General features: G+C 48.3%; 4 protein-coding genes and 1 long non-coding RNA gene across 9 annotated transcripts in view; 2 read left to right on the top strand and 3 right to left on the bottom strand.

The window, feature by feature from the left end:
* The window catches only part of TRIM41 (tripartite motif containing 41), a 9,804-nt gene extending 9,670 nt beyond the window's left edge, over positions 1 to 134 (top strand). For all 4 annotated transcript variants that reach the window (XM_082457688.1, XM_082457689.1, XM_082457690.1 and 1 more), the window contains exon 6: positions 1 to 134. This exon is cut by the window's left edge and continues 1,491 nt beyond it. The gene's annotated coding sequence lies outside the window, so the exon portion shown is untranslated.
* Positions 135 to 970: 836 nt separating this feature from the next.
* On the bottom strand, positions 971 to 5,759 carry RACK1 (receptor for activated C kinase 1). Its single transcript, XM_082457785.1, has 9 exons — positions 5,675 to 5,759; positions 5,238 to 5,438; positions 4,053 to 4,224; positions 3,370 to 3,517; positions 3,026 to 3,121; positions 2,499 to 2,609; positions 1,922 to 2,062; positions 1,442 to 1,552; positions 971 to 1,081 (listed from the first exon to the last, which is right to left on the bottom strand). The coding sequence occupies exons 2-9, from the start codon at positions 5,344 to 5,346 to the stop codon at positions 1,016 to 1,018; spliced, it is 954 nt and encodes a 317-aa protein (XP_082313911.1). The 5' UTR covers positions 5,347 to 5,438; positions 5,675 to 5,759; the 3' UTR covers positions 971 to 1,015.
* Positions 5,760 to 10,932: 5,173 nt separating this feature from the next.
* Positions 10,933 to 19,055, bottom strand: TRIM52 (tripartite motif containing 52; the record flags this gene model as incomplete). The annotated part of the gene is made up of 1 exon (XM_082457794.1): positions 10,933 to 19,055. The coding sequence occupies one exon, from the start codon at positions 19,053 to 19,055 to the stop codon at positions 18,177 to 18,179; it is 879 nt and encodes a 292-aa protein (XP_082313920.1). The 3' UTR covers positions 10,933 to 18,176.
* Positions 19,056 to 26,462: 7,407 nt separating this feature from the next.
* Positions 26,463 to 44,006, bottom strand: LOC309658759 (BOLA class I histocompatibility antigen, alpha chain BL3-7-like). 2 transcript variants are annotated; one of them, XM_082457772.1, is made up of 8 exons: positions 43,694 to 44,004; positions 39,761 to 39,868; positions 34,067 to 34,327; positions 32,562 to 32,837; positions 29,760 to 30,029; positions 29,540 to 29,635; positions 29,178 to 29,210; positions 26,463 to 28,937 (listed from the first exon to the last, which is right to left on the bottom strand). In XM_082457772.1, the coding sequence occupies exons 2-8, from the start codon at positions 39,807 to 39,809 to the stop codon at positions 28,873 to 28,875; spliced, it is 1,050 nt and encodes a 349-aa protein (XP_082313898.1). In that variant the 5' UTR covers positions 39,810 to 39,868; positions 43,694 to 44,004; the 3' UTR covers positions 26,463 to 28,872. The 2 variants fall into 2 exon arrangements, with proteins under 2 accessions (XP_082313898.1, XP_082313899.1); XM_082457773.1 differs by lacking the exon at positions 29,178 to 29,210 and having other exon boundaries at positions 43,694 to 44,006.
* A 953-nt stretch (positions 44,007 to 44,959) lies between these two features.
* On the top strand, positions 44,960 to 57,599 carry LOC309658812. Its single transcript, XR_014262411.1, has 2 exons — positions 44,960 to 54,775; positions 55,093 to 57,599. It is a non-coding gene; the product is annotated as an uncharacterized lncRNA (long non-coding RNA).
* Positions 57,600 to 69,789: the final 12,190 nt, after the last annotated feature.

Here is a 69,789-nt window from a genome sequence, read left to right as displayed (position 1 = left end):
ATTTTTCTAGTAACCCTTTGCCTTCTGTCACTTATCAGCTTTTGTCCTCTGCTTTGATGGCTGAGGTCAATTTATGCTCCTGGGGGAAAGGGAAGATGGGTTGTGTTGCGGAAATAAAAAGTTTATTTGCTGCTTTTGTGGCGTCCACTCCTTTAGAAAAATATAAAGTAAGGAGATGCCCCCTAATGGAGGACAGATTAATTGTACCTTCCCTATCAATCAGGCGTGATTCTGTTTCAACAGACTGAGGTATAAATCTTACCCCCCTCCATTTGAATGCCCTGCCTAGCCTGTTACTGGCAGGCCCCTCAGAATACCTACTTGAAGATCATTTGCCACTTCTTTTCTACCACTGCTGTGAGACTTTATACCATACCATGGCCCTCAAGCCCAAGACTCAGGCACACTACATCTCCAAAGTCCTTTTATATGTCATTATACCTAGTTGAAGTCCCACTAAATTGAAGTCAAAGAAAAGACTCATTGCCACTATGAGTTGGTGGATATATGTAAGAGACCTCAATATGCTGCACATTTGTCATTTAGCTGCCACTTGAGGAAAAGCCATCTCTGTGATTGTATTAACACCTCCAGACCATCCCACACTATTTTAAATCTTCAATTATGGAAGGAGTGAAAAGGAGTCATTACGCAGCAGCTCTTCTGGTGAGTTGCCTTGCCTTAAAGCAGGGGTCCCCAACCTCTGGTGAGTGGCGGGCAAGTAAGGAAGCTTTGGTCTGCTGCTCCCCATTGCTCACATTACCGCCCAAATCACCAACCTCTCCCCAAACCCTGGTCCGTGGAAAAAGTGTCTTCCATGAAACAAGTCCCTGCTGTCAAAAAGGTTGGGGAGCGCTGCCTTACAGGATTAAAACAAGAAAAGCGAAACCTTTTTAACCAGAGCCCCAGTCTGATGCAGACTGCACAAACCTGATGAGTTTCAGGAAGTTTTCAGAGAAGACACTCACTATAAAAGAAAACCAGTTTTTTTAATTTTTAAAGCTCTCCCATGTTTTTAGCGGGTGCCAATGGTCACCTGCCACACTCGCACCAGGTTGTCTGTGTAGCCAGCAAACAGAGTCTGCAAGGGAGAAATGACAGGTTAAGTCAGAGCCATGGAATTCTACAGTCCTGCTAGTGCAACAAAGATGGCCCTTCTTTTTAATCACCCTCTATTCACGGGTGATTATGTATTCCTAGAGAAAGCAACAGCTGGCAGTAAGCACTCACAGGTTTGTAAAATGGCCAGGTTAATCAAGGTCTTAATTGAAGACAGGTAACCACTGCCCCACGGACCACAATCTTCCTACTGACGCTGTGTCAGTAAAATGACAATAAGCAATCATTTTACTTATGTCAAAGACACTGGTTTTGTAAATGGCTGACGAGCAGAAAGTGAGAAAGGTTAAAAGCTGAATTACCTGAGGACAGACCCACTTACCTGGCCATCAGCAGACCAGGCTAGAGACGTACACTGAGGCGGCTCTGCCTTGCTGCTAGTACTGATAACTTCTTGCTTCAATTCATCTACAATGATTTTGCCCTCCAAGTCCTGGGGAAGGGGTAAAACCAGGGTGAGGACACTCAACACTTCAGTGCCACTCTCAAAAGCCTCTTTCATCTGTAATTCAGTAATTCTCAAAAGAGAATGATTTTTTTGCCCCCTTGGGGACAGTTGCTGAGGCTGAGTAAATTGCTACACTTGGTCATCCTTCTTTTTTAGTAGGCAAAGATCTCCCACCACTGCAAATCCCAATCCCAAGAAGCTTTACTCATTCTTCTCAGGTATCCACTGGCAGTGTGATGGTTCAGTTGTTCAGGAAGTTCACATCCCACCAGTGAGCCAGATGACACATTGGGAAATAACATTGCCGGGGCTTGCAGAGCCAGGTATCTGGCCTCAACTGCAGCCCACACTCACCCAGATCTTGATGCTAGGGCCCGTAGCAGCACAGAGCCAGTAGCGGTTGGGACTGAAGCACAGGGCATTGATGATGTCCCCACCATCTAGCGTGTAAAGGTGCTTGCCTTCATTGAGGTCCCACAACATGGCCTGGCCATCCTGGGTGGACAAGGAACGAGTCAGGGCAATGTGACTTCTTCCGGATGTTAATCCCACCCACCTTGTCTCAAGATTCTGCCTTAATTCTTAACTGCTTATCACAGTACCCTGACCTCCCAAAAGCCAATTTCTCAAGTATCAACATTTATCTCTGTATGCTTTTCCTTTAATACATGACACCTCACTAACCCTATCAAGAGTCTCTGACAACTTCAAAATGCATCACTATAAGCTCCCAAAACACAGGATCCTAATCTCATCAGCAGCTTTAAGAAACCAGCTTCACAGAAAACGATCTCTTTTAAAGGGTATACCGTATCTACGTCATTTTCAGAATGTTCTTCAGAAACATTTACTCTTAAATTGCTATTGCATTATCTTAGGTATTCTAAGTCACTGTCCCCCACTGAGTAGGAGACTCCTGGCCTCTGAATACCTTGCCTCCAGAAGCACAGAGGGATCCATCTGGAGAGACGGTCACAGTGTTCAGGTAGCCTGTGTGGCCAATGTGATTGGTCTTCAGCTTACAGTTTGCCAAGTTCCATACCTGAAATTGTGGGTCATAGGTGAAGAACCTGGCCTGGGGATCCATCAGGGTCAAGAGGGCTTAGCTCAAATAAAAGGCATGGCACTGTGCTTAAAAGTATTCCTAGATAGGACAGCCAATTTCCAGTCTATCAGTAACAAAAAAAGGTCAAAGAATCTGTCTTGGCCACGTAAGGACAATGAGGATTGAAACTGGGGGGGAAAAAAAAAAAAGCTTTCTGTGTTGCCATCTTACAAGGGACTCTGGGTTCCCAATTAGCTACTTCAGACCAAATGTCAAAATTTAATGGCCTGTAATGAGAAAATATCAAGAAGGAAATGGTCAGTTGAGGAACAAAGCTTTCAGAGTGACCAACTGGGAGGCAGTGGGAACACATTCTGGTTGGTAAAGGCCTTACACCATGGGTCCAAGCTCACCTTGACCAGCTTGTCCCAGCCACAGGAGACAATAATGGGATTGCTGCTGTTGGGCGAGAAGCGGACGCAAGACACCCACTCTGAGTGGCTCTCATCCTGCAAAGGATGGAAAGGAAACGAGAAACTGTCTTGTCCCATGAAACTCTAGACCCCCACCCCTCCCCTCAGTTACATGGGATGTATGTTGACAGTCTTGTATTCATACCTTCAGAACCCAAACCTTTAAGATTGACAGAACCCCTTTAGGTTCCAGATGAGGCTTGAAATCACCGTATAAAGGCACCATGAAGAAGGGTGGGAGAAAAGTGTTCAACATGTGCTCCCTACACGTGCCTCCACTTTACCTGGACAGTATATTTGCATACACCCAGAGTATTCCATAGCTTGATGGTTTTATCTCGGGAGCCAGAGACGATCTGTCGGTTGTCAGAAGAGAAGGCCACACTCAGCACATCCTTGGTATGGCCTACAAATCGGCGCGTGGTAGTGCCCCTGAGAGGAAGGACGTGGTTACCCTCTAGACCGACTTTGCAAACATTCTTACACAGTTAGACTGTTTCCCTGGCCTGGTTCCTCTCCCAGTGGAGTGGCATCACTCACACAACCCTGGACATGGCTTTGGTAACAGCAGGCCCTTGGCCGAGAATATGCCAGAGAATCCCTTCAGAATTGCAGGACATGTCCTCACTCCCATGTGGGGATTGGCTCACAATGTCACCTCTCATCACCAGGATCCTCCGTTATGCCTGACCGTCCAAAGACTGAGCTACCAGTACACAACACGGTCAAACTTTGCCTACTCCCAAGTGCATTATCTGATAAAACTGCTCAACCAGACCACTCCTCAGCAATTCTGTATAACATTAAAAACAAGGAGGGTGGCCAAGCAACCACAACCATCTTCTCCAGGTATTCTCTGCCTTATAGTTCCCACAATGAACCCAATCACCCCTGGGAAACCACTTCCAGATATTATCTACCTCATTTCTACCCAGCTTTCCCCCAGTGCCCCAGAGCAGCTACTTGCGTTGTGAGATCCCAGAGGCGAAGGGTTCCATCCCAGGAGCCTGAGAGGGCAAACTGGCCATCTGAGGAGATGACCACGTCACTAACAAAGTGGGAGTGACCCCGAAGAGCACGCTGTGGGATACCGTAGTTGGTTTCATCTCTGGTCAGCTTCCACATGATGATGGTCTTGTCTAAGGGCAGGTAAAACAGAAAAGAAAACCCAGTGAGAAACCCCACAGCCCACCCTCTAACCTACTGGATAATGCCTCAAGGTGACTGGTGGGCTCACAAGATAAATTAAGGGCATTTAGGGGGTAGGGGAACTACAGGCTATGAGTGCAGTTACTAGCCAAATCCAAGTGACTCTATTCAAGAGTCAAGTAGAGCTAAGTGGTACCCTGAGAATTTAACTCAGGTGTGTGAAACTTTACCAGGTTATGGATGCCCCTTTTGGAGATTCAGACCAATACAACATCTATTTTAAGTATTTTCTGAGGTCTAATGCATGAACACAGCAGCCTGGGTGTGGGAAGACTAGCTGTGGGCCTCCAGAGACTACTGCTGAGGGCTGCAAGAAGTGCTGGAATTAGGAGTCACTTTAGGCGCTACAGGACTGCATGCTTTCCCTGCAACGTGTTCCACTCAACAAGCTTTCCTAGTAAGTGCCAGACAAGATCCTAGCCTTAGATGATCCATTTTTAAGTAGCGTGGGCGCAAACGCAAGGCACAAGAAGTCTCCAAACGCAACCAGGTACACAGTGACTAAGAAAAACCCAGAGCAGAATGGGCAGACGCGGGTTAGCCGTTGAGACTGGTGTCACGAGGTTCTCCGTGGAGTCCCCCCCACTTCCCACCGAGTAGACGGCCGGGCGGCAGCTCAGAAACAGCCTCTGGGTTTCAGCATGGGCACTCAGATGGCATGTTGGGATCATCACCGCGCCGCCCGACCCGTAGGCTCCTGGGCACACAGCCACACACGCGGGTTAGTGGGCCAGAAATTTAAAAAAAGCCCCCAAACCGTGCAACCCTCCCGGCAGGCATCCGTGTTTCGGAGTCTGCGAAGTGGGGACGCCTCACGGGTTTGCCCGTGCTGACACCTAGGCACGGGTCAACTCACACCCCACCTCGCGGCCCACGGGCCCAGTCATGCGACGCGCGCAACGCCCCCTACCCCTCAATCCTCTACCTGGCACCTCAGCCATACCTCGAGAGGCGGACAGTATCATGTCCGGGAACTGGGGAGTGGTAGCGATCTGGGTCACCCAGCCGTTGTGGCCCTTGAGGGTGCCACGAAGGGTCATCTGTTCAGTCATGACGGCGGCGGGTGCGGGTGTCGCCGCAGCGACAAGGATGGAACTGGATGGCTCGGAGAGACGACCCACACACACACGTTCCCGCCGCGGCCCTGCGGAGAAAAAGAGCGAGCAGCTCCGAGGCGGAACCGGAAATATCCGCCCTCTCGAGCAAAATGGCGCCCTCCTATAATTCACTTCTGCTCAGGATGGTGGCGCCGTGTAGTGCGCGGTGGGATGTAAAATAATAAGACCTCATGGTCTCCTCCGCCGCGCAACATAATTTGGCAACACCTTACAAATACATTCCGAAACCAACACGCCCGAATATTTAAAAAAGGCTCCTCACGGTTGGGGCATGAGGTCTAAGAAGCGGAAGAAAGTGCACGCCCCATTCCCGTAAGGATCGCCTAGCGTCTTCACTGTCCCTACGTGGCTCAGCGTGAACCCCGCCCTTTCCGCTTGGTGGCTTGGAGGGCAACGGAGAGGGAGCGTAATTTCGTGGGCGCAACTGTGAGTAACGGTGGGCAATGTGAAAAATACGGTATTAAATTTTAAAAATAAACTGTGCTCAGGTGAACTATTAAACCCTAACAGATTTCCTTGCGCGCGGGGAGGGGGGCAACTCGTCCCTCAAGAGATTGATGCTCTGATGGTTTTGGTTAAGGAACTCCATGCCCGGAAAGACTTAGTCCACCCAGGACTAAGGCAGGAATGGGTCACGGAGCGGAAAACCGGGGATGAAGGACAAATCAGTCTGTGGGCTTCTGGACAGTAGCCCGCTCCCGCCTAGGCAGAAACTGAAAGGCCCCAAGAGGAAGGACCTCCGGGTTCTGACTTCTCGGTACTCAGGCCAAACCACTCACAGAAAGGTGAGGGGTTTGCGTGTCCAGGCGTGCTCAAGTATTTCATTCCTGTTTGTAACATGTATTAACTTTATTTTCTCATCTGTGAAATGAGATTGGGAATAATAGTACCTACCTCACATGGTGTGGAGAGTAAATGGGTTAAGATAGGTAAAACGCCCAGAAAAATGCCTGGCAGAGTAAATGCACGCAACTTAGTGAGCACCTCTTGGGTACCAGACCCTATTTTAGGTCTTGGGAATACAGCTGTGAACCAGATAAAACGTACCTGTTTCTTTGTTGTTTTTTGAGTTTACATCCGATGGGATGGGGAGAAGAGAGCTCGAGGGGGAGATTTTAACAACGACAGGAAGATGTGGGAGAAAGCCCTGAGAATTTATGGGGGTGATAATGTTCCAATTGGAGGGAAGAGTCAGTGCAAAAGTACAGAGCTGGAGCGTTGGAGGCCGTGGGGACCAAAACAATGAGATGGAGGTGGGGGGCGGTCGACAGAGGGCCTCGCAGTCTGGGGGAAGGACCTTGGAAAGCCGTGCTAGAACGCCTGCCTTTGGTTAAAAAGGCGAGGGGCAATGGCAAAGCTGCTGTGGGTTATGGCCACTCAAGTGGGTGAAGAAGGCCAGAATCCGTCCCTGAGAGCAGCTACTCTCCTGGTCCCTTGCAGACCCCTGCCTTCCTCCGCAGCCATGCTGGGCTCCTCCATAGCCTAACAACTATCCTTTAAGGCTTCCAGGCTTGTACATCACCTGACTCCATGGCGCCCCCAACTGGCTATCCTGTCGCTTTTCCAACACTGAACTCTACCCCCACCCACGTGTTTTGTTTTTCCTGTGGTCCTGGTAGACCCTTGCGTTTACTCACCCCAGTATCCCGCTCGCTGCGCACGACTCCCGCCATGCCTGCGCCCCACTAGGCACTCAGCACAGCGGAGAGGTGAGCGATTCTTGGTCATCTCAGTGTGGAATGTGAGATGTGTTGCCCTCAGGAACACTGGCTCCTACAACTCCTACCTCCACTCTCCAAAGACGCCATCACTCAATCACATTATTACATTTTTTCCCCTCGAGAAACCTCATTCGGCTCTCTGTTTCTTGAACTTGCCCGGGGTGCCCCTGTGGAATCTGCATCCCTGAGGTAGGACACCAGGAGACTAGGTTTAAAAGGGGCCAGCCAGGCCCTTCACGCCAGCTCAAAGATGGGACCTTTCTGTAACACTAGGCTCTTTTCCAGAAGCCTCCCAGACAATCCCTGCCCTCCCGGGTTCCCCAGCCCACCTCTGCCCAGCCCCTCCCAAGTCCTCCTTGCCCTGCCTCTGGGCCGAGACCCTTGAAGGTACCTTTCCCAACCCGCAGGCCTTTCCCCACACTTGTCTCTACTCTTGGGATGATTCTCGCAGTGCCGCCTCCTATGGGGCCAAGGAGGGAATTCAAGGTTTTGCCCTGGAGCCCACCGGGACTAAGCCAGTGATGCCAGCGCAGGAGAGAGAGAAATGGGATGTAGTGGAATTTCCTGTCAACCAGAGACCCTGCAGGATTCAGGCTTTCCACTTCAGAGTTTTCCTCCAACCACCACCTGGCCTATCCTTTCTTGGAGGGTAGGCCAACAGGCCACAATGCCACTGAAAGACAATCTTTAGCCGAAGGAGGCCTTGCCCCAGCCCTGGGGACGCTGGGGACCTCTGGCAGTAGCTCTGGCAGGGGCGGGGGGTGGGGTGGAGCAGCCTTTCCTGCCCAGCCCCAGCTGCAGTTGAGCCCCATCCACGCCCGCTTCCCTCAAGGGCATCTATGGCTCCCTGCTGGGCATCCAGGTCCTCGCTTGGCCCAGTTAGGGTCCACCTGGTCTCCTCATTCCTCTCAAGTAGGAATCTGTAGGTTCACTCTCGGTTAGCAAACGGAGCCTGGCCCCTTCCAGCAGAGTTATGTCCCTCCGCTGCTGGACAGTTTGAGAATCAGCTGTGCCTTTCACAACAAAGTCTACTAACTACCCCAGCCAGGTTGGGCCGGGCCTCCAGGCCTCTTCCTTCTCACCCAGGGCACCTTTTCTCCAACCTCAGGGAGGTGGAAGCCTGCTCTCACCTGCCCTTTGGGGAAGATTCAGCTCTCCTCCAAGCCACCTTCCCACTTCTCCAGGCTGCCCACACCCTATAGGCAGAACTGGTCCTGGCCCCGAGTTTAGTGTTGTCTCACCCACTTATCATCTGAGCCCCTGGGCTGCCCCATCTTTCCCGTCCCGACGGGCACCACCTCCATTCCACACAAGGTAAGAATCCCACGGAAGAAATTGGAGAGGCTCTTCTAAGGAAGTCTGTCTCACTATTTCTTTTCTGAAGGGAGCCCCCAGGACCCACACAGCTGGAAAGAGCCCCTTAGGCTTCTTGCCAGAGGCCCATGATCTCCAGGAGCAGAGGCCTCCATACCCTCCTGCCAGCATTCAAGAGGTGAGAGGTGTTCCCTTGAATGCTGAGGTGAGGGCTTCTGTAGGTGCTGGGTAAGGGACTGAGGGAAAGGTGTGTGGCCAGGACCAGAGGGCCTGCTGACTGCCAGCCCTGGGCAGGCGGTTTCCCTTCATTTTACTGTCCTTCTGCTGATTCAGTGTGGTTGGCTCTGGCATGCCTCATACTCTGTTGCTGTGATTACATTGGCCCTCGCTTGCTCCTCCAACTCATCAGTTCTCTCCCACACAGAACACACATTGTTCTTCTGCCTGGAAGGCCCACCATGTCTAACCCCCCTTTTCTTAGTTAAATCTAAGCTTCCTTCAGGTCTCAGCTCCGGTTGCCACATCTGGGAAGCCCTCTGTGACCCTCAGATGTAGGTCAGGCTCCTTTTATTTCATGCTGTCATAGTGGTGGTGCAGTGTTTGTTGGGTCTCGTCTCCTCTGAGTGCCTTAAGGACAGGGACTAGGCTGTTTCTGCTCACATGTTGCATTCCCAGCACCTGGTAGAGGGTTTGGTATGAGGAAGATTCTAATCTTGGTGACCAGCCTCACAGGCTGAGTAGTTAGGGGCAAGTAGTTAAAGGGAGGGCGCTCCGGGCAGAGGGATCAGCTTGGGGGACGAGGTGTGCAAGTGGTTTGCATGCACAAGTTTGGGAGTGATGGTTTCAAGGAAAGTAGAGTGAAACCCAAGGTGGGCAGGGATCCCTAGTGCTTTTGTCCTGAAACCCAGGACAGTCTCTTTAGGATTATCTCATCCCTCCTGCCTAGCCTTGATTTTACTGAAAGGCATCTGTAGTCAGAGTGAAGGCTAGGTTGGAGGAGTAAGACTAGAAACAAGTAGAGTTCAGAAGTTGGACAGGAGGGTCTCCTAGAGGATCATGAGAGTCTTACAAAGGAAAGGACAGAGGACTTAACCAAAGGCCTTACGAGTGAGGGGTTGACCATCTCTTCCAATCCATCTCTACCCTGCTTCCTTTACTCCAGGGTCTAGAGTTGGGTTCTGTATACAGAAGCTATTTAATGATTGAGGCCTAAAGAATTAAGTTCAAAAAGGCTGGAGACAAGGAAATGTGAGACTGTAATTATAGGTTCTGTTCCATTCTTCCTAGTGAGAGGTGGGGATGTAGCATTAAATCAATGCTGGGAACAGATCTTACAAAGAAATCACATGCCATTTTTTAATGTTTCTTGAAAAAGATTCCTTGTCCATCTTAGTCAGTAATCTGAGGTCTAACAGTCGCCCAGAAAGCTGCTAAGGCATTCTGTTGGGTCTTCCCTGTGAGAGGGACTGTGGGATTCCCCAGGGCCTCGGTGCTTTACCAGATGTGCAGAGTCAGAGGCTATCAAAGTGGGCATGATCTGGTCAGGTGGCTATATTCCAGGCAGGACTATAAGAAATGCCAGCAGAAGGCAAGCTTCTTGCCTTGTTAAAGGATTTAAAGCAGCATTAGGTGGTAGGGAGAAACAAAAGGTGACCCAAGGTGCCTGTTCTCAGCTTTTTACCAGGAAGAGGATATCATATGAACCAGGGTCAGGAGATTATGTTGAAATGGAACGTTGAGGCTAGCTAGCTCACTACAGGATATGAGAGCTGAGGAGATAGCCCTCAGCTCTCATAACCCTTCCCTGCTCACACCTGGGTTAAACAGCCAAGAGCCTGCTAAGAAATTCCATGCTTTGCTACAGAGGGAGAGAAGGGATTTTATATGCCTAGGAAATGGTAGACAAAAAAGGGGGTGTGACCTCCAGGGATCCTCTTGCAGGCCACCTGGATCCCCATTTATCTTTGCAGGGGCCCTGCTAGATGCCAAGTGGAATTGTCAACCAGAAGGCTCTGACCAACTCTGGATCTGAATCCTTTAGGATGGGGGAAAAGGCAAGGAAGGCCTAAGCATGAACCTCAGTTAGTGAGATAGATATGGAGGAATGAACCTCCCTGTTCTTTAAGGCTATATCTAATTCAAATCCCTGAGGTATCCATTTTCCCCCCTTTTTGGAAGGAGGATAGTTGGGGAGAAGAGTAGCAGGTCTCCTAGTAACAGGAGCCTTGTGGCATCTCCTCCTGTACTTCCCACATGCACAGATGGGCTGTTTCCCCAAGCCCCAGGTTCTCATACTATACCTCTGAGGACTCTGGTTTGTGGGCAAACACTATCATTAAAAGTTAAATTTATCATTACCTTTAGCTCTCACAGTCTCCTCTTCAGCCCTGTTATTCTTAGGATCTCTCACTTCATCTTCTCTCTTTAACACTGCCAGCACACACTGCTTTCCCTTCCAGGACTCCAAGACCTCCTCACCACCTTCTGTCAGGATCTAGTGTGAAAGGAGAAAGGGAAGAACCTACTTACCTGCTTTAATACTAGGTTCTGCCCCTCATCCCATTTTCAAAAAGTCAGGCACCAAATAAAACCTTGTTTATACTTACACTCCTGTTTTGAGGTTCTAGCCCCAGCTCTTTTTGGGACGGGGGTAATGGTTTTTTTTTAGCTGCCTTTCACTAGAGTTCTCCCCTGTCACGTCTCTTACATGTGATCCACATGGATCGCAACTGTAACCGGCTCAAGGCCATTTTGGTCAGATTTATAAAAAAAAAAAAAGCTGCCTTTTCTCCTTTTATACCTAAAAATATCACCTTACAGCCGTCTCTCTCCTGATTGAGAAAAGAAAGTTGTCTTACTTCTCCTTTTTCTTCTTCCCTTTGGACTTTACTACTCCTGAGGGTCCTAGGAAGGACTAGAATTCAACCTGCCTTTTTTGTATAGAACTGTACAGTTCAACATGATTTGACAGCCACTAGCCATATATGACTATTTAAAATTAATTAAAATTAAATACAATGAAAAATTCGGTTCCTGAGTTGCACTAGCCACGTTTCAAGAGCTCAAGTCATATGTAGCCAGTGGTACCTCTACTATATCGCATAGCACAGATTTAGAACACTTCCATCACTGCAGAAAGTCCTTTTAGAGCTGGTATAGAGGGCTAGTGTCCCTGTCTCCCCCTTTTTGTAATCCTATTTTATCTGTCAATAAATATTTGTGATAACTTCACTGTTACAGGATAGCTTTCAAAGGTGGTCAGGGATCAGGGGTGGGAAACAGCATAGAATCTCTTGGTCCTATAAAGGTTTCAGAAGGCATGGCATAGGGGCCAGAGGTTGATGGCCAATCTAAGGAGGAGCCTTAGATTTTAAGGAAGTGCTTTAAGGGCTGATGTTATATAACATGTATCAGCCCAGGGCTTCTCCCACTCTGACAGGAACAGAGAGGCTCTGGTCTTACCTATAAGTTCTGAATAATACTTAAAAAAACAAAATAAACAATTGCCCTGTGGCCCTGCTGAAACTAAGGAATAGCTGAAGTGATTGCCTTTTCTTACTAATTGTTTCTAGATTTTAATTTCATATACTGCTTTATCTGTTTTAGTCCTTGATGGCAGTGGTGTAGGCAGCTCTAATGTTTACAGAAGGCCTGTTGACCCTGCCACCTGTATGCCAAGAGCTGGGAGAAGTGGGGGTCATATCAATTAATCCACTGATGCTAAGGCTACATTTAATAAAATTCCAGATAGGTGAGGCTGTTCTTCCACTGAACACTTTTGAACACCTGTGCTAGGCACTGGCTATAGGGCCTAAGTGAGGCTAGTAATGGCACGTCTGTAGATACGACCACTTTTCCCTGAGACTAGACAAGTGGTTCTCAACCAGGGATGCTTTTGCACCACCCCTCCCCAAGACATCTGGCAAGGTCTGGAGACATCTGTGGTTGTCACAATGGTGGAGGAGTGCTACATACACCTAGTGGGTAGAGTCCATGGATGCTACTAAGCATCCTGGAATGCACAGGACATCCCCCGCGCCCCAAAGCAAAGAACTACCTCACTCAAAATGTCAAGAGTGCTGAGGCTGAGAAACCCTGGTCTAGACCACAACATGGATCAGTTCTTCGTGCCAAGACTAATCATGCGGTCCAGGGTCAGAAGGATAGTAAGTAAGGCTAACAAGACTAATCATGTGGTCCAGGGTTAGAAGGATAGTAAGTAAGGCTAACAAGTGTCTGATAAATTGGGAAAGAAAAAAATTAGGAGTCAGTGCAACAGTGACCTCCATAAAGCTGAAGGGCAGGTATAACTGGAGTGTGTTTAACTGCACTAGAATGCTAAGAGCTACGGTCATGGTGCAATTGGAGTTCAGGATTTCAGATGTGTAGCAAGTCTGTGAAGATGAGGTTCAGGGTACAGCCACAGGAGTAGAGAGGAGCAAGTTTAAACAGTCTGACTTGTGATACAGCAGTCAACAGCTGAAACTAGTAGGGAAGACATTCAAACACATGAGCGTCTGGTGCATATAGATATCAGTTTTTCTCAATGGTTTTGTAACCCACACCTTTACCTTCCATATACCTTAACATCTCACATTCTGTCTCCTTCAGTGTTATTTAAAATTTCAAAATTAAGTTTCATGATTAAAATTAATCAAAGCAATGGTAATTCTGGAAGGCAAAAATTTATTCAGGTGATGTAATAACCATGTCACTATTAAGCCTTAACTTTTCTTTCCTGGATGGTGTAGAAGATGCAACAAAACACAAGCTGCTTTGACAGCGCTCTTGCAGTGTTTTCTCCCACAGTTAGTTATACCAAAAAAAAAAAAGCTTTTAAGATATAAGGAGAAAATGGAATAACAAATGGATTAAAGTCTGAAAGTTTCTAGTCAAAACAATCAGACTTTGAGTTCCACAAACTCCTCCTTAAGTTTTTCCAGTGAGGACTGAACATCAGTGTGAAACATTCTTCCCCAAAGCTACCGCAGGTAGGTTTCAAGAGCAAGGTCAAGAACACATCACCCAAAATAGTTTTAGATTCCCTTCCTTCCTTCCTTTTCCTTCCTTCCTTCTCTTTTTCTTCCTTTCCTGGAAATAACATTCATGTAACCTATTCTCTAAAGATTGGCCAAGAAAATTAAGACATTTTTAGCATGAGTTTGCTATCTGTAGCTAGATTTTTGGCAAGTACTTAAAGTATTTCATAATGAGCAGTGATGTTGGTGTTTGCCCCTTGACATTTCAGGATCAATGTATTTTAAGCTTCAATGTGTTAAATTATGCTTGAAGTTTTAATTTTTGAAGTTTTAAAGTACAGATTCTTTATCACTGGTGTCCCAAAATCAGTTCTGTCCATAAATTCAGCTGAACTAAGTTCTCTGACAACCAAGGAACCTCAGTATATGACAGAAAACACTCTCAACAGCATTCAGATCTTTGAAAACCAAGGCAAACTGGGATCAAATGTACTATTTTTCACAACAGTTATGCTGACAGCAAGGCTTAAGATTTCCAGTAGATAATGGGCAGACTGATGGAAGTCGATGCTTGGTGGTGACTGCTGCAGTACATCTTTCTTTTTTAAAATAAATTTATTTATTCATTTATTTTTGGCTGTGTTGGGTCTTTGTTGCTGTGCCCAGGCCTTCTCTAGTTGGCGGTGAGCAGGGGCTACTCTTCTTCATTGCGGTGTGCAGGCTTCCCACTGCGGTGGCTTCTCTTGTTGCAGAGCACAGGCTCTAGGCGCGCAGGCTTCAGTAGCTGTGGCACATGGGCTCAGTAGTTGTGGCTCATGGGCTCTAGAGCACAGGCTCAGTAGTTGTGGCGCACGGGCTTAGTTGCTCCGCGGCACGTGGGATCTTCCCAGACCAGGGCTCGAACCCGTGTCCCCTGCATTGGCAGGCGGATTCTTAACCACTGCGCCACCAGGGAAGCCCTGCAGTACATCTTGAATGCCAGTTTTCTTGAATTTTTGACAAAGACCCATATCTAAAACATGCCATTGCTGTAGCACCACCAACATATACTCCTATACTTTTTTTCTTCCAACTAAGTTCATTTCATACAACTTCAAAAATATTGTCTTTAGTGCTCGCTTAGTGAAAAAAGCACATCCACAGTTTTTAAAGCCTTATTCTGAACATAAGCAAAGCACAATTTTCTTCATCAGTAGATTAATCTCAACTAATAGCAAAGAAGGATGAATTGTTTTTTTTAAAACCTGACGTTTGATATGCTCAGTCAATGAATTCAGAGTTCAGACGCAGAAGTCGATGAAGAAATCCTGGAATTCCTCAATTTCCTCTCAAATTTGTGGCAGCATTCGGAATGCAAGGTTTCACAAGTTTCTCCATTTTTTTCTCCTTTGCAATTAAAAGGGCTATTTAATAGTAAGCTTTCATTGCCTTTTAAGATTCCCGTTAATATTCCAATACTGTCCAATCTTAAAACTGCAGAGAATTGTGCTTTGCAGAACACTGTTTTTAGTGGTATAACTTTAACAGTGTTTGGCATGTGTCACTGCCCAACACTTTCAGATAACTCAGCTGAAGAAGCTGACCCTATCTTCTGCATCATACATGAATCCATACTTGATAAAAGCCTCAAAAAATTTTTGGCTGCCATCTTTAGCTACTTCAAAGGAGAAAACAGAAAAACAAGGAGTACTGATGATGGAAGCATCTGGTCCCCCTTGCAGAGCGATGAATGATTTTATCAGCGGCAGCTGGGTGGCAGGGCAATACAGGCATCCAGTTATGCCTGAGCCTCAACAAGTGAAATCTTTGTTCATTTGCTTTTTTTTGTTTTTGTTTTTAATTTTTTGGCTGCATTGGGTCTTCCTTGCTGCACGCAGGCTCTCTCTAGTTACAGAGAGTGAAGGCTACTCTTAGATGCAGTGCGCGGGCCTCTTATTGCAGTGGCCCCCCTTGTTGGGGAGCACGGGCTCTAGGCATGTGGGCTTCAGTAGTTGTGGCACACGGGCCTAGCCACTCCACAGCATGTGGGATCTTCCCAGACCAGGGATCGAACCTGTGTCCCCTGCATTGGCAGGCAGATTCTTAACCACTGCGCCACCAGGGAAGTCCCCATTTGCTTTTTATACACCTGTCTGCCGCCTAAAACCTGACATCGTTTAATGGTGCCCTTGGTCAATCTAAATGATCTTATTTTCATAATCCTCTGATTCTAGCTTGAAGAGTCTAGACGAACTCTAACTCATGGGATGGACAAAATGGAAGATGTAAATAAGTAAACTTTTCAGAGCTAAAAAGCCTCTTCTTATACAAAATTAAACTTTAAGGAATAGCAGTATAAATGGCACCATATCCACAACAAACATCTCTGGGTATCCAACTAATTATACACCTCATTGACAATAGGCCTTACTCTGAATGATTCTTGCTCCATCTTTGTATTCCCACCAACCAAGGAGTTCTTTCCAATTTATTTCTTATATTATGAAAAATTAAATCTTTTTTTCTTTTTAACATTATAATACTAAATATGATTTTATAAATGATAACTCTCCCCATACCCTGCAATGCTGATACAATGTGTGAAGGGAGGGGGAGAGAATGCCTTTCTTTTCTATTCCTGAAAATCACTGACCTATTCCTTGAGTCTATGAGTAACAACTCCCGACTTATAGCCCCTAAAGCTAAAAAAGCTTGATCACCTCCAAAGTAAGATTAAAATTTTGTTGAATTAGTAGCCGACAAGAGAGAATTTAACGTAACCAGAACTGTGTGGTGGCTAATGTACAGCATATTAAATAAACCATTATATAAAAATAGTTCCATATAATGTTAACTATTGTGAGAGTTTTGTATACTACGATTCTAAATCATGCTACTGTAAGGTGCATGTTTACCAATGAAAGGAAGTGACAAAACTATAAACTGTATAAAGAATGAAAGAATATGTCAGTTAATAACAGTTTACACATAGCCTACATAATTTTTACGCCTTCAGTGTAACTCCTGTTTGGTAACACCATCAACCTAAGTTCTGGTATATGTTTGAAAATAAAAGTTTTATTTATTTTTTAAATATTACATATTTTGAAAGGGATTATCTCCAATTTGTTTAACTTGGTTTTGCTGTTTATACTTACTAAGGTGCTTTATAAATAACTTCTGAGGTTTCAAATGAGAGTCAGCTGGCCTCCCCAGATGAAAAGACCACCTCTTTTCTCTCGTCTAAATTGGCTTTCAATTAAAATTTTGGTTTCAAAATCCTTTCTAGAAAATCCTAGCAGAGGAATGAAAGGTTACCTCCTCTCCTCAGCTTCAATGTACCAAAACCCAGAAATATAGGACATAGTTTCTTCTATAAGCAAACTTAATTATTACCCTGGGGGGAAAGCATGGTAGTAGGGTTTATCCTTAAATCATATTAATATGATGGAATTAGCAGTGGTTTGTAGTGAAGATGTGTGTCTTAACTGTGCACTTGCCAATAGTTACTGTGAAACGGCGGGGGTGGGGGGTGATGATATTATCTAATATATAATGCCTGTAGGGCAGTGTTCTGTTTGTGTTTTGAAACCAAGTATACACCTGTGTACATATAATTTAAAAGTTTCATAAAACAATACTTACTTACCCTTACTGTGCTCCCATGCACTCTGATATTTTCTGTTTCATTTAAAAATAATGCTGGGCATAATCCATTTATTTTAAGACCCACTAATTGGTCAAAATCTATGGTTTGAAAACCACTGCTGTAGAAGAACATGAGGAAATACATTTTATAAACTGTAAAGCACTACTAAGACGTGAGCAGCTGCTATTGATTATAAGACTTTTATGGACTTGAAGACAACCTCTCCCTCCTTGGGTACTGCTAGGAGTCACATCCATCTAGGCTTTTTGACAGTATTCATGCTGTCATTGAGACAATTTTCTAATACTCAGATCAGGCCTAGAAAGCAAGGTATTAACCAAATCAGAACCCAAAGAAATGAAAGGAAACTAAAGGAAAGTCAAACTAAAGAAACATCTGTTTAGCGCTTTATGGTTTATAAAATACTTTCACATATATAATCTCTTTTAATCTTAACAAGCCTAGGGGAAAAGTAAAGCTAAGAGGTTGAGATTTGGCCAAGATGAGACAGTAAATTGCAGAGCCAGGTCATCTGATCCTAAATCCTTAACTTCTTCCACTCTGATAAAATACCAGGTAAGGAAAGTGATCAGGCCAAGAGGTTTATTCTGATCCATCAAAGATGTTTATGCCCTCTGCCTTTCTCTACAGGGAAAATGGGCCCTACTGAAGGTGGGAAAGTGACCCCAGACTTTGGGAGGGTGGGTGTGTCCAGTTGCTCTTCTTAGTCCAGGAATCACACCTGGCTTTTTGGTCTAACCAGTATTAGTCCTCTGTTTTGACACTGCTTGTGCTGATGTCCTGAATGTCTGTTATCTACAAGTACTGTGGCTTTCCATTCCTATGTATTAGGGATCCCCGAGTCTTGGTCAGGTATAGACTCAGGACTCACATCAGAGGGAAATTAAGTACTGGGGGTGGGGGGGGTCTGTCACTTATACCCCCTTATACTTTGGTAGATTGAAAGGGAGTAACAACAGTGGTCAGCTCCCAGTTACTGTCTTTTGTCTTTACTCAGTTTCCTCTGGGGAAGCCAGTCAGCCTCAGCCAATGTCTCCTTCCTCCACATATGCCCATCTCTCTCCACCCTGTGCCCCATCCCTCACAGAAGAAGAGGCTCAACTACCAAGTCCCCAGCTCCCTTGGTTTCTCCTCCACTCCCTTCAAATCCCCACATTCCCTCATACCGCTCACCTTGTACTCCTGCACCACTTCCTCCATTGGCACCACGCTGTGCTGTTCGTGGCTCCTGGATTCTCGGCACACCACACAGATGGCCTCGTTGTCCACCTCACAGAAGAATTTCAGAGCTTCTTGGTGTTTGGAGCAGATGCCCTGATCATTCCCCTGGCTCCCTCGATTAGGAGTGGGGCACATCTGTTGAATTATCTGGACCCTGTTGGCCAGCTGCAAGTTGAGACGAAAGCTGCGACTCGTAAAGCTCTTTTGGCATTGGGGGCAGGTGAACTGCCGTGGAGGGGCCGGGGGAGGAGGCCGGTGAGTGTAGGGATACAGCTCTTGGGCGTCCTCATCGTATTCTTCCAATATCTCCTCCTCTTCTTCTGGGTAGACGTCAGCTCTCAGGTCATGTCTCACGCCTCCCAGGTAATAGTCCGTATCCTCCTCCTCTTCCTCCTGGTCCCACACATAATCCACGTTGTCCCAATCCCTTACGCCACCGTCACCGTTCCAGAGTTCATCATCCTCTTGGTCCTGGAGCAACTCCTCGTCAGCATTCCCCTGGTATAAAACCTCTCGAATGGAGTTGCCCCATCCACCGATGGCCCCCACCGCCTCGTCGTCCTCCTCCCATTCATCTTCCTCTTCGTCCCTGACTTCCTCATCATCTTCCTTGCCCCACAGCTGCGTCACACACCCTCGGCAGAAGTTATGCCCGCAGCCAATGGACACGGGATCCTTGAAGTAATCCAGGCAGATGGCGCACACCGCTTCCTCCTGAAGTGTCTGCAAGGCGTTGGGAGCAGCGGCATAGCCAGCCATCTTAACGCGCTGCCGGTTGGTATGGATGCGTCAGCTCACAGCTGAGAAGCAGGGGACACACCTGCAGGCCTGCCTCCAAGCTACGCTGGTGATCCAAAGCTGTCCCCAACCCTGCTCTGCCTACTCGGGCCCTCAGAGAAGCCTTGACTCCACTCTCTCAGACTCTCCCCAGCTTTAAGTGCGAAAGCCCCAGGCCCGAACTCACAGCTGCCCTCGGAAGGCAGTGGGGGTGGAACCAGGCTGCGGCCCCCACTTACCTTCGAAACTCAGCGTGCAAACTCAGCTCTCTCCACGTTTCTCGCCTCCCTCCCGGTTTGCCTGACCCGGCGGCGTCCACCTCAGAAGCCGGCGCTCCTCACCCCGCCTTCCCGGTTTGCCTGACCCGGCGGCGTCCACCTCAGGCGTCCACCTCAGAAGCCGGCGCTCCTCACCCCGCCCTCCCGGTTTGCCTGACCCGGCGGCGTCCACCTCAGGCGTCCACCTCAGAAGCCGGCGCTCCTCACCCCGCCCTCCCGGTTTGCCTGACCCGGCGGCGTCCACCTCAGGCGTCCACCTCAGAAGCCGGCGCTCCTCACCCCGCCAGAGGTGACCGAAAATGACGTAGGCGCGTTAACCCACACTCGAGAGGGGGCGGACTGGGCGGACGGAGGTCCACCTCTCTATGGTTTCCCCCGGCGACGCGCCCCCCGGAAACCCCTGCAGCCCATCCAGCCGCCTCAGACAGGAAAGACGGCCTGGTCAGAATGGGTGGAGGCTGCGAGAGAATCAGTTTAAGCCACTGAGCGCTCTAATCAGCCAGACGCAGAGGGTCCAACAGCCGCTCAGGAAACCCCGTCCCCAGATGGACCCAAAAGGGTGGGGACTGTGGTGGCCGACCTCTGGTGCTCTCGTGCACTTCCGGCCCCTCTACCCAGAGGCCTTTGTGGTAGGGAGGATTCTGTCTTCACTGCTGCAGCGCTCGAGGGCGTGGTCTGTAGCAACCTGGTGGGATCGAGCTCGCTGCGCAGTTGGGTGGCGGTGAGATCAAAGAATCTCGCGTGAAGACTTGCGTGCTTCCAACTTTCCTCAGACCAATTCACCCCTTTCTTGCTGCCTGCCCTCAGCAGGCACCAACTTCGCCTGTGGATCTTTTTACCTCCATCTATAATCCTTCCATTCACCATCCATGCATGCATCCACCCGCCCAAATATCCATTCATTTTTCATCCATCCCTCTCTCTCCATCCATCCATCATATGCATGCATAACCCATCCATCCATTTATCCATCCACTTTCATCTATCCACGTTATAGGAACAAAAAAATGAGTAAGGCATGATTGTTCCTTCAAGGAGTATAGAGTTATAGGCGAGTGGTCGTCCTTCACCGAAGGTTCACAAGGTTTATTTATTTCTTTTTTTAACTTGACCCTCAGTAAGAAGTACATTGCACATATTTATCCAATGCAGACTTGCACATATATGACAGAAACAAAATTGGGGGAAATTGTTCGTTTCCTTAGGGCGTTCAAGTCACTCTGGTATGTTCTGTTTTACTTCAATAAGATGCTGTTCAACACCCATTGGAGTGATTGCACCCCTCAATAATTGGTCACTTTGGTTTGAGGAACTCCACCTGCCCTAATGGAAACTTCAACGAGCCCTGGATCCCTTCCTTTCCCTCTCTGGGCCCAAACTTGGACTCTAAGTCCCACAGAGCAAGAATGGTAAACGTGCTATTCAGCATTGTACACATAGCTTCTCTGTCATAGTGCTGAACATATAGCAAGTACTCCCTACATATCTGCTGAGTAAATAAATGAAACCCAACAAATTGCTACCATCAAGTCCTGCTGGTTTTTATCTCCTCAAATCTAGGTCTTCTCTATCTCTGTTCCTTCCAGCCTACATCTGACCCCATCAGCTTCCAAATGGACAAGAAGTTTCCTGAAGGGTCACTTGGCCTCATTTAAGTCCATCTTTCAGCCACCAGTACCATTCACCTGAAATGAAAGTCTGACACACTCAAGCCAAGCTGTTGCCTCTATGTCTTTGGGCATGTTGTTCACTCACCTAGAAGGCTCTCACCTCACTGCTTCACTTGGATATAATCCCTAATTAACCTTCAAGTCTCTGCTCAGGCATAATCTCCTGAAGGAGACTCTTCCCTGAGGCTGGCACCAGGCTGTGTTCAGACCCCAACTCTGTCACTCTCTGTATGACCTTGGATTAGTTTCTTAACATCCCTGTGCTGCAGTTTCCCCATTTGCAACATAAAGATGATATAGTAGCACACACGTCCTGGGTTGTTGTGAAGTTGGATTAATTGTAAAATGGTTTGAACAATGCCCACTGGAGTTATCTTTTTATCCTCATCACCTGCCACTATATTCCTTTCCTGTAGTAGATAAGCCTTAGAAGAAACTCTCCCTTATCTCCTATTCTCTCCCACTTTGAGTAGGGTCAAGTGATTTGAACGCTGAGGGGAAAAATAATATGCCATGTGTCATCCTAGGTTTTTTTTTTTTTCTGGTCACAGTGCTCGGGATCTTAGTTCCCTGGACAGGGATCGAACCCGTGCCCCCTGTAGTAGAAGCTCAGAGTCCTAACCACTGGACCACCAGGGAATTCCCTGTCATGCGAGTGGTTCTGAGAGCCTTTTGTCTGGAGAGGGAGGGAGTTGAAACCCAGGTCTGACCTGCCTAAGGTGGGACACCTATTGGTGGTGTTTGTTAGAAGACTAGCAAGTAAACTCCCATATACAATCTGAGAACCCATCCTGGAGGTCATGACTGACCCTGAGAAGCCACGGGGAAAATATGAGCAATGAGAACTGGAACTGAGTTTCAAGGCTGGAATACTTCCCCATCTCTGAATGCAGGTTCTCCCCTGCACGTGGAAGCGGGTGGGCAAAGAGCTGGGGAGCAGACCAAGGGAAGAGGAGGCTGCTTATAAAAGCAAGTTCCTGCTTGCCCCAGGGAGCAGAGCCCAGGTGGGAAGGAGAGCTGGAGAAAGAGCAAGGGGGAATGAGGGGAAGAAGATGGTGGGAGAAGGCTTGTGGGATCATCCTGAAGGAACTGTTGAGACTTAAAAGGAACATACAGTGGACACCCATTATCAAGAACACCTAGGCGGGGGCTTCCCTGGTGGCACAGTGGTTGAGAGTCTGCCTGCCAGTGCAGGGGACACGGGTTCGGGCCCTGGTCTGGGGGGATCCCACATGCCGCGGAGCAAGTAAGCCCATGAGCCACAACCACTGAGGCTGCGCGTCTGGAGCCTGTGCTCCGCAGCAGGAGAGGCCACGACAGTGAGAGGCCCACACACCGTGATGAAGAGTGGCCCCTGCTCGCCGCAGCTAGAGAGAGCCCTCGCACAGAAATGAAGACCCAACACAGACAAAAATAAATTTAAAAAAAAAAGAATACCTAGGTGAATAAAGACCTGTAAAGTTCAATACCTATTTTATCTTCTTTTTCCTCTGAATTACGTCTCCTCAAATCCAAGTGGCAGCTGGGAGAGGGGCTTTGTTTAGATTCCCTCAGGTTGTGAGGCTTAGCTGTTATTTATCAGGTATACGGGACGCTTGGTTTTAAGCCCTCTTGCAAATTCCACATCCCCAGCAACCAGGCACACTCTTCTATTCATAGGAAGACTGCTAGCCTTCTCCTGAACTCAGCTGGGAGCTGGGGGTTGTTGGAGTAGACCATTTGGCACACACAGGGCCTCAGGTGCCATTGTCCCAGGGGCACTGGGAAAACAGCTGCAGCGGAGGGCACTCAGGAACAAGGGCTCAGCAATGGTGGTGGCTGCCAGTGCATTTTTCTCAGGACTCTGATTTCAGAAAATTTATCCATGGAAACTTACATCAGCCTTTTTAGGCTGAAGAACCCCACACAACTGCAGATGATTAAATTCCAGTTTATGCTGAGGAGGCAGGTACTTGTCACACAGACACTGGGGACCACTTATCAGAGGTACCAAAGAGGCAGTCTAGCACGGTCTTGGTCACACAGGGGTTGGCAAATCTGGCCCTCAGTTTCTTTTTTTTTTTTTTTTAATTTATTTTTATTTATTTATTTATTTATGGCTGTGTTGGGTCTTCGTTTCTGTGCCAGGGCTTTCTCTAGTTGCGGCAAGTGGGGGCCACTCTTCATCACGGTGCGCGGGCCTGTCACTATCGTGGCCTCTCTTGTTGCGGAGCACAGGCTCCAGACGCGCAGGCTCAGTAATTGTGGCACACGGGCCTAGTTGCTCCGTGGCATGTGGGATCTTCCCAGACCAGGGCTCGAACCCGTGTCCCCTGCATTGGCAGGCAGACTCTCAACCACTGCGCCACCAGGGAAGCCCCCTCAGTTTCTTTTTGTAAGGCCCAAGAGCAAGGAACAACTTTTAAAGTTTAAAGGGGTTGTAAAAAAAGAAAACAAAGGTGACTATTAGGACAGAGACTGTATGTGGCCACAAAAGTCCAAAATATCTACTATCTGACACTTTACAGGAAAAGTTTACTGACGCCTGTGCTAGGAGGCTGGAATGGAGGACCTCCAGAATGCCTTCTGATGTTACAATTCTGGCTTGTTTCTCCCCTCTGGGTTCAAGACTCGGGCTCGTCCCCAACACCCTAGCACTCTCTCCTTCCCGTCAGATTCCAGAGGTCCTGGCTGGACAGAGTGAGTATGACCAGTGGGTCAGCCTTGCTTTTCCTTAACTCAAGCCCAGCTTCTCCACTTCCCCTGCTGCAGTGCAGATAGCTCTGGCTTCCTGGGTCTCTTCCCTGTCCTGGCTCTGTCACTGTGGAGCAAAGGTGCCTGGAGGGGCTAGGAAGTTAGAGGAGAAAAAAACGACCAGCCCAGGGCTGGGCCTTTCAGTTGGCCTTTGTTGTATGTTCCCATCTGGCCAGGCCCTGGCTGCCTGGCTATGTCCTGCATTATTCATCATGGTACTCAGGGCAGGGATGGCCAGGTCTCCAGGATTCTGGAAGGCCTTGGGGGAGGGCAGGCATGGCTGGAACAGTGGGGGTAACTGGGGGAGTGAGGCTGCGTCGAAGACGGCTTGTAAGAAAGGCTTGCCATTCGGTGAGTTTGGATTCTAATGTTATTCACTGAATACCCATGATTCATTATTATTCATTAATGAATTCCTGCATTCATTTGACACATAATCACAAAGCACCAGGCCACATTGAGCAGCCAGAGATTCTGCTCTGAATGTAGTGGCCCCTGAAAAGTTGTGGTTTGGGACAGGACTCCTGAGTGAGTGGTCAGCATGTGAGATTTGTGCTAAGGGGGGTGTGGAGGATATCAGGGTGGCCTGAGGCCTTGAAGTCTGGACTCTACCCACAGGGTGAGCGAGGGGTGGGTTTTCGGGTGGAGATCCCACAATTCTGAGCCACAGCCAGCCCGGTCTGGCTGACAGAGGGAAGCAGTTCCCAGGAGAGGTCTGTGGCAGTGCCCTCAGGACACAAAGTCAGTGCCCTGCTGGGTAGGAAGGCTGTTGCCTCAGGTCTCTGAGGGAAGAGCCCTTGCAAAGCTGCCATCCCACCCCTGCCAGATTCGCATGCCCCTTCTCTGCTTCCAAGGGCACACAGAGCCCTCCTTACTTGCCTTCCTCTCTCTGTCTACTCCTGAGACTGTGGTAGCTGTTGGGGCCGCTGAGGGGAACACTCAGGGCTAAGATGAACTCCCTCTGCGGTTGCCTTCTGTCCCCTCACAAGCTTCTCACCTGGTAGGGGTGGCTGAGGAAGGAACCCAGGAGAGAGGCAGGCATCTGGGCTGGTCCAGTTGGGCCCATAGCCCCGGACTTTGGTTGAAACCACTGACAAGCTGCTACTAAGCAGGGAAACAAAAATGAGGGTGGAGTAAAGCCTGGGTTAGGGGAAACTGCCATGCTTTCTGGGCCTGTTCATCCCTCTGTAGAATCAGACTCAGGACCCCTAGTTTCACTTCCTACCTGGTTGGCAGGTGCTAGTTGAATCATCTTCCTTTGCTTCAGTTTTTGCAGGTGCACCAGACTTAGACCAATCTGTGTTGGGGAGGGGGTGGGAGGTAAGAGAGAGACACACTTGAGAGAGCTCACAGCCTGGGCAGGAAGGACTCTAATGTGAGAGGCCTCAAGACCTCAGCAGAGGGAAGTCGCAGGATGGGGTGGGGTGGTTAGTGAGAGTGTCAAATTATCAGGGGCTCCTAGAGATGCTTTAAGATCCCTTTATTTTTTATTTTTATATATTTTTTTGTTTTTTTTTTTCCCTAAAATGTATTTTTTGGTTCCATGGGCAAAACACTGGACTAGCCTCTAAGGGAAATATGATTAAAACAAAATAAAGTTGAAGTTGCCCAGTTGCCAAGGATCTCATCATCCAGTTATGGAGCAGACACTTCCTGAACGTCAGGACGGTGGTGCCACTGGCAGCATAAAGGCTGGTAGGTTCTGCCTGGTGTGCGAAGTTGGGGTGAGGGCAGCTTCAGCAGGGAAGGGTTACTAGGACTCAGGAAGAGGGAGGAAGGGCCCCCAGGCCAGGGTAGGCGTAGCGGCTGTCTCTTCACCTCAGGCACTTCCGTCTACCAGTGCCCTGGTCCCAGAGCTCCAGGTTTTCTTGCAGATGTCGTGTTCTGGTGAGAAGGCGGGAGGCCGAGTGGACGGAGGGTGAGGAAAGCCAGCAGGAAAAGGCTGTGAGGTGCAAAAACTGGGGTTTGCTGATGGATATCCAGGACAGATATTGACTGCTCGGCCTTTGCCCTCTGGCAGTTTCTAAACCAAGTAGCCAATGAGGCTAATGGAAGAGCGAAATGACTGTAGCCTTTGGGTGGCAGGTGCCTGGGGCCCTGCTACTGTCCTGTAGGGGCTGTTATGGGACTGTTCCAGTCCATGGCCTCTCTGCCCCTTTTCCTCATCTGGAGGGATGGTCCTATAATCCCGCGGCCCCAGAGGTATTCAGGGTCCTAGACACAGAGAAGCACAGAACTGGACAGGAACTTCCAGCCCATTCTGCCCAGGGCTTGTACTTATAGAAGCCGGACCCTCTATCTAAGGCTCCCTGAATATTCAATGCCCTTGCATCAAAGAAGCCATGCAAATTGCCAGTCTAAGGTCTACACTTGGCTGGGCAGGACCAAAGCTGAGGAGGTGGGTCTGGGAGGTGTGTAGAGGAGCCTGAAACCTTGGCGGTATGTGTGGGGTACAGAAAGGTGACACAGCTGTACCAATTCAAAGAGAGAATGACTGACCAGAAGCCTCCTCCAATCTGCTTCTCCCCAAACACACTCTGCCTCTACCCCTTCCCCAGGGAAGAATGTTTCACTTCTGCTCAGGAGGACCTAAGTGCATCCAGGGCTGAGGGAGCCTTGCGGGTCCACCTGGGCACTTGTGCCTCCTATCGGTGGGGGCCAGACCTGCCCTGTTTCCTAACTTGTCTCGCCATACAGTCAGACAACTGTAAAAATAAAACATGTTTATTGCCGTAAAACCTTATTAATACAGGTCCATAATCTCTTACCCGAAACCCTTAGGGCCAGATGTATCTCAGAATTTAGAATTCTTTGGGCTTTAGAAAGCTACCCAGGTATGGATGCTGAATATTACATAATACTACCAGAGGGGTCTGGGGTGACACCCCATAATCCCCCAGATCAACATTTCTGTGGAAAATTGTGAAAAGGCACACTAGAGGAATAAATGAAGAGCATGAATAACACTTTTTTTTTTTTGGCCACACCACACAACATGTGGGATCTTAGTTCCCCGACCAGGGATCCAACCCACGCCCCCTGCAGTGGAAGCACAGAACCTCACTTCACTTTAGGGTTTTTTGTTTGTTTGTTTTTCCTCCCACCTCTCTCCCAGGTCAGTTTTTTTTTGTTTTTTTTTTGTTTTTAGTTTTAGTTTAATATTTATTTATTTATTTTTGGCTGTGTTGGGTCTTAGTTGCAGCACATGGGATCTTTCCTCATGGCACACAGGCTTCTCTCTAGTTGTGGTGCACAGGTTCCAGAGCAAGCAGACTCAGTAGTTGTGGTGCACAGGCTCTCTAGTTGTGGCACACGGTCTCAGTAGTTGCAGCTCATGGGCTTAGTTGCCCCGCGGCATGTGGGATCTTAGTTCCCCCGACCAGGGATCGAGCCTATGTCCCCTGCATTGGAAGGTGGATTCTTAACCACTGGACCACCAGGGAAGTCCCCCAGGTCAGGTTATGATGACAAAGTTAGGAAGGAACTTCTGGCTTTTGGAGGTTTTTTTGGATTTCAGAATTGCAGATAAGGGATTGCAGACCTGTACTTGCTTGCCTATTTACAGAACAGCACAGTTGTCATTGAGACTTTTGGTGCAGTGGCCAGACTACCTGGCCTCACATCCCAGCTCTGGCATGAACCAGCTGTGGGACCCTGGGCCTCAGTTTCCTCACCTGTAGCACAGGAGTATTAATTCTCCCACACAGATGTGCTTTGAGGATTAAACAGCTTAGTATACAGTAACGTGCTTAGAACCCTGCTTAGTATGTGGTTTGCTCAGCATATATGGAACATGACAACATCACGAGAAAGACAGACATTTAAGACATGTCTTCAGGACAATCTGATAATTACAAGCTCACTGCTGAGGTCCTGCAAGCCACCAGGGCAGGCTGAATCTTTTTCTAGTATTACAGTCGTTCACATCCTCAGGCTCGGAACCTCCCAGGGCTGCAGACACGGAGGTTTCAAAAGTCCCCACAGGAGTCTCTGTCACACCTTGGGGTCAGCTGAAGGGGAGGCAGAGGGTGCCCTGGGAGGGGTCTGGCCTTGTGTCCTTTATGACAGTGGAGCGCTCCCTCTCTCTGCCAGGGCTCTGGAGTCCCAGCCCCTTAGCATATCAAATGGCCGTGAGACTGGATTCTTGTTCATAGAGGAGACATGGGGTTTCTGCTCCACTGAAAATGCAGAGATGAGGCTGGGCCTTCTCCAGACATATCCTTCAAAAGCATTTCCACAGGACGCAGCGAAAAGGGGTCTTTCCCTTATTGTAAAAGTAACACGTGCTTATTGCAAAAATTCAAATCATTCAAAAGGACAGGAAATAATGGAAAATATGGCCTGTGTTGTTTCTCATCCTCCAGCTGCCTGGGACCAACGAACAGGCCCCCAGGCACCTGTCTCTCTGAGCTTCTCCTCATATACGCAAGGACACCCACTCACCACACCTACACTCACCCTCACATACACCCTATATCCTCTCACCCTCACACATACACACCCACACACCCTCACATACACATGTTCCCACCCTTGCTGCCTCCCCTACACCCTCACAGCCCCAACACTCTAATCTTTACAAAAGGGGATCAGACATACATAAAAGAACACACTTATAAATGAGGCAGGCATTCAGCCATTTCTTCCTGATGCTGGCAGGTGCATGAAGGGTGCTGCCCCTGTAGCTCTCTGACTATTGTTCTGGTTCTTCCCTGACTGCCCAGACCCTTGGTTTTCACGTTGGGGAAGTGGGAATGAGAATAACATAGCCAAACTCACAGGGGGCCTGAGAGGCTCAAGTGGGATTTACACTTAACATGAAATCATTTTGCAACTTGTCAAGTGTAAAACAATCTGAGGAATTACTACTGCCCTCCTCCCCATCCCCGAAACAGGAAATAATTAGACTTTTAAAAGGACTTCAGGAAGATGGCAGAGCCGTCTTAGTGGCACAGGCCGCTTGTAACAAGGCTGATGGGGGGGAGGACGCCTCAGTGCTGGGGTGGGGTGGGCCCTGCACAGTCAGATTTCACACCAGCCAGCCAGCGCGCGCAGGGGGCCTTCAGGTCCCCAAACACCCCACAAAACACCTCCTTGATCTGTGACGGTGACCTTCTGTCAGCAGATGAGTTGAGTAGCCCCTGCTCTTGCTGGGCTTTGGGAATTATGGGGGTTCTCTCCACCTGCAGGGAGAAAGGAGGGAGGTGACCCCAGCCCCCCCCACCCCCAAGCCCAGGTGGTGACTCCCTGGATTGCTCCCTGCCCCCTCTGCCTGGCTCCAGGATGGTGGGATGGGGCGGGAGGCTGAGGCCAGGGAAGGCACCCACCCCATGCCCCGCCCCCATCCTGAGTTCCAAGGCATCCCGGCCATGCTTGAGAACACCTGGGGCTTCCTCTCCCCAACCGGTCCATCCCACAATCACCTGGGGCTTGCTCGTAAGATTCCTTATTCCTGGCTGTGGGGAAAGAGAACACAAGAGAGGAGGTGGGTGGTGTGTCCCCAGCTTCCCCCTCCCGCTCCCGCTCTGGGCCCTTTCCAAAGTCAGGCCCAGTGGTCTCCCCTGACTGTGGGATCTGCAGGGTCCTCGGGGTGGTGTGCAGCCGTGGGGTGGGGACGTTTGGGCTTTTCCACAGGTGGAGGGGGGACAGGGGGCAGGACCTCAGCAGTAGTTGCTGCTCCCCAGGAGGGAACAGTTCTAGCTGCAGGGATGGGAGCACAGCATTCTTCCCTATAAGGCTGGACCAGCCAGAGGGCCTCCCACTCCTTTGTTTCTTCCCCGCCTACCTTGAATGCACTTGGTCAAGATCACACCACCACCAACCACCAGCAAGACCAGGATGAGGGAGATAACCATGGCAATAAGTCCAGGATGAGAGGACTCTAAGAAAAGACAGAGAAGAGGGGGCACCCCCCCCCCCACCCCGGTCCATGGGACTGTCTCCAGGTGCCCTGGGCCCTCCCCTGCCCCTCCTCACCCGCTCCGGGCCAAGCCCCAGCTCCTCACCCCAGGACACAGTGAGCGTGCGGTTCAGGCTGGAGTGCTGCACGTGGCAGGTGTACTGGGCCTTCTCCCCCGCCGGCACCCACACAGCCGCCCACGTCTGATAGGTGCCGTCCCCACTGGGGCGTGTCTCCACATACTCAGAATCCAGCTCCTTCTCCCCCAGCCACCAGCTCAGCAAGATGTCGTGTGGATAGAAGCCCAGGGCCCAGCACCTCAGGGTGGTGCCCCCATCCTTGGCCGAGTGCTTTGTTATCCGCACTGTGGGTGGCTCTGCGGGGAGAGGTGGAGCGAGGAAGGCTGGTGAGTGCCTGCTCTCTGCCCATCCCTCATGCTTAATCCTGGGCTCCTCCCGCAGCCTCCAGGCTGGAGGGCAAGGAAATAGGGACAGGGTCTCTCTCCAGGGGAGGCACCCAATTACTGCTGCAAGCAGGGACAACCCATTGCCCACCATTCCAGAGGGGCACTGTCCTGGGAACTTCCATGAGGGGGATATGACTTCCTGCCCTCAACCTCCAAGGAGGGTCCTGGGTGGGGCTGTTGGGCCCTAGACTGACCCTCCCCCTTCTCCCTACAGAGACCCTAGGGTTTTCTCAGAGACTTGACATACTTCCCCCTGTGATTTCCTGCATACAGGAGGTGCCTAATAAGAGTTTGCTGGGGCTTCTCTGGTGGCGCAGTGGTTAAGAAACCGCCTGCCAATGCAGGGGACACGGGTTCGAGCCCTGGTCCGGGAAGATCCCACATGCCGCGGAGCAACTAAGCCTGTGAGCCACAACTACTGAGCCTGCGCTCTAGAGCCCGCGAGCCACAACTACTGAAGCCCGCATGCCACAACTACTGAAGTCCGTGCGCCTAGAGCCTGTGCTCTGCAACAAGAGAAGCCACCACAATGAGAAGCCTGCGCCCTGCAACAAAGAGTAGCCCCCGCTCACTGCAACTAGAGAAAGCCCGCGTGCAGCAGTGAAGACCCAATGCAGCCAAAAATTAAATAAATGAATAAATAAATAAATTTATTAAAAAAAAAAAGTTTGTTAAATGAGGGCAAGAAGGATGATACTTCTCTGACCCTATAATGAGAATGGTTATGACTGTGGGCTCCGGAGCTGGACATCCTGGATATGAAGCCCAGTCTGACTCTTGTCCACAACTCTCTGCCAGCGCTCAGGGCCTTCCTTCATCATTCCTTCCGCTCAGAGTTCGAGTTCCAAATGATGTAATTCAGGGGTGATAGTTCATTTTCTGTATCAACTTCCCTGGGCCACGGGATGCCCAAGCATTTGGTCAAACATCTTTCTGGGTGTGTGATGGTGTTTCTGGGTGGTATTAACATTTGAATCAGTGGACTCAGTAAAGCAGATTGCCTTCAGCAATGTGGGTGAGCCCATTCACTGAGCTGAAGATCTGAATGGGACAAGGAGGCTGGGTAATAGGGAGCTCCTCTAGCCTGACTACTGAGCTGGAACACTGGTCTTTCCTGCCTTGAGACTCAAAATGAAACATTGACTCTTCTTGGGTCTTGAACTTTCCAGCATTTGGACGGGAACTACACCACTGGTTCTCCCCGTTCTCAGGCCTTTGGTCTCAGACCAGAACTGCAACATCAGCTCTTCCTGGGTCTCCAGCTTGCTGACTGCAGATCTTGGAACTTCTCTACCTCCATAGTCATGTGACCCAACTCCTTAGAACACATCTCTTTCTCTCTCTATGCATCCTGTGGGTTCTGTTTCTGTGGAGAATCCTGACTAATCTACCAGGTGAAGGACATAGGACAACACCTGGTGCTGAATGAGAGTTCTACACTACTTATTTAATGTACATCAATATGTTTGTTTGCTTTGGGGAGGCAGCAGGTATTATTACCATCCTCATTATACTGATGAGGAAACTGAGGCACAGAGAGGGCAAGTAACTTGCCCAAGGTCACACAGCCAGCAAATCCTGGAGCTGGGATGTGTATCTAGAGGCTAGGCTCCAGTGCCTGGGCCCTGAACCACCACGCTCTGCTCTCATAATCACATCTTCTGCTCCTGATGTTATCTGTCCTGTCCTCCCTTTGAGGAATATCCTCCCCATTACCTCAACTGATTCACATCCCACTACTCAATCACCAGACATCACGGTGTGCTGGGTGCTCTGATCAGCCCCACCCCCAGCAGCCTCCCTGACCACCACAGCTGCGAGGCTTTCACCCTCGGCACCCCAAAGCACCCACCTTCCCTAGTGTCCATCCCAGCCCTTGCGTCTCCAGCCCTGCTGACTGGGTTCAGGAGAAGTTTGCGATGCACCTGGAGTCTGGGGAGCATGTTTAGCATGAGGGGTATGAGGGAGGAGAGGGGCAAAGGGTTTCAGTTTCCCTGGCAGTCCCCAGTGGTCCAGGGAGCGGTGAGGGATGCTATCCCCTGGGGCCTGGGGTCTGTTTCCCAAGGAGCAGAGCCAAGGGATGTTAAACCCCCAAAGGACTTTATGAGCACCTAGTTGAACCCAATCGCTCTGTAGATGAACAAAATGAGGCCCAGAATAAGGGGGTTTATTCTCCAAGACCACACTGGGACAGGGGAGACTCCAGAACTCCCCACTCCACCTCACTTGGAGTGAAGGCCTGTGGTCTGTGCTTTCTTCCTCCTCTGCAGGAAAAAGCTGTTGGCTAGCTGGCCATCTTTCTGGGTCCCAGTGGGCTTGTCTGAGCCAGGGGGACACTGCCTACTTCCTCACCACCCCCCCCAAAGGCTTCTCTGTCAAATGGGATGGCTCTCGAGAATGGGAGCATGGGGCCATTCTGCATTGCCACAGGGTGGGCCTCACCTCTCCGGCTGAATCTCTGGCCTCCCAGCTCCAGGTATCTGTGCAGGGAGGCAAGGCAGGGGCCTTCCAGGTAAGCCTTGTCGTACTCTGCATAGCAGCGCTCTGTCTCCCACCAGTGCTTTGTCCGCGTGGCCACGGGCTCAGCTGACACCCAGCTCAGGGTTTCCAGGTCCAGCGACAGGTGGTCCTGCCCATCGTAGCCAAACTGCCAGAAGCCCCTGTAGCGGCCGTCTTCCTGGATCTCACAGCCGAACATGCGCTGAGTGCTGTGCATGCCTGTGTGTGCAGATAAGAAGGCTTTGGTTAGTGGTGGCCGGGGGCGTCAAGTCCCTGAGAGCCGCGGAGAAGCCCACCACCCAGAGGGGCCTCCAAAGGGTGGAGGGACAGGGTGTCAGCATTTAAAAAAAACAATAACTGGGGCTTCCCTGGTGACGCAGTGGTTAAAAATCCATCTGCCAATGAAGGGGACATGGGTTCGATCCCTGGTCTGGGAAGATCCCACATGCCATGGAGCAACTAAGCCCGTGCGCCACAACTATTTAGCCTGCACTCCAGAGCCCGTGAGCCACAACTACTGGAGCCCGCACGCCTAGAGCCCGTGCTCTACAACAAGAGAAGCCAATGCAATGAGAAGCCCGCGCACCGCAGTGAAGAGTAGCCCCCGCTTACTGCAACTAGAGAGAAAGCCCGCGCGCAGAACTGAAGACCCAATGCAGCCAAAAATAAATAAATAAAATAAATAAGTTTATTAAAAAAACTCTCCCAAGTAATTTTGATAAGCAGCCTGGGCTGAGAAACCTGCTGGGCCTCTCATGTGGGACGAACACTCAAGTTCATAATTAGAAACATCCTTATTTCATATCCCACACTACTTATGGGTGTATAATGTCCTCAGTGCTAAGACTATGTCATGCCATGCTTATCCTGGGGGCCCTGGGCTGATGCACAGCCCTTCCCAGGCTCAGTCCTTTCTATCTACTCTTTCTGAGGCCTCTGGGGACCCGAGGCTTTTAGTCTGGTCATTTGGGTGTGTCTGGGCACAGAGCAGGAGGGTGCTGTGTGAACAAGCTGTGCTCCATAAGCACTTCATTGAGAATTAGCAGCAGCCTTGGTGGTAGGTGTAAGCTCGCTGTTGCTGAGATGGGGAAGCTGAGATGGCATCCTGAGGACCTGGGGTGGGCAGGTGTGATTTGAGGGTGGTGCGTGAGGCAGGGAAAAGCCTCTCCCAGTCTGTGGAGGTGCAGAACCCTGGGTAGCCAAGGGGAGAGGGGGAGGTATCATGGGCCCTCTGCTCCTGTGGATGCTTGCTGCACTGGCCTGTGGGCTGGCTGCTGAAGCCCCGACTGATTCTGAGGCCCTGAGGCCCCTGCTTGGCTGTCGGGGGAAGGAGACTGAGAAGAGCCAAGTATCAGAAGCTTGCCCCACACCCTATGACAGGCATGACTGCCTCGAGGGTCAGTGTGCAGAGCGTGAAGGAAGGAGCATGGCGAGTCCGCCCAACGCACCGCTGCTGTGGTTGTGGTAGCCCATCACCGTCCACATCTCCACCTGCTGCACCTCCGCCCATTTCTCCTGCTTCTTGGTCTCCGTCTCCCAGTACTGGGCATCCATTGGCGTCATCCATGGGGCCTGGGGCTCAGCCTTGCCCACACGACTGTCAAACCGGATGAAGGGCTGGTCGTCCACGTAGCCCACAGCCAGAAACTTCGGGAGGCTCGGGCCTGGCTCTGATAGGGTCAGGTAATAGTAGTGGAGCGAGTGTGTCCCTGTGGAAACACACACTGGTCTCAGGCTCACGTGGACTGCCAGGGTCTGCACTGGGTGGGGGTCGGGGGGTGGTGGTCAGTGTGCTGGGTAGGGTTGGCAGTGGAGACTTATCCAGAGACTTCGTTATCAGCAAGAGCAAGAATTGGGGATTTCAGTGGAAAAAATAAGGGCATCCAAAGAGTTTGAATATAGACAGAATCAGTCAAACACTGAGAACGAAGTTAATGCATTAAGGAAGTTTCTCAGCTCTTCTTCACTCAGGGCCTCCTTACTCATACTTTATACTCATCTCTAATAAGTATGATTGTCTGGTTTCCCATTTCAGAATTAAAAAGATTTCTTTTTAAGAGTTGGTTGTTTGGAAGCTTAATTTATGTGGAACTATTCACTGCCCAGACATGCCTGGGAAAGGTTGGCCATCATTCTTAGCTTGAATCACTGCTGCCAAGCTGGTGGCATCTTGACTCCATTCCCCACTCCCTCCTGCTCCCACGGCAGACGTTACTAGCCAATCTCTTTTCTCTTTGAGTCCAAATGCTGCCTCTCTACTATGTCTCCAAAAGCGCCAACTCATCAATTAAACTTGGTGCTGGAGATGAAATCTACTTAGTAGCCAGTCCTGACTCAAGCTATTAAAACAAATGCTGTATCTTAAGAAACTCAGGCCACATTTCTCAGAGATATCCCTGCCTTACTCTCCTACCTAATTAAAAAAAAAACTTTTTGCTCAGAAGTTTTTATCCCTCAACACTCCAGTCTCTGTGTTATTTTTCGCCATAGCACTACACTTCCTAGAGAATATGCACTTTGTCTTGTTAATGGTCTGCCTCTCCTCTGCAGTGTCAGCTCCCTAAGGGCAGCGATTCCTGTATGGATTGTTCTGTTTCCCCAGCACCTAGATTAGCTTCTGGCACACAGTAGGTGCTCGATGGTTGAACATTCAAGTGAGAAAGAAGAAGTCAAACACATCTCCACACTCACAGCTCTTTTTTTACTGCCTTCCTGTTACTTCAGGCCACACCAAACTCCGCCCAGGCCCTCTGAACCTGCTGTTTCTTCTGCCCTGGGCACTCCCCTCTCTGTTTTCTCTCAGCCAGTCTCCTCATCCCTCAGGTTGCAGTGAGGTGTCCCCTCCTCCAGGAAGTCCTCCTGATTTCAGCCTGATGTCCCTCAGAGGGGTCTCAATAGTTTCCTGTGCTCCCTGTGAAACTGTGGACTCCATGAGGGTGGGCAATACATCCGACTCTGTCATCGCTGTTTCCCCAGGGCCTAGCAGCACAGCTGGCACACAGTGAGCACTTACTTCCGGCCTTTGTTGAACTGGACAAAAAATAAGAACATAAATGGCAGTGACAATAATCACAGCTGCCATTTTTGGAATGACCACTGTGTGCCTGCACTGGTTTAACTGCTCCTCACTCACTCCCTCAGCTGATCTTTACAATAAACCTAAGAGGTCAGTGTGGTTGGCCCCATTTTACAGATAAAGGAACCGAGGTCCAGGGGAGGCCACGTATAGCACTCAAAGGCATGCACTAGAAAGAGGGCAGCCCAGATTCTCTCCCCAGGGTTTGCTGCCTTTTTCTAAGCTGAGGAAAGAGGTGTTCTCTTCTCACGGCTGGAGAAACCTCCTCATGGGAGGCAAGAGGGGTCAATGTTAAGAGTGTTTGAGTGAAGGGTTAACATCGGGCCTGGGCTGGTGTGGGCCTCCTGGGAAACGCCTGGAGTCTCTCTCACGGTGCTGTTTGCTTGCACACCATTGAGTTAAGATCAGTGTGGCGTGCTCCTGTGCTGGCAGATGTGAACGGGCACAAAGGCGTTGGGGAGAACAGAGGCTACGGTTTCTCTGTGTCAAGGTGACCCACCCACTCCTTAGCTCTGATCTGCAGCAGCTCTACCTGCCCTGGAAGTGAGGGAGGGCAAAGATCCTGTGTCTTTGGGTAGCTGCTGGCCTCCTGGGTGGTGAGGAAGCCATGCAAGCTGGGCTTCCTGTCCTGCCTCTGTCTCCCCAGCTCAGGAAGCATAGTGTGGTAGGCTGAATAATGGCCCCCCAAGATACCCCTGGAACCTTTGAATGTTACCTTATATGGTAACAGGAGTTTTGCAGATGAAATTAAGGATCTTGAGATGGAGAGATTATCCTGGGTTGTCTAGGCAGGCCCTAAATGTGTCCTTAGAAGAGGGAGGCAAAAGGAGAGTCCATGACGTCAGAGGAGAAGGTGATGTGAAAGCAGAGAAAGATGCAGGAAGGCACCATGTGCCAAGAAATGCAGCTCTAGAAGCTGGAAAAGGCAAGGAAACAGATTCTCCGTTACAGCCTCTTTAGGGAGCTGGCCCTGCCAACACCTTGATTTCAGCCCAGTGAAACCCATTTTGGACTTCTGACCTCCAGAACTGTAAGAGAATAAATGTGTAGCTTTAAGCCACCAAGTTGTGGTCATCTGTTACAGCAGCTACAGGAAACAAATAGTATTCGACTGAAGCCCATTAGGTCCTGAGAGTTTGGTGGCCAGTGAGTCCTGGGGCCCGGGGAGGGTAGTGGAGGGGGGAGGGAGAGAGAGAGAGAGAGAGGAGAATGCACCGTCTGGGAGCAAGGACATCCTCTGAAAGCTGTGCCAAAGACTGAGGGACAGGGCTTCCCTGGTGGCGCAGTGGTTGAGAATCCGCCTGCCCATGCAGGGGACACGGGTTTGAGCCCTGGTCTGGGAAGATCCCACATGCTGTGGAGCAACTGGGCCCGTGAGCCACAACTACTGAGGCTGCGCGTCTGGAGCCTGTACTCCGCAACAAGAGAGGCCGCGATAGTGAGAGGCCTGCGCACCGCGATGAAGAGTGGCCCCCGCTTGCCGCAACTAGAGAAAGCCCTCGCACGGAAACGAAGACCCAACACAGCCAAAAATAAGTAAATAAATTAAAAAAAAAAAAGACTGAGGGACACAGAAGTAGAGGCCCAGGAACCCTGGTGCTCCTGTCACCTAAGCAAAGAGGCCGTGAAGGGGCTGATGTGCTCTTCCCCAGGTGTGGAAAATGCAGGAAAGAGCAAGTGATCCTGAGGTCAGGCCCGGTGGGAAAAGGAGCAACACACACCTGGTCGTTCTGTTAGGGCAGGTGCACGACCTTGCTTACTATGTGATGTTACTATTTATTAATGTTAGCTGCTTTCGTGGCCCGTTACTTTTGGTTAAAATGAAGGGAAGTCGATCCATATATATATATTTTAAAATTTACAAAACACTTTTAAAGCACTTAGGGGCCGGCCCTGTCCTGAGCACTTTATAAGATGTTGGCCAGGTCACCCTCATAACAACTTTATCAGGCGGGTACTATTGTACCTATCTATAACATATGGGGAAACTGAGCTACAGGGAGGCAAAGCCACCTGCAAAGCTCACTACACCAGTAGTGAAAGGCAGGAACAGATTGCACACCCAGATTCTCAAGGTGATCCTTGGCTTGCACCCGCCCTTTAGTGAACACACTTCTGGGTGACACTGAGTGGCTGGGGACACATGAGAAGGCCCCTCCCCATGGCATCTCTCCACTCTCTGCCCTCCCAAGACACCATCCTGGCTGCAATTTAAGATGGCTCAGCTCTGCTCATCCTGGCAGCCTAGATCATATGGCCCAGCAGGGCCCACCCTGCCGCCCCACTCAGCAAGTACTTTCTGAGCACCTACTGTTTGGCTATCTCCAAGGCCTTGGGGATGCTGGGATAACCCAAAGAGCCCCAAGTGCCTGCTCTCAGGAAGCTTACATGAATGTAGGATAAGCAAGATAAATGAGTAAAATGTATGGTAGGCTGGATAGTGATAAGTGCTGAGGGAAAAAAATAAAGCAGAGATATACAAAATGTTAGGGGAGGAGTTGAAAATTTTAGATCGAATGGGCAGGGAAGGCCTTCCCAGAAAGGAAACTCTTAAACAACTCAAGGAACCAGCATGTAAAGATCTGGGAGACAGAATTCCAGGTCTGCAGAGGGGAAAGTCAGTGCAAAGGTCCTGAGGCAGAAGCATGCTTGGGGTGTTCTGAGGCTGCTGCAAGAATGCAGGGGAAAAATAAAATGGTGGTGTGATTCAGTGTAGTAGGTGTAGGGGTGAAAGAAGGGGCTGAATTCTGAATCCTTCCCAGGCTTGTCCAGATGGTGTCTGGAATGGCCTGGATATAGCCCTCTGGCCTAGCCATCCCTGCCACGAGGGCTCTGGTTCCTGGCATCGGCTCTGCCCTGGACTGCTTCACCATGGCCTACATCCTGGCATCTGGTACCCATCCTGAGAGTCAAGGACCTGCTTTTAGGGCAAGTTCATGATTGTGACCCCCTCAGCTGACTCAGGTACTGCCTCCCATGTATCCAGGGAGGGGCCTGCCATCCCTTCCTCTCTGAAAATCCCACTGCTCTCTGCTCTGCCTGCCAGATGGTCTTGAGAGCCCAGCCGGCTCTCTGCAGGGGCTCACACCCTGCCCATTCCCATCTTTTCCCCAGGAGGACAGTCTCAGCTGGGACTAGACTCCCACTTGCTAACTGGGCCCAGGAGGGATCATCATGCCTTGGGCTGCAGCCCAGAGTGTGGCAAAAGAAGCCGAAGGAGGCCATCCATCTCCTGGCTTTGGAGGTGATACCACCTGCCAGGCTGGGAGGGGTCAGTGCCAGGCACTGTGGGACCATGGCAGGAGGAAGTGGGGGACACACAGCAGGCGTCCAGGGGGATCTGCTCCTGCTGTGACATGGCCTAAGGAAGTGGCTACATGCCCATCGTTGCTTCAGGGCCTGTTTGTATCATCAGCTTCCCACCTCCGACCCCCTCCACTGCCACTTCCTGGTCACTGGGCCATGTGGCCAGTCCCCTAACAAGGAGCAGTCCTGCACCCGCTTTGGCCCAGCCTTTTACCTCCTCTGACTGTGGTGGAGGAGGGAGGAGGCCAGCCCCTTTCCCACTCTGCCCAGGAGACTGTTTTGCATCTGCCTCACTTCCCCCACAATCATGTAGCACTGCCAGTGGCCTTGAGGAAGTTATTTCACAGCTCCAAGCCTTGGTGTCCTCATCTGTAAGTGGGTGCAATTAACGGACCTGCTCCAGAGTGCTAGAGCATTCAGTGAGATAATGAAGATAAGGAAGAAGGACAGGCATGGAGACCTCATCTTCTTAGTCTCAGTCCTTTCCTATTCTGAAGGGAGAGGTGGCCGTGGGAAGGAGAGAGCTGGAGTCGGGGGTGGGGAAAGATGCCTGAGTGCGGGGCCAGCTCGCTGGAGGTCAGGTCTCATCCCCTGGGACACCCTCCAAAGGCTCTGGCCTCTGTGTCCTCTACCCTGGCAGAGTTCCCCCACCCCAAGACAGTCCACCAGATTCCCAGACTGTGCACACGGCCTCCTGCAGACTGGGGGCTCCTGGCCTCCACCATCCTACCCCTTGTTCAGCAGGCAGGCACGATCTTACTTGCAGGCCACGGCTTCTTTTCCAACTTCAGGTGTGCCAGTTCTGCCATCACCACTTTTGCCCTGGCCGCCGGGCTATCGGCCACCAAGGGCAGCCCCCAGGGACTCTCTGCAAGGGAGAAGTGGAAAAGGGAAGTATGAATCTCAAGCTATAAACATCCTACGCATCCTTGTGTTTGCTGGGAGAGATAGTATGGAATGACAATGAGAGGCACGTTGAAAGGGAAGAGGGACGTGGCGCCTTTGCCACAAGAGTGTCTGGAAACCCCCCCCAGCATCCAGGCACAAAGCCAGCAGGGCTGAGCTCTGGGCCTTGGTGCCAGGCGTGGTTCCTGAGCTTTACAAGTATTGATTCGTGGTGTTTTCCCTGCATTCCTGTGAGGCAGGTCTTGATTGTTCCCACTTAGAGAGGAGGGAAACCAGGACTGGGCTTTGCTAGAGGTTCTCCATCCGGCTGCCCAACACTGCTTTGACAGTCCTGCCATTGATATGGATTTAGTGGATTTGGGGGTAAGGGAGGGCTGGACACTGGCGGGTGTTGAAAACTCCCAGGTGATTCTCATGTGCTGCCAGGAGGAGAGCCCAGGTACACTCCTGGCTCTACCTGGCTCTGCCCTGCCCACCTGCTCAGCTGTGCCGGCCCTGACCTCTCCCCTTGCAATATTACTCATTTGACAATCATCTATTGAGCACCTACTACAAGCCAGCAACTGAGCCAGGTGGGAGTGTGTGTGGGGACAGAGAGACAGGCATAGCCCCCAGGGAGCTCAGGTCTGGCAGGGAAGGGGACAATTGAGCAATTAAACAAGTAGATCCAGTAAGGCCAGTGGGGGCTGACAAGTGTTGGGGAGCAGGAGGTACCAGGTGCCCAGCATCCTGGGGCAGGAGGGTGCTGAGGTCAGAGGTCTTGTAGGCTGAAACCTGGAGGAGACCTCCCCAGTGTGAGTTACCAGGCAGTAGGGTGGGTGAGGAGGGAAGAAAATTTTGGGCTCGTGAGTCTAGTGTAGTTTCAGAACTTGCTGCATCAGCCTCACCTGGGGAAATGCAAATTCTTGGGCCCCAGCCCTACTGAATCAGAAGCTCTGGGGGTGGGTCCTAGCTTTCTGTAGTTCAGCAAGCCCTCTGGGTGATTCTAAGGTTTGAGGACTGCTCTAGGGAAAAGCACTAGCACATGGGAACGGCTGGAACGAAAAGGAGTGTGGTGTGTTCAGGAAAACCAAGGCCAAGGGACGACTGCAAATGCAAGAGATGAGTCTGGGGAGGAAAATAAGGGCTAGATTGCCTCTTCGTGCCTCAGTTTCTCCTTGAGGCCAAATTGGGTCAGGTCCTACGGGCTGGAGTTCAAGGGCAAGGTCTGGGCCAGAGAAAGGGTGTGGCTGTGGACAGCATGGAGGGGACCCTGAATCCCTGGCTTAGATGAACCTGAGATGGAGTGCAGGAAGGGGGAGGCAGAGTAACAAGGGCCCGCAGAGTCACGTGAGGAGGAGGGTGGAAAGGGGAAGAGGGAGACCAGAAGCAGTCTCAGTGGTCATGGCCCTTGAAGTTCTATAGGACTGGCCTCTGCAGTCCCTCCCCTAGCCTGCCCTTGATGCTGCTCCTATCTCGGTGCCCGCTGGTTGCCCAGGCCAGATACCCAAGAGTACGGCCCTTACCCTGCTCTCACCCCCACTCCCCAGGCCCTAATTCCAGCTTTGCTGTAGTAACCAGCTTTGTAATCATTTATCTCTACTTAATCCGTCTCTCACAGTTTTGATCCCAAGGGCCACTGATTAGTTCTGCCATCTCCTCTCACCCGGCCAGGACTCCCTGCCTCAGCTTTTGCCTGAGGCAGCATGGGCTCCAGAGCCAGCCTGGAATCCAAATCCTAACCAGCCGTGAGACTCTGTGAGACCCTGGGTAGCCAGTTAACCTCTCTGAGCCTCAGTTTCCCTATATTTACCATGGGGATAATAATTGAATCCTTGTCATAGGGTGCTGCTATGAGGTTTAGAACTCCCTGCTGCATGACTCATGATATCTGCCCCTTGAAATCCACTTCTTCATTCCCCACCTCCTGCAGGGAAAGCCTGGCATCCAGGAGTGTTTGTGAGGGGGCTTGCTGGAGATGCCTAGCTACCTCCCTGCCATGTGCCATCTCTTTCCTACAGTTTGGCACACACCAGGGTCACCCTCCATTCCTTCCCTCCTTGGCTTGGGGACCTGTCCCCCTGGGCCAGCCTTGACCATTCCCCTCACAAGGCTACAGGGTCTATGCACACACACCCATGACCATCCCTGCCATGCAGAACTGGAATCGCCTATGTGCCCCTGTATCACCCCTGGGGGGAGCTGTAGGAAGGATCCTCAGGGGATGTGTGAACCTGAGAACCAGGACTGGTTACAGTCTTGGCCCAGAGACACAGTGTGACCAGTCCTGGTTTTCAGGTTCACAGCCCCACTTCCCTGGGGTCCCTGTTCCAGGGACAATGGCCAAACTCTTCCCCATCCCTGGCTCCATTCTCTCCACTGATCTCCTGCCCAGACATCCAGGGTGATTCTCCTTCAAGTGTTTCCCATGGGGAGCTGAGGGCTGAATCCTCCTGAAGGTGCATCCTATTGCATTCAGGAGCCTCAACTTGGAGAGAAAAGATAACCTCTTTATTTTCACTAACCTCTAGCTGAAGTTTGGCCTTTCTTCCATGCTGAATGGAGGCAACAAAGCTCAGCAGGATTAGCAGAACCTGTGCTTTGGTCTCTGATAGAAGCCACAGATGTTTTCGAATCACATGACAGTTGTTGCAGACACCTGGAAATATGCTTTACCCTCACTACTTCCAAATTCTGGGAATTGTTGCTATTTAATGCATTCTTTAATGTGCTAACTTAGAAGCACATATATTATATATCACAAACTTATATTTCTAGTTAAAATTTTTAATAGCTTTATAAAAACATAATTGGGTTCCTTTGGAATCCTATGTATTTCATTTTATGTATTAGAAACATTCTGAGACAGGGTCCAAGCACAAAAAAGTTAGGAACTCCGACTCTGGATCCCAGTGCTGCCACCTAGCGCCCGCTCTGGGCCCTATTTTTAATCTGTAAATTGTAAATTTTGTATGTTCTGAGAGCTGAAATGGCTTCTTGGACGTGAAGCCCTTAGAACAGAGCCTGGAATAAAGGACATCAGCTATTATTACTGCCATGATGGTGGCCACTCCCCGCCTGTGCTAATAAACTTTCAGGCATCTGTGCGGTCAGGGTGGGCGGTGCTCGGTGGGAGCGGTCGGGAATCCAGGGGGAGGTCCGGCCCTGCAGTTCTGCGTGCAGAACGGAAATGGCTAAAGGATGGAAATTCCCCGCTAGGTCAGAAAAATCCTTGTTGCTCCGCATCACCCGCCACCTCAACAAGGGGCTGCCCGGGCAACCCGAGAGAACCTTGCCAAGGAGCCAGGGAGACCTATAGCGATGGGCAGGTGCCTCGCCGAGCTAGCAGGCAGAGGCTGTGCAGGCGGCGCTCGGGTTCCTGCCTCCACGGAGCTTCCCCAGGGCCTTCCTGGAGGACCCAGCCCTGGGAGCCGAGCGCGAGCGGCGTCCTCCAGAGAGGCCAAGGGACCCCCAGGAAGCTGTGGCGTCGGCTGGGTCCCGGGCGGGGGAGGGGGGGTTACTGCCAGCCCCCGCTCCCCGCCAGCCCCCCGGGGTCCCCACCCTCCTGGCCGCTCAGTCCGATCAGGGGTCTGAAATGGGAGGCGGCAAAACAGGGGCCCTGCCTAGCCCGGGGCTCAGCGACCCCTGCGATCTTGGATCAGCTCTCCAATTCACCATCCGGCCCCCTCCCCCAAACCCGGAATAGCTTCCGCGTTCTTGGCGGATCTCTCCCTAGCACCGCCACAGGCGCGAGGCTGCGGGACGATTGGGGGTCCGCCCCGGCTCCCACACCTCTCCGCCCGGTTACCTGCTGCGCCCTCCCGCACCAGTCCCAACAGCAGCAGCAGCAGCAGCGGTGGCGGCGGCGACCGCCGGTCCCGCACGCTCCCGGGACTCTGCGGCCGCCTGATCGGCAGCCTCACGCGCTGCCCCAGGGTGCCGGTCCCGGTGGAGTCCGTCTTCAGCTGTGGGGCAGGGGCCTCGTGCCCACGCCGGCCGCCGTCCGACCGTAGGACGCGTCCCTCGCCGGGGTCCGGGCGGGAGAGCTGCGACCCCGGCAGCTGCGACACCGCCCTGGCTCAGGTTCAGGCTCCGGCCGGGCTCTGGCTGCGGCTCCACCGCACTCACCCTGGGGCCCGCCCGCAGGTCCTTGATGGCGCCCTCTGGTGGTCTCGGGGAAAAAAACATGAAAAAACCCCCAATCGTTTGTGATAATTGTGAAATACAGCACATATGCTTCTTTACTGCCTCACGAAACGAGACCACGAGACCAGGCAGTGAAGCTCAAGTTACAAGCATTTGGAAAGTCGGGCCGTGTCTGAGACAACTGTCATGTGATTCGAAAACACCTGTGGTTTCTGTTGGGGACCGAGGCAACCGTCCTGCTACCACCACTGAGCTTTGCTACCTCTACTCATCACGGGATGAATGGCTAAATTTCAGCTAGAAGTTAGTGAAAATAAAGGTTATTTTCCCCATCTGGGTTCACAGACCCCCTGAATTCTGACCAGGGATTCCCATGTTCAGGATAATAGTTTTCAGCTGGGCCTTTTCTGATATTTGAAAATTCATAGGAAGAGCTTCGGTGATCCTGATTGGGGCGAGTGAGGGGAGCAATTTACACAACAGAGGGAAAGGCCAGAAGTACAGCTTTGCGCTGTCTCGGGGCCACCACACACATGGTGTCCTGCCAGGACAACAGGAGAGGAGAAGCCGGATTGTAATGATCTGAGTCTAGAACACAACGTTTGTTTAGTTTTAATATTGTCAAAAGAACACAAGGAGGGGAAAGAATAGAGGAAGTTGGGCATCAGAAAAATCTAGTTAATCGAGGGACTTCCCTGGTGGCACAGTGGTGAAGAATCCGCCTGCCAATGCAGGGAACACGGGTTTGAGCCCTGGTCCTGGAAGATCCCACATGCCACGGAGCAACTAAGCCCGTGTGCTACAACTACTGAGCCTGCGAGCCACAACTACTGAGCCCATGTGCCACAACTACTGAAGCCTGGGCGCCTAGAGCCCATGCTCTGCAACAAGACACCGCAATAAGCCCACGCACTGCAACGAAGAGTAGCCCCTGCTTGCCACAACTAGAGAAGGCCCGCACACAGCAACGAAGACCCAATGCAGCCAAAAATAAATAAATAAAAATAAATAAATTTATAAAAAAAAATTCTCACCCTTAACAACCTTTGGGTAAGCTTCATCTACCAATAAGAGGCTCCCTGGCCAAGGTCTTCACTGCTCTGGCTTGAGAGCTTTGAGGGGAGGAAGGAGGAAGGAAGATGGTAAACAGGCCTCCTTCTGTGGGGGAGTGCCGGCTACCATCACCTAAGAGCAGGAAGGAACCACAAAGTTCTCTGAGCTGGAGCCCTTGCCCTCTCTCACACTTCCCCCACCTTCCAAGGTCTGCTTAGCTCACCTTCAGAGAAAGACAAGGCAAGAGAAGAAATACTAAAAGTTGTCCAGGTCCACAGTCAGGAGGGACACTGGGGCGTGTGTGCTGTAGAAGGAGAGAGAGGAGTTGAAGTGGATGAGGGCCCCTGGCCAGTGAGGATGTGAAGCTAAAGTGACCATGGTCCTGGCAACCTTATCCTGAGAAACCTGCCTTATGGCAGCAAACCCATGAAGAGGGTGTTAATGGAGGGGAAGAGAGAGCTACAGGGGGGATGCAGGGTGCTGGAGCTTCCTGCCAGAGAGTCTTTCCATCCACACCTTGGACCAGGAGGAGCCACACGGGGTACCCAGCTTTGATCAAAGGTACCCAGCCTTTGATCCCTTCCAGGATGAGAGGGTGCATTCCCTGCCCCTGTCCCCCTCCTGGTTTCTGGGGGCAAACCCCAAGCAGCGAATACTTGCACCCCAGGACTTCTGCTCTGGGAACCCATAGCACCTGGGTTTTCACACTCACCAGCACCCTCCCCTTGGAGCCCCAGATGTCTGTGAGTTGAGGACCCCTTTTACACCTGCTTGAAATGCCTCACCTGGGTAGCCTCTACTGCTGGTAAAATGACTCTTCTATACATCTGATCTTTGAAGTTCTGGAAATTCACTAACCACAGAGGTAAACTGTAATCTACCGAGAGTTTAGCAAAGAGTTTTGCTTAGAAGATGTTAAAAAAAGACAAGGAAATGAAGGAAGGCTGATTAGCTGAGATGACACACATTTGAGGGTGCAGGGTGCACAGCAGGTGTTCCATCATGTTTGGAGCTGTTTTTTGTTTTGTTTTGTCATTTGTTTTTAATTGGGGTATAGTTGCTTTACAATGTTGTGTTAGTTTCTGTTGTACAACAAAGTGAATCAGCTATATGTATACATATATCCCCTCCCTGTTGGACCTCCCTCCCACCCCCCCCTTACAAGTCCCAGGACAAGATCTGAGTTAAGGCTGCTCTATGCCACCTGCCTCCAGCAACAGGATGGGAAATGGAGGAGGGTCTGGGACTCATGTCGGAGGAGGCAGGTTGAGAGAGGCAGCATGGAGCCCAGCTGGGTTAGCAAAATGCACCATGTTTCTGTTCTTCCAGTCAAGGAGGCATTCTGTAAACAGAAACATCTAGTCCCTAAGTGAGACAAGGGGGTGCGTTTGCACCTCCGGGGCAGGTCCTGGAAGCACCTCTCAGCTTGCTCTCCAATCCACTGAGTTCTGGTCACCCAGAGCCACAGCCTCATTTTGAAAGGAGACACAAGAGAAAGACAGTCCCTCACAACCTCTCTTGTACACTCACACTGGCACTCAGGTAAACTCAGGTGAGTGCCTGTACACTCGCGGGGGAAGGAGATGCCCCCAGAAAGCTCCTGTGTCCTGCTACATCCATTGACAATAATGACGTCACTTTACCTGTGAACGGTGTTTCGCACCTTACTGAACACTTTCAAAATTTCATGTGGTCCTTGTACCAGTGTGGAGGTGCATGCAGTTTACCCCCGTTTTCCAAATGAAGAGCTAGAGACGTAGACAGGTGCTGCTAGATGTGGAATCAAGACTCATGTGCCATGTGCTCTGGCTCAACGTTAATTTCAAAATTAATTAATTTTCAGCCCTTCCTGTAGGAGGACAGCCTCTGTCCAGGAGATGGTAAAGCCCCAGGGTGGGCAATGGGATGTTCTCAGCCTAGTATCCCCAGAAGACAGGCACGGGGGTAGTGCTTCCGCCTTTGCTGAATGAGGTGTTGATATTGTGGATGCATAGTCTCTAATCACGGGAGAAGCAGTGGGCAGCACAGCTTGGCCATCAGCTCTACTGGGCACCGCTTCAACACTGATGGTCCCAAACCCTGCTGTTATACCTGGTGGGACCTTGGACATGGTGAGCTGCTGGGATGAGAGGCTGGAGGGACGGGTACCTGTCTGACCCACGGGCTTGCACTGGTCCTTTAGGAACCTCTTCAGGAGGTAGACACACTCATGCCCCAGACCAGACTTCCTTTGCTTTTCAATGGCCACGTTGCCTCCCAGTTGCACTTGGTGTTGAGGGTGACATGATGGCAGCCATCAGTCTCTAAGTGATGTAGTCCTCCACATCAGAGCAAACTGACAAAACCCTTGGACGCTGCCATCAGCCGGGACCTTGAATCTGGCCATGAGCTGGAGAACGTGAACCCTGGAAGGCCCCAGCCTCATCAAGGGTGCTCTAGGGTGGGAGGTGGGGGGGGGGTGAGAACCCAGGGGTCACGCAGGCTGCCTCACACACTGGTTTTCTGCTCAAAGCCTGAGGACCCTTTCAGGTACGAACGAACTTATTCACAACTCAGAAGTAGAGGCCCGATGTAGAAAACAAACTTATGGTTACCAGGGGATAAGGGGTGGGGGAGGGATAAATTGGGAGATTGGGACTGACAGATATACACTACTATATATAAAATAGATAACTAATAAAACCCTGCTGTATAGCACAGGGAATTCCACTCAATACTCTGTAATGGCCTATATGGGAAAAGAATCTGAAAAAAAAAAAAAAAGAGTGGATATATGTATATGTATAACTGATTCACTTTGCTGTACACCTGAAACTAACACAACATTGTAAATCAACTATACTCCAATAGATATTAAAAAAACAAAAATAATGATGCATATTCAAACACATTGTCACTATTAAAATTTTATTATTGAGAATATTTACTATTTGAAAAGGTTTTATGTATATTTAACATGCAAAATAAATTAAAAAATGTCTGAGGACCCTTTCAAAACGCGCAGTTGGTATTTGTGCTTTTCGGTGACATTGAACGTGGATGACTGGAAGTCCTCTGAGTCTGTTTTATGATCCTCCCCTCTACACAGGGCTTTTAGGTGAATTGCCCATTTTTCAGGGTTGCTTCCCCCACCCCAACCTTGACAGCCTATCCCTCCCCAGGGTACTGGCACTGGCCAGCCAAGCAGGGGCTGCATTGCTGCCCCCTGACCTGCTGGGTGAGGTGAGAGGCCCTGGACCTCAGGCCTGGGGTCTCTGCAGCAGGAAGCTGTGCTGCCTCCTGAATCACTCACCTTGGCTGTCACTGAAGTCGCCCATCATGGCATGCAGGTAGTCCTGGAACAAGCACTGCCAGCCCAGCACCCAGGTCACTTCTACTCCCAGGAGGCTCCCTCCTGTCTCGGACCCCTGGCATCAAGGACTCCACGTTCCGATGCTCACTGTCAGACTAGGTGACCATCTGGTCCTCCAGGCACATGAAGGCAATGTACCCAGGTATGTTGGGCTGAGCCTCTGATTCCACATGTGCAAGAACAGCAGAGAGTGGAACACTGGGAAGGGCAGAGGGTCCCATCTCTAGGTCACAAGTGACCTGAGTTGTTCTGACATCACTGGTTCAAGCCCTTTGCATGATCCCCACTTTAGAGATGAGGACACAGGCACAGAGAGGTTAGGCCGCTGCTCATGATCACAGAGCTGGGAAGCAGTAGTGCTGGGTTAGAAGCCAGGCCATGAGGTTTCAGAGCACACAGAGGATCCCTGCAAGTCTGGAGGGAAACCGCAGTGATTTTGCCACCACACTCCCACCCCTCAAGGACTCAGAAGCCCTGGGGTCCAGCCCTGGGTTGGTCCTTGCTAACTGTGTAACTTGGACAACAGTCTCTGAAATACTAAATCTCTTTTCTTTTTGAGGCAGGTGAGTGGGCAGTGACTTGGGTGAAGGGCTGGCTGGGGACTGGGAGAGGTGGGTATACACAGAGCTGCACAATGGGAGTTGTGTCACTAGCGGTAGAGCTGGGCTCTGGGGCTTCCCCAGGAACTAGGAGTCCTGGGGAATCACACGGGACTCCATATCCCTCTACATCTTGCTGCACCTAAAATCAGGTTAGAAGGAAAGGAGACAGGGATGGGAACAAAAGCCACACTGGGAGGGTTTGGACAAGGGGAAGCAGAGGACAGGGGCCTATCCAGGTCCCTCCCTCTAGAGATGGCCCCTTCTCGGAGGCCACCATCCAGTCTTGAACTGATTTCAGCTGCTCAATCCTCCACCTCCCAGTGTGGGCAGTGGTGTCAACCCTCAGGAGGTGATGAAATAGAGGTAGCCCGGGAAACCTAACTGAGGTGAGTTATACTTGGGACGAGAAGGAGGGTCAGGGAATAGCCAGGTTCCTTTAGAAATGCATTCTAAGGACAGATCTGTTGCAGGAAGGGGGACCCCCTTCCAGGGCCCAAGAGTGGGCTCTTGTCTAACACTCGGAAATGAATTGCCTGAGGAGACACACGTACTGACAAAGCAAAAGACTTTATTGGGAAGTGGCACCTGGGTTGAGAGCAGCAGGGTAAGGGAACCCAGGAGAACTGCTCTGCCACGTGGCTCACAGTCTTGGGTTGTATGGTAATGGGGTTAGTTTTTGGATTGTCTCTGGACAATCATCTTGCTTGGCCTATATTTGGTTTGACTCAGGGTCGTTCCTGGTGGCACACATCTCTCAGCCAAGATGGATTCCAGTGAGGAGGATTCTGGGAGGTTGGTAGGACACAGGGACTGGTGTCTCCTCCCTCCTTTTGGATCCTCCCAGATTCTTCTGGTTAGTTTTCAGTGGTAGCACGGCATTCATTATTGGGACCTCTTGTTGTGAGACAACTCATGCAAGTGGTTATCACTGTGCCTGGCCAAGGAGGGAGGTTTCAGTCAACGGTTCTGTAACAGATCCATCAACACTGGGAAAGAGTCTTTTCCCCACAGAGGGTGTCCTGGAGACCTAGGAACAGGTGTTGACAGAGTGGTGGGATTTTGGAGAGAGCCCCGGAGACTAGCTGCTGGCCAGAGGAGCCTGGAGCCCAGGATGGAGTAAGGGAGGCACTTCTCTGGTTTACAAAAGACCTCTTTTCTCCACTGGGCCTTCCTGGATCCTCTGTCATGTCTTCCAGGTGGTGGTGTAAATGAGGCAAAAGCAGGAAAAGCATCACCCTCCTTGCTTGTGTTGTTAAGAGGTTGCTTCTAGCTGGTCTCTGCTTTGAGCTGTAGATGCAACAGGGGTAGCAGCTGGTGTAGGGAATGCAGCAAGTGTGTAAGCAAGTGCTTTCTAAGAGTTAGAGCAGGCAGATTGCTAGATATGAGCAGAGAAAAAGGGGGTCATGGGCCAGGTGGCAGGAAACCATACATCTTGTGGTGACAGGAGTCCTAGAGGCAGACAAAGAAAGGTGGCAAAAGGTGGGAATCTCTGGGGGTCAGAATGTAACCTTTTGCTCATTATGCCCTCATTACAGTAAAATTAGCCTTGCAGATAAGAAGTTCCCTTCATGCACTGAAGCCATGACACTTCTGATCAAGACCAAATAAGGGGCTTCCCTGGTGGTGCAGTCGTTGAGAATCCGCCTGCCAATGCAGGGGACACAGGTTCGAGCCCTCGTCCAGGATGATCCCACATGCCGCGGAGCAACTAAGCCCGTGCACCACAACTACTGAAGCCCGCGGGCCTAGAGCCCGTGCTCCGCAACAAGAGAATCCACCACAATGAGAAGCCCGTGTACCGTAACGAAGAGTAGCCCCCGCTCGCCACAACCAGAGAAAGCCCACGTGCAGCAACAAAGACCAAACACAGCCAAAAAAAAAAAAAAAAAAAAAAAAAAAAAAGACCAAATAAGAACTAAAATCCCTCCTCCACTTGGGAAGGTGGAGCTGGGATGAAAATCAGGAAGTATCAACACAATAAACCCCCTCCCCTCCTCAATGAATATTCTGCCCAAACATTTTTACACACCATAGAACCAGTTTGCCAAAGGAATTCAGGGCAGCTACTCACATGAGCCTGCCCGCTCTCCCTTCTGAGAGTGTACGATTCTTACCGAATTAAAGGGAAATGTAAATTGATGCAGCCACTATGGAAAAGAGTATGGAAGTTCCTCAAAATATTAAAAATAGAACTAAAATACGATCCAGCAATTCTACTTTTGGGTATTTTTCCAAAGAAAATAAAAACACTAATTTGAAAAGATATATGCACCCCAAAATTCATTGCTGCATTATTTACAATAGCCAAAATATGGAAGCAGTCTAAGTCTCCATTGATAGGTGAATGGATAAAGAAAATGTGGCATATATATATATATATATATATATATATATATATATATATATATACACAAACACACACAATGGAATATTAGCCATAAGAAATAATGAAATCTTACCATCTGTGACAATGTGGGTGGACCTAGAGGATATTGTCCTAAGTGAAAGTCAGATAGAGAAACACAAACACCATATGATTTTACTTATATGTGGAATCTAGAAAACAAAATGAATGAAGAAACATGACAAAACAGAAAGAGACTCATAGATACTACAGAGAATAGACTCATGGCTGCCAGAAGGAGGGGGTAGGGGAATGAATGAAATAGGTGAGTGAGACTAAGATACAAACTTTGGCTGATAAAATAAAGAAGTCACAGGGATGTAATGTAAAGCATAGGGAATATAGTCAATAATGTTGTAATAACTTTGTATGGTGATAGAAGTTACCTAGACTTATCATGATGATTATTGTATAATGCATAAAAATACTGAATCATTTTGTTGTACACCTGAAAGTAATATACTATTGTCAGTCAATTATACCTCAGTTTTTTTAGAAGATGGTAAGTTTGTTGTTACACATATTTTACCACAATAAATAAAATTTGTATGGAGACAAAAACGACCCCAAATAGCCAAAGCAATCTTGAGAAAGAAAAACAGAGCTGGAGGAATCAGATTCCATGACTTCAGAGTATACTACAAAGCTACCATAATCAAAACAGTATGGTACTGACACAAAAACAGAAATATTGATCAAAGGAACTGGATAAAAGACCCAGAAATAAACCCATGCACCTATGGTCAATTAATCTACAACAAAGGAGGCAAGATTATACAATGGAGAAAAGACAGTGTCTTCAATAAATGATGCTGGGAAAACTGGACAGCTACATGTAAAAAAAATGAAACTAGAACATTCTTTAACACCATAAAAAATAAACACAAAATGGATTAAAGACCTAAATGTAAGACCGGATACTACAAAACTCTTAGAGGAAAACATAGGGAGAAAACTCCCTGAGATAAATTGCAGCAATATCTTTTTAAATCTGTCTCCCAGGGTAATGGAAAAAAAAATAAACATATGGGACCTAATTAAACTCAAAAGCTTTTGCACAGCAAAGGAAACCACAAAGAAAGTGAAAAGACAACCTACAGAATGGGAGAAACTATTTGCGAACAATGTGGCCCACAGAGGATTAGTCTCGAAAATTTACAAACAGCTCATGTGGCTCAATATCCAAAAACCAGAAAATCCAATCAGAAAATGGGCAGAAGATCTAAATAGACACTTCTCCAAAGCAGACATACAGATGACCAAGTGGCACATGAAAAGATGCTCAACATCACTAATTATTAGAGAAATGCAAATCAAGACTACAATGAGGTATCACCTCACACCAGTCAGAATGACCATCATCAAAAAATCTACAAACAGTAAATGCTGGAGAGGGGACTTCCCTGGTGGCACAGTGGTTAAGAATCCACCTGCCAATGCAGAGGACAAGGGTTCGAGCCCTGGTCCAGGAAGATCCCACATGCCATGGAGCAACAAAGCCCATGTGCCACAACTACTGATCCTGTGCTCTAGAGCCTGCGAGCCACAACTACTGAGCCCACGTGCCACAACTACTGAAACCTGCATGCCTAGAGCCAATGCTCTGCAACAAGAGAAGCCACCACAATGAGAAGCCTGAGCAGCCCAACAAAGAGTAGCCCCCACTTGCTGCAAATAGAGAGAAAGCCCGCATGCAGCAACAAAGGCACAACACAGCCAAAAACAAACAAACAAACAAACAAATAAATAAGTGCATGCTGGAGAGGGTTTGGAGAAAAGGAAACCCTCCTACACTGTTGATGGGAATGTAAATTGGTGCAGTCACTATAGAGAACAGTATGGAGGTTCCTTAAAAAATGAAAAATAGAGCTATCATATGATCCAGCAACCCCACTCCTGGGCATATATCCAGAGAAAAACATGGTTCGAAAAGATACATGCACCCCAGTGTTCGTTGTAGTGCTGTTTACGATGGCCAAGACATGGAAACAATCTAAATGTCCACTGACAGAGGAATGGATAAAGAAGACGTGGCATATGTATACAATGGAATATTACTCAGCCATAAAAAAGAATGAAATAATGTCATTTGCAGCAATATGGATGCACCTGCAGATTATCATACTAAGTGAAGTAAGTCAGACAAATATTATATGATATCGCTTATATGTAGAATCTAAAAAAAATGATACAAATGAACTTATTTAGAAAACAGAAACAGACTCACAGACTTAAAGATCGAACTTACCGGGGGGGAAGGGTGTGGGGGATGGATAGATTGGTATTTGGGATAGATTTGGGATTGACATGTACACACTGCTACATTAAAAAAAATGACAAATAAAAAACCCTGTATGTGAATATACAATTATCTCAAAATATAAGGCTGGCCAAAAAGTTCATTCGCATTTTTCCGTAAGATGTTACCAATAAAAAAGTCTTATGAAAAGAATAGGTGATATTATTTTTAAAAACATCTCTAAAACAAAAACCTAGGAAGAAAATTGTTAGCTTTGATGACAGCAAAAAGGAAGATACCTCTTCAAAGGTGGTCACCACATACACCACAGAAGAGAACCAATGAAAAAATACATTTACAGCAGCTGTCAATGGCCAGAATATACCAGCAACTTCTACAACCTGAGAAGAAATGGACAGGAATCACTATGGAAAAATAAAATTGTGAAGAGGCAATTTATAGAAATTGAAAAAAGAACGGCCAACAGATAGGTGAAAGGTTGCTCAAAATCAAGTGTCATGAGTAAAATTGGAAATGAAGACAAAAGAGGGACACCCCTCCATGCCTATCAAATATGAGAAATGAGAGGAGGGTCACTTGTGGGGGGAGATGGAGGGAAGCAAGATCTTTGTTCTGCTGGCCCCAGGGCAGGTAGCGCAGTCTTTCTGGAGAGCAGTCAGGCAAAGTCGTCAGTGCCAGAATTTCTCACACAGGCATAGGCGGGAACATGGCCCAAATGTGCATTGCAGCAGAGTTGGTAGCAGAGATTGGGAGCCAGCCTGGGTGATGGGAAAGGGATGTGATATGAGTAGGATGCAGCAAGGACTCGCTGTGGATTATCATGTAGTTGTCTGTCCACACGGCAAGGTGGACACAATGCTGTGAGGAAGAAGTAAGAAAGAATCTGTTCCAGAGGATAGCACTAGTTGTGTAAATTTAAAATAAAAATACAGCACAGAATTTTTAAAGATGAAATTGAATTCAACAATTTTTATCAAAGGAAACAATTGCCATTGTGTGGGAGAGGAGAAGAATGAGGGCATGGGGCAGGAACGGGACCTGATTCACTAATGAGCTAATATTAAAAACAACAGGTGTGGGCTTCCCTGGTGGCGCAGTGGTTGAGAATCTGCCTGCTAACGCAGGGGACACGAGTTCGAGCCCTGGTCTGGGGAGATCCCACATGCCGCGGAGCAACTGGGCCCGTGAGCCAAAATTACTGAGCCTGCGCGTCTGGAGCCTGTGCTCCGCAACAAGAGAGGCCGCGATAGTGAGAGGCCCGCGCACCGCGATGAAGAGCGGCCCCCACTTGCCACAACTAGAGAAAGCCCTCACACAGAAACGAAGACCCAACATAGCAATCAATCAATCAATCAATCAATCTTTAAAAAAAAAAAACAAAAAAAAACAGGCGTGCTGTGCACAAAACAAAGACAGTGCTTTGCCATGATCTGGACAGCAGGGCCAATTTAATCTGGACAGCAGGCCTAAAAAAGTTGATTGATTTTGTTACCAGAGTCGCCACAGACCCTTGCTAAAAACCCACCAACACCTCTGTTGAACAAGAACTAACATATATCTTTAAGTCATAAGGTCAGAACGCAGAGAAAGGAAGCCATAGCAAGAGAAAGACAAAAACCAGATAGAACCAGCTGAAACCAAGATGGTGCCAAATCTGACCTCCAACAGACCTTGAGTCTCATTATACGCTGATTTTACTGCATTAGCCACTAAATGACACACCTACAGGCGGCCATGAACGGAAGTCACAGACCAAAAAAGGACAGAAAAGGAGTGGCATCCCAGTTCCAGGAAAGTCCTGCCTCTTTCCCAGAAAACTAATGCCTATGCCTTCCCATCGTTAGTCTCACCCCTCATTGTTCTCACCCCTTAAGAGCAAATCCTCTTTGCCACTAAGGTGAGAAGTCGATTTGTGAACTAAGTTCCCAATTCTCCATTCTCTGGCCATTGAATAAAGCTTGCGCCACTCCAGTCTAAGCTTTGGTTTCATTTTTGGCTGTGCAAACTCACATGGAAAAAGTACGTTCTCCACTGAGAGACAGGGGGCCTTGGCCAGTCTATGGCCTGAGTGGGGGGTCCATATGTCCTAATTTGGTAACGGTTTTAAAAGAAAGAAAAAAAATAAGCTTAAAAGTTAAGGAGGGAGAGGATTATCTGGGGCTGTGAAGCCCAGTGGTGGCCGCATCCAAACCCTTGCTATGAGCTGGGAGGACTTCTGTGTGAGGTGGCCAGTGGGATTGTCAACTGCCATGCCAACCAGACATGAAACCAAGAGCCTGGGCACATGGGCTTTCCTTCAGCATTCTCAGAGGGGACATTCCTGCTGACCACCCCTCTGTTACCCCAGGCCCCTTCCAAGGCAAGGGTGGGTTTGGGCTATAAAACGCTCCTCTGATCTCACATCTGGTGTCCTACATCCTCAGGTCTTCCTCTGCCAGATTTCTCCTTTATCTCTTACTCACAGCTTCCCCCCTGGAACTTCCCCAGGGTTAACACGGGATCTTCTGAAATGTTAGTCCTACACACATGGGGCTAGTGGGTGTTGAGGGAGGAGGCCCTGTGGAGGGAACCAAAGGGTCAGGAATGTGACAAGGAGACAGGAACTCCAGTTCTGGTCCCCACCCAGGCACTAACTGCATGTGGCCTTTGCACCACTGGGGGATCAGTGTCCTTTTTGGAGCAATGAGAACCCCCTGCCAAAGTCTGTGATCTGGCTACCTGGGAGGTTGGGAACGTGGAGAGCTTGGGGCCCACATGACCAAGGGGAAGAGGAAGGGAAGGAGGATCACACAGGAGACCAGCTGTGGCTGGCTTGGTGCCTGTGGCCCAGGACCCAGAAGAAGAGGTTTCGGGCAGGGTCAGCTCTCCTGCCCCCATAATCACCAACTCACCCGGGTCCCCTGAGTGCTGGGAGTTAGCAGGACAGGAGGAGACAGGGGCTGTGAGATGTATCGATTATTTCCCGCCCCACCACCAACCTCTCCATCCCCTCTCCCCGTCCCAGGAAATTTCAGACCGACTGCTCACAGTTTTCCACTGGCTTCTGAAAGAAACACAAAAGGAACCTTTGAACTTCCTCATAATCAGCTCTGTGCTGTGATGACCAGCTGCCCACAGGCCCAATCAGTAAACAATGGTTCAACTTTGACTCTCCACACCTTAGTTTTTAAAGTAAAACTATCAAAAACAGAAAGGAAACACTGCATTTACCCACAATGCTGGAAGGAGGGAGCCACAGATAAGGCTCTTTTAGGGTGCTAGGGCCTTGAAGCTGAAGGGCCCAGAAGCTTTGCAGAGGAGGTGACACTTGCTGAGGTCGAATTTAGGATTGGCAGGAGGATGGTTTGTGGTTCTCAGAGCATGGTCCCATACTTTCAGTATCAGCATGCCCTGAGGATGTGTTAGAAATGCAAATTCTAGACCCCACTGAATCAGAGATGCAGGGATGGGCCCAGCAAACAGTGTTTAGGAGCTCTCGTCCTCTGTGGAATTCACATACAAGCCCAAGTTTGAGACCACCCTTGTAGTGGTGTTACACTTGAGGGGTGTTTCTAATCATCTGTTGATAGAAGACAAAAATGTAGAAGCCCTCACTGAAGGGATATGCTAAAGTGCCAGCACATGTTTGCCTCAGGCTCTGTTTTCTTTGGAAACTGGACTAACACACAACTCCAACATGCCGATGCCAGGCGAAAGTGAAGGAACTGTCTGTGACAGGTGTTTGCCCATGTCTACCTTCAGGGTGGAAAATCCCGTAAACATAGCTGAATTTTTTAAAAGCACTTAGTGTTTATCATATATTTACGCTTCTACTTTGCTTGAAAACTTATTTAAGGCAAAACATGAGATAACATAGATTATAAGTATGTGAACAATAAAAAGGAAACATGGTTACTACAGGTCTGCCCAACGATTTGGTCTGATATGATGTAGGTACCCAATTCACAGGACTTTGGACAGTCTCTCAGCTCTGCCGAAAACTGCATCATGAGGAGCAAGAGTTGGGCTCCTCCAGAGTGGGGTGCTGGCACCCCGACTGTGAATTTGTTCAGTAAGGAAGTCAACAAGCGATTGCTCCAAATCTCTCTGTACCAGCCTCCCCCGGCCGACCTCCAATCCCCTGTAATCCCTTTGTAGAAGGAGGAGAGGCAGGAGGGAGAGGGAAGAGGCAGACCTGGCAGAATCATTCTGCCAAATAGTAAGGGCCTCCCAGCTCTGGAAACAGGCACCCCAGGATGACAAACAGCACAGTGAATAACAACAAAACTGGCTGTGTCTCCTCTCATTCCATAGCCCTGGAATCTGCTTCCAGCCACACCTCTGAAGCTCTTCCCGTAATCTCAGTTCCCATGATGTCCTCCAGGTCTGCAGCTTACCTTCACAAGAAGGCAGGCAGTGTCACCCTCCCTGGCCCTCGGAGAGGTTCCCCCAGCTCTGACTTCCTCGCACTTCTCCTCTCCCAGGCCCTCTTCCTCACCCACATGGAGCTGGCAAAAGGGAGTGGGTTCTTGGTTCCTAGGAGGAAGACAGAGAACCCAGGCTTGAGAATCCAAGAATTGTCCCATCTATTCTGGGCCCCTTGCTCATCCATGTAAATTTTAGAATCAGCATGGCAATCTACAATAAAAATCCAAATCCCATATCCAGAAAAGGTAAATCCATAGAGACAGAATGCAGATTGGTGGCATTATGGGTTGAATTGCATCCCCCAAAAGATATGCTGAAGTTCTAACCTCCAGTGGCCATGAATGTGACTTTATTTGGAGATACGGTCTTTGCAGATGCACTGAATTTGGGTAGGTCATAATCCAACCATGTGTCCCTAAGAAGAAAAGAAGAGACACAAAGGGAAGGCAGCCATGTGAGGAAGGATGTATGCAGACAGGGGAGTGAGGCTGTCACAAATCAAGCAATGCCTGTGGCTAACAGGAGCTCAAAGAGGCAAGAAAATGTCAATGAAAGAATGCTGCCTGCCATATCAATAAACAAAGGATATTGAACCATTAAGCCTTCACACTGCAGCCACCCCCAGTGATGCACCCTGAGGAGACTCAGGATGAGAAAGCACAGGATACTGGCCTCAGGTAGCTGAGGTGCATATCAAAAGAATGATTTCAATGAGCAGACTCTTGCATCTTCTCATACATAGATATGTGCTAAATTCATTAACTTGAGATGTATGGTTTTCTTTAATTAACAGTAATCTCTTGATGTTCCAACTACCTGCTCTTTTTGCAAAAACTCTTATATATCCTGTGTCCTCCCTTACCTCTTCGGAGGAGTCCCTTAGAGATATTTGACAGGCTGCGTCCCAGGCTTAAGTCCTCAGTTTTGTCTGCTGAATAAAACATAACTGTCAATTTTTAGGTTGAGCATCTTTCTTCAGTCAACAAAAGAAGTCTCCCCTAGAGCCTTGGAAGCCTTGCCAACACACTGAATTCAGACTCTTGGCCTTCAGGACCATGAGAGGATCAATTTCTGCTTTTCTTTTTTTATACGCTGACCAGGTTGTGGTACTCTGTTATAGCAGTCATAGGAAACTAATAGTGGTGGTTACCAGCATTATGGGGAGGGGGATATTAGGAGCAACTGCTTGATGGGTACAGGGTTTCCTTTTCAGGTGCTGAAAATGTTTGGAAATTTTTCCAAATTTTCATTGCCAATAAAAATATTTGGAAGTACACAGAGAGTGCACAACATTGTGAATGTACTGAATGCCACTAAAATGGTCATTTAAAATGGCAATTTTTATGCTATGTGAATTTACCTCTATTTTAAAATTTTAAATAATAAATAAATAAGTAAATAAATCCATCCATCCATCCATTCATCCATCTATCCATCCATCCTTCTGGGGTTTAGACTGAGATTGAATTGAATCCATAGGATAATTGAGAAGAACCGACCACTACTATAGTGAAGTTCTGACCTGTGAATAAGTCTTCTTTACATAAGTCTTTTACATGTTTTCTTTTAAAAATTTTTATATTTATTTATTTATATTTTACATAAGTCTTCTTTATATGACAGCTTAATTTCTTGTAGATATATTTTCTATAGTTTCCTTATGCATATATAAGGAAATAATATGGATTCTTATTTTTCTCTGGAAAAGTAGCATAATAGACAGCAATTTTCACTAAACAATCTTTTGTAGAGATCTTTCCATGTCAGTACATAGAGATCATTCTCACTCTTTCATGCTGCATAATATTCTACATATATGGTTGTATCATCACATAACTAACAGATGGAACTCCATCTACGGTGAAGCTGTAATGAATGATGTTGGATGTATACCACTTAGCAAATTCACAGGTATATTTGAGCAGCCAGCTCTGACTCCCCACTCTTCCTTTAACCTGGGGTGTATGGCCCCAACTTAATATAGCCCAGAAACTCAAAACAGCCAGAAACTCAAAACAGAGTCTGTCTCTGGAAGAGTTTTCTCCCAAACAAGCCCCTCATTTTCCAGCTCATGGGAGTGGGGAGAGGGCTCCAGGGTATAGCCCCTTCAGTCTCTGTCTCACCCTAACCCCATTTCCACTGGCCCAGTTCCAGTTCCCCATCAGCACAGGTGACCACATGTACACACACACACACACACACACACACACACACACACACACACTCACACACTCACTGAGATGCAAAAGAAACCATTTTCAAGTGTTGAGCTCTTAGCTATTTCTGTCAACTAAAAAAGAATGTACAATGTAAAAGCTGAGAATTATATTTTATTTAGGGCATTACTGAGGATTTTAGACTGGGATACAGCCTCTCAGATAGCTCTGAGGGACTGTTCTGAAGAGGTGAGGGCGGAGCCAGGATATATAAGAGTTTTTGCAAACAAAAGACCCCCCAAAAACAGGTAGTCTGAACATGAAAAGATTACTGTTAATTAAAGACAGTCTGACATCTCTAGTTAATGAATTTAGTGCTTTTCTCTGAATGGGAAGATGCAAGAATCTGGGCTTATTGAATTATTCCTTTGATATGCACCTTAACCATCTAGGGCCAGTATCCTGTTTATCTCCATCCTTAGTTCCTCTCAGGTTGCACCATCTTGATTGGCTGTGGAGGCTGATGACTTGGTAGCTGCAACATTCACTGATTACTGAAATGGCAGGTGACATTTTGTCTAGATTTCCCTCAAGAAATCAATGCTTGGATGGCTACTGGACAGGGAAGAGCTGACCTAAGACACAAAGCACACTGATGACATGGCCTGGGAGGAACTTCCAGACATGAGACTCACAGAAGTGAACGTCAGTAGAGACCATCCTTGGGGAGGAGCAGAGATATGCCTGCGTGGTGACACAACAGGCCTGTGGGAACGTCTCTGAAACCTGTGGTGGAGAGTGAGAGGAAGGGCAAGAGAAGAAAGGAGAAGAGAGAGGTATCTGGGATTGCAGCACAGGGCAGATAAGTACCTGGGAAGACCAGGCTCACTGTCTCTCCCCTCTCCAGAACTGCCACCCACCTTTCTGTCTAGGCTGTTCCTGGCAATGCACTGCTGTCCGTCTCAACCCAGAAGTGATCAGAGCTGTGGGTGGAGGAAGAAATGAAAGAAGGAGGGAAGAGTTGAAGATGGATTGGGAAGGAGGTGCTCATGCTTCCCCGTGCTTCCCTGTATGGCTGGATACCTGCCCCCACTTCTCCATTCCCATTCCGTTTCCAGTATTACAGATATTTTTTGTCACATGAAGGATAAAAACAAATACTCCAGAGCCAAGTGTATGTCAGGAGAAAAAGTTGAATTCTATGAGAGTTGAAGTGTCAGACTGCTGTATCAGAGCCAAAATGTGTAATGGCTCAAAATGTGTAATGGTTCATTTCTTGCTCGCTTACTTGGCAGACTAAGTGGCCAGCTGACCTAACGAGTATTCACGTAAATGAGTAAACTAAAAACTTGAATTACACTCTCTTTTTTTCTAAACTGTTAGGACCAATCCAACATGAAAACTGGTGAGGTGTTTACACCTCACTAATGCAAAGTGAATAGGAGTAATCTGCCTGATAACTGATGATGCATGGTCAGTTTGGCCTTGACTTTCATTGGACACTGTGGTTCCAAATGGGCCAATCCTGAATGATCCTGCCCAGACCTTGGTCCTGGTACTGGTTTTTACCCACTGAAGTCTCCATTTGAGTTTGGACTGAAAATGCAGGCCAGGTGCAAGGGGCTTGATATTAAGAGCAGGTTTGTACCTCTACCCATTTTGAGGGGCTCTGTCACAGAACCTGCCTTTCCCATAACTCTCTCTCTCTGCTCAGTCTTTGTCTCTGTCCTTACCTGCCTTCTTCTCCCACTTCTGTCTTCTCATTTTTCTTCTCTGCTTTGGCAGTAAGATCCCAGAATTGTTTCATTCAAAAGATTTGGGGGAGTGCCCTTCTAAGCCAGTTGTCACTTACCTTTCCTTCAACAAAGGGACTCTGAGAATTTTTTTTTAAATTATTTATTTATTTATGGCTATGTTGGGTCTTCGTTGCTGCGCACGGGCTTTCTCTAGTTGCGGCGAGCAGGGGCTCCTCTTTGTTATGGTGCATGGGCTTCTCATTGCAGTGGCTTCTCTTGTTGTGGAGCACGGGCTCTAGGCACTTGGGCTCAGTAGTTGTGGCTCATGGGCTCTAGAGCACAGGCTCAGTAGTTGTGGCACACGGGCTTAGTTACTCCGCAGCATGTGGGATCTTTCCCGACCAGGGCTCGAACCCATGTCCCCTGCATTGTCAGGTGGATTCTTAACCACTGAGCCACCAGGGAAGTCCCGGGACTTTGAGAATTTTATTAAATCTTTAAGCAACATCCCCCACCACCCCCCCCACCACCCAAAAAAAGGCCACACTCAACATTTCACACAATCACAGAGGGTTCCTAAATCTGCTGAAGCCACAGAACCCAGGAGACCTGGTTTGAATCCATTTTCTGTTTTTCTCACATGAGGGTGTATACAAAGAATGTCACCTGCGATTTCAGTAAACAAAAGATGTTGGGGCCTTAAAGCCATCAGCCACTGCAGCTGCACCCTAAGGGGAATTCAGGATGGAGAAAAATGGAAAAAACGGGATAATGGCCCTAGATATTAAGATGCATATCAAAAAAAATGATTTCGATAAGCCCAGACTCTTGCATGTGCCCTTACATAGAAAAACACTAAAATTATTAACTTGAGTTGTCTGTATTTTTTGTGTGATTAGCGGTAATCTTTTGATGTTCGACTACATGTTGTTTTTTTTCCACAAAATCTCCTATATATCCTGGCTCCTCCCTTACCCCTTTGGAACTGTTCCTCAGAGCAATCAGAAAGGCTGTTTCTTGGCTATTAGTCCTCAGTAAGACCACCAAATAAAACATAATTCTTTACTTTTAGGTTGTGCAATTTTTGTTCAGTCAACAAGGGAAACATCCCAAATTCTATGTGTGGCATGTCCAGGGACAAGAATGTTGTCCTGTAAGTTATAAACAGCATCTGAGTAAATAACAAGCAAATGCAGTGTCCTTCAACTACAATGATTATTAGAAAACAGAAAGCAAAAGTGGACTCTAGAGCTCATTTCTACAAGAAGGAAATACCACGAGAATGCGTCCCTGGCATGGGGAGAGGTACGGACAGAAAGGGGACTGAGTGGGCCTTATTTAGATTCCAAATCCAAAAACTAGCACTAAAAAGATATATTTACGTCCATCATGGAAATTTAATTATGCACCGGGCATTAAGCACTACCAAGGATTACTGTTAATATTGTTGGATATGACAAGGTCCTGAAATTCTGTAAGAAAATGCCCATGTTTTTTAGAAACTCCTTCCTGAGTTATGTAGGTGTGGAATGACAAGTTATATAGGATTTGCTTTGGGATTGAGTTCAGCAAAGAAATGGACAGAGATGAAGCAAATGTGGTAGTTATGCAACTGGGCAGTGGATATAAGGAGAGGTCCGTATATTCTTCTTTCTACTTTAATGTTTGTTTGAAATGTTTCTAAATACAAATGCTTTTGACAAGCAAATGTAGCTTTTAGGAAGGCAGGCCTAGGGCAAATACACAAGTGACTTGTATTTCAAGTGAATAGGTTGTTATTTTTCTGCCTCCAGTGCTTCCAGCTGCACAAAGGATGCACTTAACCCTCTTCAGGAGATGTGGTCCGCATTCCCTCCCCCACCAGTCTTATATTTATCCCTCAGTCCCCAGGGGTCCTGCAGCCAGTAGAGCAGGCTCTGGGCCTGGCCTCGACACAAGGTTGAGAACTGTGGTGGCCTGGTTTCCTCTCAGATGACCCATCAACTTGTCCATAACCACAGCAGAACCTGTGGGTGAGTGATAGTGGTGTAGTAGGATCAGGTCTGCGCGTCACCCACATTCCACAGCATCCCCGCTATCAGTAAAGAACGACTTCTGAACTAGAGGATGGTAAAACCAACCTTGTGTTCGTGTATGTAACATTGTGCCACTTATATTACCAGAAAGTAGATTCTTGTCTCGTCGAAGAAAGAATTCAGAGACAGGACACGGAGGCCAAGAAAGCAAAGTGAGGATTTATTAAGTGATAATACACTCTCAGAAAGGAGAGCAAGCAGGCTCATGTGAGTAGCTGCCCTGAGTTCCTTTAGCAAACTGGTTAAAAATGTTTGGGTGGAATATTCACTGGGGGGGGAGGCGGGTATTTCCTGATTATTTATCCCAGCTACACCTTCCTGAGGGGAGGAGGGATTTTTGTTCTTATTTGGTCTTGATTAGAAGTGTCACGGCCTTGGTGCATGATGGGAACTTCTTATCTGCAAGGTTAATTTTATTGTAATGAGCAAAAAGTTACATTCCAACACCAGAGATTCCCACCTTTTGCCACCATTCTTTGTCTGCCTCTAGGACCCCTGTCACGACAGATGTATGGTTTCCTGTCAGTCCAGAGGTTTCTGCTTTTCTTTGTCTGCCCAAGAACCCCCGTCATTCACAAGATGTATGGTTTCCTGCCACTCTGTCCATGACCCCCCTTTTCTCTGCTCATATCTAGCTACCTGCCTGCTCTAACTCTTAGAAAGCACTTGCTTATACACCTGCTGCAATCCCTACACCAGCTGCTACCTCTATTGCACCTACAAATCAAAGCAGAAACCAGCAGGCTGCAGACTCTTAACAACACAAGCAAGGAGGATGCTGCTTTTCCTGCTTTGCCTCATTTACACCACCACCTGGAAGACAGGACAGAGGGTCCAGGAAGCCCCAGTGGAAATAAGGGGTCTTGTATGGACCAGAGTACTGCCGACCCTACTCCATTCTGGGCTCCAGGTTCCTAGGATCCAGGACCTTGGGACCTAGCACCTTACTCCCAAGGACTTGGGAGGAAATTCACTCATGAGCAAAGCTGGTAGCAACAGAAAAACCTCTATATGGCTGCAGAATTAGCAGATCCAGAGAAACTGCTTAGACTCCTCAGTTTGCTAGCAAGCAAAAAATGAGGTGATGATGAGCTGGGCAGGCACTCACCCATGGAAGAACTTGCAGAAGTCTGGCATTCCTGAGGGGAGAATCCAGTGCATCACTGGAAGGAAAAGTAAAAGAAAAATACAAGTCTGGTTGCAGCAGAGATGGTAAGAGGAAGTTTTCCTGTGCTGACCTCCCCCAAGAAAACACTGAATGGGAATGATTTATCTGGTGGAGGTGACCGCTCCTGTAGGGGAAAAGAAAAGCAGTGAGTGAGTACCCATCTACTTCATCTGGTCAGTCAGGGTCGGAGAAATCCATTTCTTTGCACCAGCACCTCTAGTACTAAGGTGGGAGTTCTACAACTGGTGGGAGGGAGGATATTGGGAAAGAGGCAGATCAGAATTTAAGGGATATTAAAGGGATTGTGCTGAGCAGGAAGTCATCCCATGAGCCTCTGGAAGTACCATCCCCAGGGATCTCCCTACCAGGTCCACTGGCAACCTGGATGGGCACGAATGCCAAACCCACATGTCTGTACTCTGCTACTGGCTCCTGTGTGCTCCCAAGTGCATCTGGGAGAACAAGTTCTGGTAGACAGGGAGTGGAGTCTGAAGACAGGATATGATGGTTGGCAAGAGGGACATCACAAACTTGTCTATAGTGCCACCTAGTGGAAAACAAAAGAGGGGTTTCAAAAGCCAGCACGGTATATTGTAAGGACCAGAGAAAATATAAAAGCTTAAAATTTTGTCTATAAAGGGAAGCAAGAAGAGAGGAGAAAATAATCCTTCACAAACACAGAAGAAAAACTGAGATAATATCAACACCATAGAACATAACAACACCACATCTGCTGAAGGCAAAGAGCAAAGAGTGAAGGTGATGTCTGCTACTTCAAATGTGAAAGGAGCATTGCATAACTAAAATGAAAATAACCATGCAGGGAAATAATAACATCAAAAAAGAAACTGATAATTCTCAAGCGTACAAACTCAAAGGCATAGAATGCTGTGATCTAAGTGATAAAGAATTCAAAATAGCAGTTGTGAGAAACTCAGTGAGTCACATGAAAACTCAGAAAGACAACTCAATGAATTCAGGAATAAAATATATGAACTAAGTGGGTTATTTGCCAAAGAGATGGAAATTAAAAAAAAGAACCAAACAGATAGGCTGCAGCTGAAAAATTCGATGAATGATAAGAAGAATGCAATAGGGAGTATCTGAAGCAGGGCAGATAAGGTGGAAGAAAGAGTAAGTAGGGCTTCCCTGGTGGCGCAGTGGTTGAGAATCTGCCTGCCAATGCAGGGGACACGGGTTCGAGCCCTGGTCTGGGAAGATCCCACATGCCGCGGAGCAACTAGGCCCGTGAGCCACAACTACTGAGCCTGCGCATCTGGAGCCTGTGCCACGCAACAAGAGAGGCTGCGACAGTGAAAGGCCCGCTTGCCGCAACGAGAGAAAGCCTTCGCACAGAAACGAAGACCCAACACAGCCATAAATAAATAAATTAATTAATTAATTTAAAAAAAAAAAAGAAAGAGTAAGTAACTTGGAGGATGGGAATTTTGAAATACACAGTTAGAAGAGAAGAAAGAAATATAATTTTAAAAGATCAAAGAAAGCCCATGTGGAGAGAAGGGACAAGATGGCAGAGTAGAGGCAGCTTGAGCTCACCTCCTCTCATGAGAACACCAAAATCACAAATAACTGCTGAACAACCATTGATGAAAAAGACCATAACCTACCAAAAATATATTTTACATCCAAAGACATAAAGAAGACACAACAATGAGATGGTAGGAAGGGAGCACTCACGATATAATGAAATTCTATACCCCTGGGTGGGTGACCCACAAACTGGAGAATAATTACATTGCAGAAGTTCTCCCACAAGTGTGAGAGTTCTGAGCCCTATGTCAGGCTCCCAAGCTGGGGGTTTGACATGGTGAAGAAGAGCCACCAGAGCATTTGGCTTAAAAGGTCAGCGGGGCTTGATTGCAGCAGCTCCATAGAACTGCAGAAAACAGAGACTCTGCTCTTGGAGGGTAGACACAAGGTCTCATGCATACTGGGACCCAGGGAAATATCAGTAACTTCACAGGAGCCTGGACCAAACCTACCTGCTATTCTTGCAGGGTTTACTGGGGAGGTGGGAGGCGGCTGCAGCTCACTCTAAGGACGAGGACACTGGTGGTGGAGGTATCAGGGAGTAGTCATCAGCTTGAGCTCCCCCAAAAGCCAGTAGGCTCCAGTGCCTGGTCACCTCAGGCCAAACAACCAACAGGGCCCACACAGCTCTGCCCATAATATAAACAGATGAAATGCTCCAACAAAAAGACACAGACTGGCTGAATGGATACAAAAACAAAAAACAAACAAACAAACAAAAACATATATGTTGTCTAAAGAGACCCAATTCAGATCTAGAGAAACATACAGATTGAAAATGAGCGGGTGGAAAATGTTATTCCATGCAAATGGAAATCAAAAGAAAGCTGAAGTAGCAGTACTCATATCAGAAAAAATAGATGTTAAAATAAAGACTGTTACAAGAGACAAAGAAGGACACAACAAAATGATCAATCCAGGAGAAGATCTTACAATTGTAATATATATACACCCAACATCAGAGCACCTCAATATATAAGGCAAATACTAACAGACATAAAAGGAGAAACTGAGAGTAAGACAATAATACTGGGAAACTTTAACACCCAACTTACATCAATGGACAGATCATCCACATGGAAAATCAATAAGGAAACACAGGTCTTAAATGACACATTAAACCAGTTGGAATTTTACTTGATATTTATAGAGCATTCCATCCAAAAACATCGGAATATACATTCTTTTCAAGTACATGTGGTACTTTCTCCAGGATAGATCACATGCTGGGCCAAAAAGCAAACCTCAGTAAATTTAAGAAAACTGAAATCATATCAAGCATCTTTTCTGACCACAACACTGTGAAATTAGAAATCTACTGTAAGAAAAAAACTACAAAAACACAATCATATGGAGGCTAAACAATATGCTAATAAACAACCAATGGATAAGTGAAGAAATCAAAGAGGAAATAAAAAAATACCTAGAGACAAAAGACAATGAAAACACAATGATCCAAAACCTATGGGACAGAGCAAAAGCAATTCTAAGAGGGTAATATATAGTGATACAATCTTACCTCAGGAAACAAGAGAAGTCTCAAACAACCTAACCTTACACCTAAAGCAACTAGAGAAAGAAGAACAAACAAAACCCAAAGTTAGTAAAAGGAAACAAATCATAAAGATCACAACAGAAATAAATGAAATAGACTAACAATAAAATTAGAAATGAAACAGGAGAAGTTACAACAAACACCACAGAAATACAAAGGAGCAGAAGAGACAACTACAGCAAGTATATGCCAATAAAATGGACAACCTAGAAGAAATCAAGTTCTTAGAAAGGTACAACCTTCCAAGACTGAACCAGGAAGAAATACAAAATGTGAACAGACCAATCAAAAGTACTGAAATAGAAACTGTGATTAGAAAACATCCAACAAAGAAAAGTCCAGGACCAGATGGCTTCACAGATGAATTCCATCAAACATTTAGAGAAGAGTTAAAACTTATCTTTCTGAAAATTTCCAAAAAATTGCAGAGGAAGGAACACTCCTAAGCGCATTCTACGAGGCCATAATCACCCTGATACCAAAACCAGTCAAAGATATCACAAAAAAAGAAAAGTACAGGCCAATACCCCTGATAAACATAGATGCAAAAATCCTCAACAAAATGCTAGCAAACTGAATCCAACAACACATTAAAAGCATCATGCACCATGATCAAGTGGAATTGTATCTCAGGGATGCAAGGATTCTTCAATATAGGCAAATCAATGAATGTGATACATCACATTAACAAATTGCAATATAAAAACCATATGATCATCTCAGTAGATGCAGAAAAAGATTTTGACAAAATCCAACACCCATTTATGATAAAAACTCTCCAGTAAGTGGACATAGAGGGAACCTACCTCCACGTAATAAAGGCCATATATGACAAACCCACAGCAAACATTCACAATGGTGAAGAACTGAAAGCATTTCCTCTAAGATCAGGAATGAGAGAATGATGTCCATTCTCACCACTTTTATTCAACATAGTTTGGAAGTTCTAGCCACAGTAATCAGAAAAGAAAAAGAAATAAAAGAATATGAATTGGAAAAGAAGAAGTAAAACTGTCACTGTTTGCAGATGACATGACAGGATATGCAGAAAATCCTAAAGATGCTACCAGAAAACTGTTAGAGCTCATCAATGAATTTGGTAAATTTGCAGAATACAAAATCAATACACAGAAATCTCTTGCATTCCTATACAGTAAAAATGAAAGATCAGAAAGAGAAACTAAGGAAACAATCCCATTTACCATCACATCAAAAAGAAAAAAAATACCTAGGAATAAACCTACTTAAGGAGGCAAAAGACCTGTACTCAGAAAACTACAAAATGCTGATGAAAGTAATCAAAGTTGACACAAACAGATTGAGAGATATACCATGTTCCTGGATTGGAAGAATCAATATTGTCAAAATGATTATACTACCCAAAGCAATCTATGGATTCAATGCAATCCCTATCAAATTACCAAGGGAATTTTTTACAG

Source organism: Balaenoptera physalus (assembly GCF_965194825.1).
Source record: "Balaenoptera physalus genome assembly, chromosome: 3".
Taxonomy (NCBI): Eukaryota; Metazoa; Chordata; class Mammalia; order Artiodactyla; family Balaenopteridae; genus Balaenoptera; species Balaenoptera physalus.
The sequence above is the reverse complement of the archived record's forward strand: the minus strand, read 5'-3'. Positions and strand labels throughout refer to the sequence as shown.

What these genes read in the sequence shown, in the direction of transcription:
- RACK1 (XM_082457785.1), bottom strand. Translation starts at nt 5,346, where the DNA reads ATGACTGAACAGATGACCCTTCGTGGCACCCTCAAGGGCCACAACGGC. An exon ending in TATGCAAATATACTGTCCAG is followed by an intron (nt 3,122 to 3,369) that starts GTAAAGTGGAGG and finishes CATCCTTTGCAG; the next exon opens with GATGAGAGCCACTCAGAGTG. An exon ending in GCTGGGACAAGCTGGTCAAG is followed by an intron (nt 2,610 to 3,025) that starts GTGAGCTTGGAC and finishes CCACAATTTCAG; the next exon opens with GTATGGAACTTGGCAAACTG.
- LOC309658759 (XM_082457772.1), bottom strand. Translation starts at nt 39,809, where the DNA reads ATGGCAGAACTGGCACACCTGAAGTTGGAAAAGAAGCCGTGGCCTGCA. An exon ending in AAAGAAGCCGTGGCCTGCAA is followed by an intron (nt 34,328 to 39,760) that starts GTAAGATCGTGC and finishes GTGTTTCCACAG; the next exon opens with GGACACACTCGCTCCACTAC. An exon ending in CACGCTCACTGTGTCCTGGG is followed by an intron (nt 29,636 to 29,759) that starts GTGAGGAGCTGG and finishes GTCTTTTCTTAG; the next exon opens with AGTCCTCTCATCCTGGACTT.